General features: G+C 43.4%; 1 protein-coding gene across 1 annotated transcript; it reads right to left on the bottom strand.

Annotated features, from left to right (window-relative positions):
- Positions 1 to 30,794: 30,794 nt before the first annotated feature.
- On the bottom strand, positions 30,795 to 70,672 carry GYPC (glycophorin C (Gerbich blood group)). Its single transcript, XM_039494313.1, has 3 exons — positions 70,406 to 70,672; positions 39,959 to 40,009; positions 30,795 to 35,309 (listed from the first exon to the last, which is right to left on the bottom strand). Exons 1-3 carry the CDS (start codon positions 70,437 to 70,439, stop codon positions 35,113 to 35,115), a joined length of 282 nt encoding a protein of 93 aa, XP_039350247.1. The 5' UTR covers positions 70,440 to 70,672; the 3' UTR covers positions 30,795 to 35,112.
- Positions 70,673 to 72,089: the final 1,417 nt, after the last annotated feature.

Here is a 72,089-nt window from a genome sequence, read left to right as displayed (position 1 = left end):
CTTGCCCCGTTAGTGTGGACTCACAAAGTCGAATTAGTGTCCTTAGTGTGGACACACAAATTCGACTTTGTAAGGTCGATTCCACAAATTCAAATTAAGTTAAATCGAACTAATCTGGTAGTGTAGACATACCCTTTGATTGTGCAGTGGGGCACTGATACTGGTGGGGTCTTTAGGCACGACTGTATTCCAAACCGCATCGCTATGGCTGGCGCAGAGAATTGACAATGGACAAAATAGGCCAAACAAATTTCCTCCCAGAAAGACCTCAAGTCCTGATCCTTCAAGGTGTTATGTGCCTGCTTGGAAATGAAGAGGATCCTCACCTCTCATTGACTTCATTACGAGTCAGATTGGCCCTAACGACTAATTAGCAGAGGGGGAACTCCTTGTTGATAAAAGGAAAAAATATGTGAGAGGTGGAGAAAAAGTGTAGTTCTGGATTTGGGTTTTCCTCCCCTTCCCCAAACAGCATAACAATAAAATGTATAATTAATTGTTTACTTTGCATTTAGCAACTTTCCATTAGTTCATCTGCCTAAGCGAGGCTGTAATAAAAAATGCATTAGCTAATGCCACAACTCTGTGGACTAACAGGGGAGAGGTAGGCGGCTGGGCCAGCATTTAGAGAAATGGAAGATCATCAGCCTCCTTGTTTCTGCAATTTCTCTGCAGGAAGCTGCCCCAAATAATATCAGTATCTACCTGAACTATAGGAGTCAAAATCCATTTGGAGCCAGGGATTTGGGGAATATTATTACAGCTGTAGGTTGGGCAGAAATGTAGTTGAAACTGGTAAGCATAGCAGCAGTTCTGCACTCCTCTTAATCTGTCTTTTTCTTCACACAATGCACAGTCAACCTGTGGAACTCCTTGCCAGAGGATGTTGTGAAGGCCAAGACTAAAAAAAAGAAAAAAAAACTAAAAATTCATGGATATCATATCATCAGGGCCGCCATCCAGAGGGGGCAGGGGGGGGGGGGGGGGTGGGGGGGGGAGCTTGGGTATCACCCGGCAGGTGGTGGGTCTTTCTGGTGGTTTTTTTGGTGGGTGGGGGTCTTTCAGTGTGTTTTGTGTTTTGGGCAGACTGAAGGCCCCCTGGCCCCTGATGCCAAAATGCACAAGCAAAATGAAATGCCCCGCCGCCCCCCCACAGAGACTACCCACCACCACACCACCACACAGGGGGGCTGCTGGGGGGCGCGGGGTCTTGGGGGCCTTCTCACCACCAAATGCTGCCACCAACCGCACACCCACCACCCCAGGGTTCACAGGGCCAGGGCAGGGCCCGGGGGCCGGGACCCATTTATTGTTTGTCTCCCTCTGTGGGCCTGTCCATCAATGGCTGGCTGCCCAGGAGGGTAGGGGGGGGAGGGGTGTCCATGGCCTCTGTTGCCAGGAGCTGGGAATGGGATTGATTATGGATTATGATTTGATTATGTGTTATGGTCCATTGAATGAAGCACACCTGGCATTGGCCACTGTCGATGGAGACCTTATGGGTGATGGACTGGACCTTTGGTATGGTCTGAGTAATGCAGAATATCTTTAAAAATCTGTCTCTCAGTCCCCCAGGTATACAATGGGGAAAAAGCACTGCCCTACCTCACTGGGGTTTTGTAAGGGTGAATACTTTAAAGGTTGCGAGGTGCTCAGATACTCCTGTAACGGGGTCAGAGAGGTACCATCGATAGCTGGATAGATAAAGTCACAATCTGGCCACACAAACATTCTAAACTAAGGTGAGGGGCCAGTTTGATTAGTACATGGATGGGAGATGTCTATGTACCAAAAGACATGATGCTATAGGTGACGTGGGACCTGCTGAGGCAGTCATAGTGAAGCAACCTCCCAGTGCCGCCTCTCAGATGAAATGGAAATCAAGGTCTTCACATTTCTAGTTATTAAAGACGTCAAGGCACCCTTGGCAAGAGTGTGTTAACCCCATTGTATTGGCAAATCACAATGCAGATAAGTATGTTAATTTATGATGACCTTTACTTTCAAGTCAGCTGCTTTCTTAAAACTGGTGTGTAGTGTTAATTGGACCTGCTAAACAGCAAACAGGCTTCAACCCAAAGGTGCTGCATTTCAGTGCTGCGTGTAGATGATGGATTCTTACATACCCTTTATAAAATGCTTTGGGATCCTTCTGAAAGGCAGGCGTCATATGTATTATCTCTGGGTGTCAGCTGATCTAAGGGAAAATTCTGTGAGGGATACACCCAAAGAGTTAAAATAGCCCTTTTCTGTACATGGTTATGTTTACTTTGAGTACATTAGGTGAAGAGAGACAGAAGACCCATAAATACGTTGCTGTGGAAAATGCTGGTGAAAACAAGGGCAAAATGGAGTCATTAAACTATTCTATTTGGGACCTGTTTAGACTAAAATTCATAGATTCAGACATTTTTCAGACCATGTTGTCTGACCTTCTGCATAACACAGATCATGAAACCTCACCCCGGTGATCCGGGCTACAGCTGAAGTGCAAAATAACTTCACAAGGACACCTTGGGAAAATACCTATATCTGAGGGACCAGAAAGCCATTTTGAGGAACATGTTTGGTTGGAAGTGTTTATGGGATAATTCCTTCAGGACATTCTTTTGATGTGTTTTGCTGGGGAGAAGTCTTCGGACTTCTGGGACGTTCTCTGGTCTGGGTACAGAAGGGTTCAACGAAAGAAACTAAGGGAAACAGGAGTCCATTGGCATCCAGATTCCCAGATAATGGAAGGTGGGGGGGAATTCAAACTCCGATTTGAAAGCAGTTGAGTCAACAGAATTACACCAAATATGAGTTTGGGTCTGTGTGTTTGTGTCTTGTTCCCCCATGCCTAAGGGTTACCTTCATGCCCTGCTATTTTCCCTACATTTTTTCTATCCTTCTCAATTCCTATTTGAGACTGATTCAAATTCATACCACCATTGTAGGCAGGAGGAACGAGGTGAGCAGCTCTGTGTATGGGAACCAGTGGGAAGAGACCAGCACAATCCCACTGTGAAACATTCTTAACCTTTAGTGGAGAATACAGAACTGGAACCTAGGAGCTGAATGACCTGTTAGTCTTTGCTGCTTAATGTGCTTCAGCAAATGAAGCATCAATTACAGAGAGAAGTGTCTTTCTTTCCTCTTCCTTCTCTTTCCCCTCTTCCCAGGTGCTTCTTATGTTTCTTTAAAAGCAGGATTCGCCTAAACCAATTAAATTACCGAGATGACACTCAACATTTAACAGGTTCTTTAACCAAAAAGAAGGCCATTTGTGACTTTTAAACCAAAGAGACTCTCTTTGAATTCAAAAGCAAGAGAAAGGGAATCATTTCGAATGAATGTCGATTTGATTGTCAGAGATGTTAAGCTAACTGATTTCCCCCCCTCTCCCTGGTGTGTTTTTAATAAACTTTAACACATCACCTGCTTTGTTCATCTGCTCACAGGAGCAAGTGTAAGTCACTTTGCAAGGAAAACCAACCTGAAAGATAAGTGATGGTGTGACAGAAAAAAGGTGATAAATAGCATCTTCAGAGACCCACCTTCTAAATAATTTCAGCTTAAAATAAGAGTTCATTACAAGATGGCAAAATATTTCCATATGCTACAGCTGGTCTGGTGAAATTGGGTATGGTTGTGACAAATCCTGGGTTGAAATGCCAAGGAACTTATGGAGGCAGTGATAAAATTATAGGGCCTTTAAATTTTTTGGTCTAGTGTAAGGGTGCGAGCCTGGGATTTAGGAGAGCTGGGTTCAAATCCTTGCTCCACCACAAACTTTCTGTGTGATTCGGGGCAAGTGATTTAGTTTCTCTAGGTATATCTACACTGCATTATAAATCTGGGTGTGTGGGTCCTGGGCTTATGGACTCTGTTTCCAAGCCTGTGCTTTAGCCTCCACACTGCATTGTACACCTGGGTTTACAATTGCTGGACCCAGGTCTCACAGCCATGCTAATGCGTCCATACTACATTGTGCAAACCTTATGACTTGGTTCTGGGGCTTAAGCTGTGTCCACACTGCAAAATGACAGGGCTTGGACCCGAGGGACACTGGAACTTGGGCTGTAACACCCTCCACCCAGCAGGATCCCGAGTGCTCGCTGATCCAAGTCAGACTGAGTTGTGTGGATGGAAGGGGGGCTTGGGCTCAAACCTGAGCTCAAACCTGGGCTAAGTGCTCAGTGTAGACATACAATCGGTGTCTCAGGTTCCCACCTGTAAAATAGGAATATTAGTATTACCCTACCTCACAGGGGTGTAGTGAGGATAAATACATTATAGCTGGTGAGGTGCTCTCATGCTACAGTAGAGGAGGCCACAGAATTTCAGACCTAAGATAGAAACCCATAAAGAAGTGTGGTCCAGATTCTCAGCAGGTGTAAATCAGCATACTGCTTTGAAATCAATAATGCTATGCTGATTCACACCAGCTAGGGATCTCACCCAATGTCCCCTATAGAGGGTGTTGCTAGCCATTTGAAATCTGCACACGCAGGTTGGCTGCAACAAACCCATAATCCACCAATGGTGACTTGGTCAAATTCCACAACTTCACAGCTTACACAGTGGGCCCAGTAAGACAGCGGCATCCACTAGTAAAGGCCAGATGAAGAACAACTTGTGCAGCCCTGAGTGGTGAAAGAACAGATTAAAGGACTATTTAGAAAAGCTGGACGTGCACAAGTCCATGGGGCCAAAAGAAATCTGATGCGATTCAACAAGGACAAGAGCAGAGTCCTGCACTTAGGACAGAAGAATCCCAAGCACTGATACAGGCTGGGGACCGACTGGCTAAACAGCAGTTCTGCAGAAAAGGACCTGGGGATTACAGTAGATGAGAAGCTGGATCTGAGTCAACAGTGTGCCCTTCTTGCCAAGAAGGCCAATGGCATATTGAGCTGCATTAGTAGGAGCATTGCCAGCAGATTGAGGGAAGTGATTATTCCCCTCTATTCAACACTGGTGAGGCCGCACCTGGAGTATTGCATCCAGTTTTTGACCCCCCCACTACAGAAAAGATGTGGACAAATTGGAGAAAGTCAAGCAGATGGCAATGACAATGATTAGCGTGCTGGGCCACATGACTTATGAGGAGAGGCTGAGGAAACTGGGGTTATTTAGTCTGCAGAATAGAAGAATGAGGGGGGATTTGATAGCAGCCTTCAACTACCTGAAGGGGGGTTCCAAAGAGGATGAAGCTCGGCTGTTCTCAGCGGTGGCAGATGACAAAACAAGGAGCAATGGTTTCTACTTGCTGTGGGGGAGGTCTAAATTGGATATTAGGAAACACTGTTTCACAAGAAGGGTGGTGAAGCACTGGAATGGGTTACCTAGGGAGGTGGTGGAATCTACATCCTTAAAGGTTTTTAAGACCCTGCTTGACAAAGCCCTGGCTGGGATGATTTAGTTGGTGTTGGTCCTGCTTTGAGCAGGGGGTTGGACTAGATGAGCTCCTGAGGTCTCTTCCAACCCTAATCTTCTATGATTCCAAGAACAATTCCCCCACCCCAACAATTATCTTAAGAACTGGTCCAAGGAGTGGGGATAGTCTAGTGTATTTGGCCCAAGACAAAAATTCTGGGGGATTCTTTTCTTGGCTATGCCATAGACTTGCTGTGGGATCGTGAGCAAGCCATTTAACTGTTCAGCGCCTCCATTCCCTGCCTATGAACAGGGCAAATTAATGCTTCCCCATCTTTATGGAGCAGTTTTTAGATTGTGGTACTTAGCCCATTCACAGCACCTTCCATCACGGATCTCAGAGTTGGCTATAGGAACTTGAAAATGATAATGATCATATACTGTGACATACATGGTGCTTGGTTGCCTTAATGCCTGGCCTTGTTTTCGAAATATCGAGGGCTCCCTGCATGACACTCTGGATAGCTGTCCCTTTTGCCTTTCTCTAAATGCAGTCCTGAACATTTCCCTGTGTTTTGAAAAGTCTATTTTGGAGCCAAGGCTCAGCCAATGAGGCTCCTGCCTAGTTATTTATTGAAATCCTTTAAATTTTTTAAATACATGCTATTCTTAGAATCGGAAGGTGAAAAGAAAACACAATCATTTATTAAATATAACACTCCATAGGTAAGTTTTGCATTGGCCTAACTCTGCTCTCACTGAAGACAGTTGTAAAAATCCTATTGACTTCAAAGGGAGCAAAAGTTACAAGGCAACATTATTATTTAGTAGTATCACCGAAATGTTCTGCCCTCATATATCATTAATGCTTTACTTGCCAGAAAGAAAGTGGAACATAGACAGGGTGATGATGCTTAGAACAATAGTAGGGGGGAGGGATAGCTCAGTGGTTTGAGCATTGGCCTGCTAAACCCAGGGTTATGAGTTCAATCCTTGAGGAGGCCACGTAGGGACCTGGGGCAAAAATTGGTCCTGCTAGTGAAGGCAGGGGGCTGGACTCAATGACCTTTCAAGGTCCCTACCAAGGTCCCTTGGTATATCTCCAATTACTACCTTATTAGTAGTACCTTGCTTTTCGTCAGAAGATCTCATGGCACTTCACAAAGAAGATTGGCTTCATTCTCTCCATGTTATAGGTGGTGAAAACTGAGGCACAAGTCACTGTTGAGCTGGGAAGAGAATCCAGGTCTTCCAAGTCCCAGGGCTCTGTCAACTAGGTCACACGGCCTCCTGGTGAGGTGGGCACATTCATTTTTTTTCTTCCAGGAACAATAACTTCCCAGTAAATAAATATATGTGTAGGATTAAGGCTCACTGAAAATCAGCAGATAATAAAAGTTGTAAAACACTTACTTCTTACCCTTAATGCATGCTTTCAAAGTCTGACATTTTGCAAAGTGCTTAATGTTTCGGTGTATTGCTTTAACTGCCCAAAGAGGGCACATAATGTCACAACATTTGACATATAGATAGATTTTGACAATATCGACAACACTGTGGACCATAAAAGTGACATATTTTAAGGGTAATTGTAGGAAAGTACCTTCCGAAGAGCTCAGCACCTGACCGACTTTGAATCAAGAAGCTACAAAGATGTTTCCAGACCCCTACTCTTGAGCTGCACAAAGCACTGAAAGGCTGTTCCCAAAATTCCAATTTTTGTGTGCAGGGAACAGCATTTTAAGCTTCCTCCCCCCATCCCCAATCCACTGTCAATTGATAAAGTAACTGGTAATATCTCCCACTGATTAGTATCACTGAAAATAAAATATATAGATAGGAAAGCCAAGGTAACAAAAGAAGCAGCAAAGAATCCTGTGGCACCTTATAGACTAACAGATGTTTTGTAGCATGAGCTTTCGTGGGTGAACACCCACTTCTTCGGATGCAAGCAGTGGCTTTCACCCACGAAAGCTCATGCTACAAAACATCTGTTAGTCTATAAGGTGCCACAGGATTCTTTGCTGCTTCTACAGAACCAGACTAACACGGCTACCCCTCTGATACTTAAGGTAACAAAAGAAATGCACCAAAAAACTTCTAGGTCAGAGTTAAGGCTGTTTATGGTGATGAAATACGCATGGGAGAAGCTCTGAAATTTCCAAAACTAAGAGCCTAAAATTAGGTTTTTAAATCCATATTCAGGCACCTACATCAGTAGCTTGATTTTCAAAAATGCTGAGCACCCAGCAGTTCCCATGGTTATCTATCCATTTGTTAATTACACAATTATATGCTGCAGGTAGGGACGGGGGCTAAATTATGCTGTTGTTGATGCAGATGCAACCTTGTTAAGATCAATGGATGGGTTTGATGCCTGGGTATGTGCAGAGACATAGTTTGGCTCTATGTGGAGAGTGGTTTACTGACGCCTAAGAAGTGCGTAAAACAAGGGGGGAAACAAAGTCATAATTTCTGTTTCATAGCAGAAAGCCATATACACACCAGATGGCTTATTGAACACAGTTCAGCTGTTTGCTCATTAGCTGAGAGACAAACTTCCAGGATACTCTATGCTAGTAGATTTTTTTTTTTAACTCTTAAATCATTGCATTGGCAGAGCATTTTCCAGCCTTCCATCTTTACAAATAGAAGATATTGGGCTAATTTCATCCCAGGTGCAAGTCTATGGAAGATGATGGAGTTATTCCACGGCTATAATCTAGTCTGGTGTCAAATTATCTCTGTTCGCAGAGAATAGAAGTGGTCTCAAGACATCTTGATTTCAAACACCCAAAAGCATGATTTGTTCTGAGGTTTGGCTTTAGCGTTTGGCTCAGAGCTTTTGGTTCAGCCTGTTATAAAGTTAAGAGCTATTTGCATAATTCAGATCCAGATTCAGCTGCCAAAATTCAAGGTTGATTAAGTCTTGGTTTTCGGTTGATCTCTCCCATAGACGCAGTCTCTAAATACCAGAGTAGAAATGGCCTACTATGAAGTTTGGTACCAGTTAAGGCTTTGATCATGCAAAAACTTATACACATGTGTAACTTTATTCATGTGTTTACTCCATTGGTAATAGGAAGGTGAAAGAAAACCATTTCTCTGTTGAAATGTAAAGGAAAGAAAGAAAGAAAGAAAGAAAGAAAGAAGCTGTTTAGAAATATACTCGTTTATTTCAATAATCTGAAGGAATAAAACATTGTTTTTTTCCTACTCATGAGCTCATTAAAAAAATCTGCACGCATTTTCTCTCTCTGTATCATTAGACCTTTCATAATCAAATAGAGTAGCTTGAAAGTTGAACCATTCTGCGTTTGTAATTGCTGTTGAAATAAATGGAAAGAGGGACTGAGGAGGAATTATACTATGTGCTCTACCTCTATTCAGCCAATACAACAGGACTGACCTGCTGAAAGGTGGAAGACAAGTATAGAAATTTGCCCTGAATCACCATGTTCCCAGCTGTATCAGTACAGCTCTGAACTCTATGTGAGCAGCAGTAGGAGAACATCTGCCCCAGAACTGATTCATATCCCTTACCTAGTTGACGGACAGTCATTGTTGTTCCTTTGGGTTTCAGTAATATGGTTGTCCAGGTGAAAAACTAGCCAATCTTTTCTATTAAATGAAATACAGCAGCTCCATTCAGTGGTTTGATACACAGCTGAGTTCATCAAAGCCTGGTCTTCTCTGCCAGCCACTAACAGGGTCTGATTTATAGATATGCTGATGCTGCCACAACCTAGGGACTGCAAGGGTCCCGCTTTGGTCCTAATTGCTGGACTGGGGACTCTGCTAATTGAAAAAATGCTAGTAGAGAGTCTGGCCTCTCCTTGACAGAAAGAGCACCTTGGCCTAAGTGGATTCAAAACATAACTCCACTGCATAATAACACTGCACCCTGGGCTTTTTTTTTTTTTTAATTGCTTCACCTTGTTCATCCTTTGTATTTCCTTTTTCCCAAATGCATATCAGCTGAATTCACACTGTGACTAAAATATTAACCCAGCTAGCTACAGACCGGTGGATATGAGGGAAGAAAGGAGAAGGCAGAAATGAGAGAGCGCTCCATATCTGTGTATATTCCTGGCCTTTGACTGAGCAGTAGCAGATGTCCAGGGCCTCACAAACTGGCTCCCCTGTGAAGTGGAGTCTGGGTATATGAGTGTAACTTGTTTTATTTGCATGTATGCACCAGTCGTGGGACAGAAATGGTCACAAACACCATGCTGGTCATTTTTTTTTTCAGGAATCGCAAAGGAACACTAATGTCTGGTTTCCACGGTGCAACTCTGCCTCGGGAATTTACTCCAACTGGAGAAAAAAAGGCAGACAGCAAATTCTCTGCCTGCTCACAGAGCTCCATCTACCTAGAACCTTGCATAAAAAACAGCAACACACAACATGTCTTCCCAAGACCGAACGTTTGCTCACATGCTACAAAAAAGAAACTTGGGAAACTGTGTGTAACAGCACCATCTGGTGAAATGTACTACGACAGTACGTACATTCTTATTTAATAGAGAAGCTGTCAAAGATGGTGCTCAAGTCTACTACATAAGATAGCTTCCGGGGTTAGTAGGACCAATGCAACCTGCTGTTGCTGTGAACAGCAAATGGTTTCCTCTGTGCAGCTCTTTGCATCAGCTCCCAACAAGATCCTCACTGGGTCCCCACAGCACAGTACCTGGCTGCATTGCGTTTCGTCTCTGATGGTTTCTGGGCAATCAGCACTGAGCCTTTCATTTAATTCATCATCAGTGATTCATTTCCACCGTGCCATAGCTTGCTGCTTTCTGACCCAGGTATAAGCTTCCCTCAGGGCAGCATGGGCTGCTCGCAGATACCCATTAGCAAGTAGTCGGATTTCTGGTCAGTGGGGCTTACCTCAAATAACTGATATTTAAATAATAGATGCAAATAGCATAACCTGCCACAACTATGCGTTTAACATTCTGTCCCTAGCTACTCATTTGGTAAGAGGAAATCTGTTAATACATCCTCCAGTCTCTGCTTTCTGAAACATAGACAATACCCCAAATCTTCGGGAAGAAGCAGAAATTTAGACTGGAAACTTTTTGAGGCTGTGGCCGTCTTTAATATATGTTTATACCAGTGTTTCTCAAACTGGGGTCGCCGCTTGTGTAGGGAAAGCCCCCAGTGGGCCGGGCCAGTTTGTTTACCTGCCCCGTCCACAGGTCCGGCCCATCGCGGCTCCCATTGGCTGCAGTTCGCTGCTCCAGGCCAATGGGAGCTGCTGGAAGGGGCGCAGGCTGAGGGACTTACTGGCCGCCGCTTCCAGCAGCTCCCATTGGCTTGGAGCAGCGAACCGCAGCCAATGGGAGCCGCGATGGGCCGGACCTGTGGACAGGGCAGGTAAACAAACCGGCTCGGCCCACCAGGGGCCTTCCCTACACAAGCGGTGACCCCAGTTTGAGAGAAACACAGTGACAAGCACTGATCCTGACTTGGGCTGCTGGGTATTATTGTAATCAAATTAATAACAATAATCATCCAGTGGGTTTCTTAGTAGGACTGTGGTCTGGTAATCAAACTAAGAGGGACTAAGGGAGGACGACCCCTGGGTTCTACCATCAGCTGACTCAGTGTTTGAACTGTGAAGGCCCAGATTCTCAAAAGTATGTGAGGACCTGAGTCTAACTTCTCTATGCTTCTTTTTACCCAACCGTAAAATGGGCATAAGAGCCACACAGAACTACTATAGTGTTGTGGAGCTGCATTAATTTTTGTAGCATAGTAGCTGGATCTGAAAGATACAATGTAAGTGCAAAGTATTACTATCATTGTAGCAAGATCACAGTGCAGGTGATAAAACACTCCAAGGGATGGCTAAATCTGATGCACGCTACACTGCAAAAGTCATTTTCCTTTTTAAATTTTTCTTTGAAAAAACCCATATGAATTTTATTCAGGGTTTCATACAGAACAGAATTCTCCAGGGAGAAAAACCCCAGAGAGTTTGGTACATATTTCAGATACAGATGGCAGCTTTATAGCACATAGTTTGTGGGGGGAAAAACATATTGATGAGACAAGCAAAACATCCTGTGCACTCAAATACACTTAAACAAAACCAGATGAAAAACAAAGCAACAACTTCCTGGGACCGCATAGGATACTAATGAATATTATAGATCAAAGTGCTAGGGGTAGATGTTCTCTCTGTTTGACAGAATCTGCATGGTAGACTTCCATCCCTTATTCATGGCAGCTATGGGATTATTGCAAAGAAATAGAAACACAATTTTTAGAGGGACCTGCACTAACGTGAGTTGTGCTCATATATTGTAGTTATAGGAGGCTAAATAGTGCTGAACCACTAAACTTTTCTGTAGCAGCAGGATTTATCTGGTTTAGGTTGTTATTAGCCTAATACCCACAGAAGTTATTAGGGACCTCATCTTCCAACAGGGGTGAATGGAGGTAATAGAAAAACTGGTTATAATATAATATATGGAGATATACATACCTCATAGGGCTGGAAGGGACCTTGAAAAGTCATCAAGTCCACTCCCCCTGCCTTTGCTAGCAGGACCAAGTACTGCCCCTGACAGGTTTTTTTTCTCTCCTTTCCTTCTTCCCCCAGATCCCTCAATGGGACCCTCAAGGATTGAACTCACAACCCTGTATTTAGGAGACCAAATCTCAAACCACTGAGCTATCCCCCCATAAACATCCCTCCTCCAACCAAAGCTTCCTAAACATCTGGGAGAATCAACTTGGTCCCCATGTCCACTGGGCTGAACTGAGGCCCTGACCCTCAAAGGTCCCATTGAACTGAGGATCCGGACCTAGCTGCCTACCATCTAATAAAGGCACTTCAGTGTTTGCCTCCCCCCAGTTTGAGGGGCAAGGGCGTGGGGACAAGGTGCAGAGAGCTCTTCCTCTTACTTTGTTTGGGGGAAGGGCGAGTCAGGATACTTGTGCTTGGACTCCAATAGTGCTAGACACCCTGAATTGGAATTACCTGGCCAGCTCATAGCCCAGTCAAGGTTGGGGTTGCTTTGTCTATAGTTCGTGCAGAGCCCAGTGATAGCCTCATTAAAGAAATGGACTGGGATTGTATGCATTAGTCTTTTTGCATGAATTAGTTGTTTAATTAGCATTCATCTATGACCTGCATGGGTTACAGATTTTACAATATAACATGCGCTGACAAAAGCAAAGTAACGCAAGGGCCGTTGACATAAAGAGGAGAGTTTAAGAATGTTACTGTAATGGAGAATGTTATGAAGGCTGGAATGCCCAAAGCGGTTACCATGCCAGTTCCATCCCAGCTATTTATGATAAATCCTTTGTGGTGGTATGTGCGTAGGGTCTGATTCGAGCTTCAGAAACAACAGCAAAAGACTCAATCTACAAGAGCAAGGAGATTCTGAAATCTGCTGCTTCTACCCATGGGGTATAGACTTTGCAGAACATGCACTCTTCTCTGTCAACCCTTCTCAGAATTCTAGCCCATAATCCTCTGCATGGATCTGAATAAAATAAAATCCTAGAAGGGCAATGAACAAAACATACCTATTTACATACAGCCTGCTCCAGTGCCCCTTGAAGCCAATGAGATCCTTTGCATTGCCTCCAATGGGCTCTGCATCATGCGCATAGAGGAAAGACACTTACTGATGGTGACAGTGAAAGATTTACAGCCCAAAACCCTCACCAGAGGTCCGGGTGATACCGTGACACGCGGAAACTAAGTTATAGTATATGAGTAACAGGAAATTTCTCACTGATTTTCAAAAATTCACATGTGCCATTACATGTGTAAATTTATGTGCACAAGAGTCAACCTAGTCCTCATATGCATGTTAAATAGAGTGACCAGACATCCCAATGTTATTGGGACCATCCTGATATTAGGAGATACTATTGTCTTATATATGCAATGATACTCTGCCCCTCCCTCCCCCCAGAAAAAAAAAGTGTCTCGATTTTTCACATTTGCTATCTGGTTACCCTAATGTCAAATTAGATACTACTGTGTGCAAATGGACAGTTAGACACACAACTGCCCTTTTGTGCATACAGATGCCTGATCTGTGTAACAAATGAAATAAGTACACACCCAAATTACAGGTTTCAGAGTAGCAGCCGTGTTAGTCTGTATCCGCAAAAAGAACAGGAGTACTTGTGGGTACAGCCCACTTCATCGGATGCATAGACTGGAACATACAGCAAGAAGATATGTATACGTTCAGAGAACATGAAAAGGTGGAAGTAGCCATACCAACTGTAAGAGGCCAATCAACTGAGATGAGCTATCATCAGCAGGGGGGAAAAAAAAACAACAAAAAAAACTTTTGAAATTAGCCACTCCATTGCACATGGATTTTTCTTTTTGCAATTGAATAAAAGGTTGTTCTTGAAACTCAGACTCTAAATCTCATGGGTGAGCTTTACAACCTTCATTTTGGAGGCTTTTGTTCAGACAGGCACCTGAAATTTGGTTTGGAACTTGCTTCTTTCTTTGAAACCTATGGGACCTGAAATTTGTGTGAACTTACCACAAACTATGGAGATAGGCCATGTAAGTGGAGTGTGTTACCTTTTTAATGAGTCTATATGAACCTAATACCCCAATACAGAGTTAGGGGCACTCTTCTGCAGTGGGGCCTTCTTTTGTATGAGATGCAAAACAGAATATTTGTACACAGGGGATCATTTAAGGAGCCACTGGCTCAGTTAGCAGGAGTAAGAATGACAGCCAAAATCCACTGAATATATTCTGACTACTTACTTCTCTCATCTATATTCTATCGGTTAGGAGTTCTCAACATTCACCATATTGTGGACCACATCTTAATAGAGAGATTGTCTTATGGAGATTTCTTTTCTCATTCATGATGAAGTGGACCATCTCCCTTCCCATTGTCTATCAAAGAACATCCCTGTGGCAACCAATGCAGTTGCACAAACGGAAAAAGCAGCAAAGAATCCTGTGGCACCTTATAGACTAACAGACGTTTTGCAGCATAGTAGGTTTAAACGGAATAAGCATAAACGGAAAAAGGACATTAGGAAAGCACATCATTTATAAAATTGCATTTAATACAATTAACTAGCTGGAAACGAGGAGGGGCCAGTATCATGTGACTAGCCAACTTTCTGCAGATCACCAGCAAGGGCACTGTATGTCATCAGAAGCCGATGGGCCACAGTTTGACAAACTATCAAGACAGTTTTTTTCCACTGTCTAGCCTAAAATGTTGTGATGTGTTGCTACGTGCTGTTAGAACATCTGTTGTTATCAACCGAGTTGTAGCTTCATTTCTTTGTTGGAGCTAAATCCGACATAAGAAACCACATCACCCATAACTACAAGCAGCTTGTTAGCGAGAGTGAGCTGGTAATGTGTTTTGCGATGAAAGGCAATATATATAGGTAATAAGGTGTTCATAGAAGTTAGAGACAGCCTGGTTGATTGAATATGTCTTTTCTATCTCCCTTCCATGGTGTCATCCAGAATTGTCCTCTATAGTCCATTTCATCCAGTCATCTTTTAAATGTCCCCAGAAATGAGTCAGTTACCATCTCATTTGGGAGACTCCAGAACTTAACACAGTAGATCTCACTGTCAGGAAGTTTTCCCTAATATTTGGCCTAAATCTTCCCTTGCTTAATTTCACCTCACTTGCCTTTCCTGTCACTTAGCCCCTACACAAAGATACTATGTCCTGCACTCTTCATGTGGACAAGCTCCAGTCTTTGTAATCTTTCCTCAAAGGGCCTAATAATAATGATGACAATAATAATAATAATCGACTCCACTTTTGCGTTAATTTTTGCCTTTCATGTAATTATTCTTAATGTTTGTGTTATTGAACAGAGCGAAACGGGGTGGGGGGGAAGCATAATTTCCCTCGGCTTTAATGCACATCAACATATTTAACCTCAAATTACTTAATAAACCTATTTCTCATATCTTCTGCCTGAGATTGTGCTGGAAGTCCTTGCAATTCAGGTTAAGAGCTAGATTTGAAGATGGAGTGCCCACGGCAAACTGCATTGCTGCAAACGCTAAACTCTTGCTTCTGTTGAACTGCACCGATATTTTTAGTTGTTATCTCGTCTATCTCTGCATGAAATTAACAGATTTTTCCTCCTCACTTCACTTTGGCCTGATTCAATCAAACAGAAACAGCTCTAGACATAGGAGGAAAAATATGATGCTCTAGTCCAGTGGTTCTCAAACTTTTGTACTGGTGACCCCTTTCACACAGCAAGCCTCTGAGTGTGACCCTCCCTCCCTTATAAATTAAAAATACTTTTTAAATATTTAACACCATTATAAATGCTGGATGCAAAGTGGGGTTTGGGATGGAGGCTGAGAGCTCATGACCCCCCATGTAGTAGCCTCACGACCCCCCTGTGGGGTCCTGACCCTTAGTTTGAGAACCCCTGCTATAGCTTTTAAAATGACCTTCTTCTCTTTCAAAATAACTTATGTAACATACCTAGTCCATGGATAGCCAATGCAAATAATTGACAGTTCTCTACTGCATACTGCGGAATTAGGTTGCCAACACTATCATAGCTGTTTATATCACTACTGAGTCTATAATGGAATAATTAGCAGCACTCTTTCTGTGTTGGAGTGAGTTAAGAAGCTGTAAAATTATTTTGTAAATAGCCACATGAACACCAATGCCTCAAGGTATCATTTAACCCCAGACATTGATCACTGAGCCTTTTGTTCTGGCATTGCTCAGGGACATATTCTGTTTGCATTGCTCTTATTAATGGGGTCATGTGTTTGAAGTTGTGTTGATCTAGAGTCGTGGTTTATTAATGCTTGTAGGGCCTGCTCTCAATAGAGGTAATTCAGATTTGTGAGCAAGCTTTGCTTTTGAGAGTGGGGTCCGAAATGTTAGATTCATAGAGTTTAAGGCCAGAAGGGACCATTAGATCAACTCGTCTGACCTCCTATATATCACAGGTCCCTAAGGTCCACCCAGTTACCCCTGTATTGAGCCCAATAACTGGTGTTTGTCTGAATCATATCTTCCACAAAGGGCATCCAGTCTTGATCTGAAGACATCAAGAAATGGAGAATCCACCATTTCCCTTGGTAGTTTGTTGCAGTGGTTAAACACTGACTTCCAGCACACAACTAATCCTCCAGCTGGTTGGCTTGTTTAGTTGCAAATACTTTATTTGAATCACCCGAAAATTTTAATCGGCAGTGATTTTATATTTCCTTCCAGATCATTAATGGCAACCTATAAAGTCTATAGGAAGATTGACTAGCCTCAGTGGGAAAATAGGGACAGGGGACAGACATTGAGAAAAAAGCATAACAAATTCTGTTCCAGCTTTGGCCTATACACGTTTAGATTTGCACTTCCCCACTTCTGATGCAGAGCCATTTCACATGGGATGAGCCTGAAAAGCTGGCGGACTGTTTTAATTTAACACCAGCTGCTAATCGCCCCCAGGTTCTGAAATGGTCGCTGGTGGACAATGTAGCACCCTGACCATGTTCCTTATGCAGTGGCACCTCGGTGGCTAGAATTGACATTGCATTCCAGGCACCGGCCCTGTATGTTTTGGGCGTGGGAGGGAGGATTCTTTGATGTTTCTAGGCTTCATAACGCAGTCCCTCCAAGATAAAAAGTTGTAGGGCCCAATCCGGTGAGGTACCAATGGGATTTTGCCCTTCTAGTTACTTCTGGATCAATACAATGTGTTGTGATGGAACAGCTTGTTAATATCTAAAGACACTAAAAGGGTAAAAGCCAAACATCTATTTTTAAAAGTACATTCTCCACATTGGGACGTTCTAGGAATTCCTCTGGTGGCCTGTGTGAACATGAAGATTTAAATGCAGCATCTCACACTAAACTGTGGAGTGCACACAGTTATTTTGTTGAATCAAATTTCTTATACGTCCATTAATGTCTTGCTGCCTATTTATACAACTTAGCTGTCAAGCCTAGAAAGCATGTCATTTATTAGCACACAGTTTCTGAATAATAAGTAAAAATATCCAATCAAAAGAATTTTCCTGCTAAATTTGTTCTCCCTGGGTCTGATGTATCTATTGTGATTCCATAGATAAAGTACCTGTTCGTGTTGCACTGTTTCATTTGGGACAAATAGATTCCCAGAACTGAACTGGCATTTATGGTTACATGTTTTCATTATGACACTCCGGGCCAAACCCTGTTTGCTTCACACCTGCATGTGGCTTGGGTTTCATTGGGACTACTCATGTGAGTAAGGCAAGGAGGACTGCTTAGCTGGAACCAACTGGTGATTGGATAGGTTGAAAGACAAGCCTCATACACAGTATATGGGTCCAGGAATTGAACTTTGTGTTAGTCAGCAAGAGGCAGATATTGTAGTAGCATGAATCATGGGACTGGAAGGGACCTCGAGAGGTCATCTAGTTTAGTCCCCTGCACTCATGGCAGGACAAAGTATTATCTAGACCAGACTGACAGCTGCTTGTCTAATCTCCTCTTAAAAATTTCCAATGATGAAGATTCCACAACCTCCTTAGGCAATTTATTCCAGTGCTTAACCACCCTGACAGTTAAGATTTTCCCAATGTACAAACTAAACCTTCCTTGCTGCAATTTAAGCCCAGGGCTTCTTGTCCTATCCTCAGAGTTTAAGGAGAACACTTTTTTCCCTCCTCCTTGTAACAACCTTTTATGTACTTGAAAACTGTTGTCATTCCCCCTCTCAGTCTTCTCTTTTCCAGACTAAATAAACCCAGTTTTTTCAATCTTCCCTCAGAGGTCATGTTTTCTAGACCTTTCATCATTGTTGTTGCTCTTCTCTGGACTTTCTCCAATTGGTCCACATCTTTCCTGAAATGTGGTGGCCAGAACTAGACACAATACTCCAGTTGAGGCCTAATCAGTGCAGAGTAGAGGAGAAGAATTACTTCTCATGTCTTACTTACAACACTCCCACTAATACATCCCAGAATGATGTTTGCTCTTTTTGCAACAGTGTTACTTTGTTGACTCATATTTAGCTTGTGATCCACTATGACCCCCCCAAACCTTTCCACAGTTCTCTTTCCTAGGCAGTCATTTCCCAGTTTGTATTATGTGCAACTGATTGTTCCTTCCTAAGTGAAGCACTTTGCATTTGTCCTTATTGAATTTCATCCTGTTTACTTAAGACCATTTCTCTGAAATGCTCATACAGCTACAAAGTTTTTCCTGTATCAGGGAACATTTCTCAGATTTTTTTTTAGTTGCCCTTCCCTAAAGTAACTTAAGGCATTTCCCTCTCTAGTCTGTGTGCATATGTTTGAGTAGTATTTTCTTTTTCCTCAATCCCCTTTTACTTTGGGTAGCAATACAGCTACTGAATCTGTTTCCCTCTCCCTTATCAGAGCCAAAGAGCTGGGAAGACAAACCCCTTTTTGAAAGCTTCTCCCCAGCTGAGGCTGTTTGCTAAACAGGCAAGTATTTGCAGCTAAATAAGTCACGGGGCTGGAGGATTAGCTGTGTGTGTGCTGGAAGCCTGCACAGGGAGTTAAGTCCAGGTGCTGTGTTAGATTGCAAACCACAGGTGAGCTGTAGGACGCTTGCTTTTCTGATAGCAATATTCTGGGGAATGCAGTTCAGGTGTCCAGAAACTGGGTTGGATTTAAGAAGCAGGACCTGCTGGGTGTTGAGGACCATACATAAGAAGCCTCACCCAAGCTAGTCTCTTAGGCCCAAAAGAACTCTGAAGGAATATTGATTGCCTTTAGCCTAGTGTGTTTTAGGTATAAATGAATTTGTTTTGTTTGAGGAGGTTGGTGATTGAAAACTCCCTTTGTCAGTTTCATCTGTAAAACATAAATAAATCCCTTGTTATCATTAGCCCTACATGGTAGTGAATAGAGACTTTCTTACCTTTCTCTAGATCTCCCAGCTGTATATGCTTAGCTCCTGAAAGCAATGCTTTATACAATGCTTGCTAAATGCACTAGCTGGCTCTGACTCTCATTAATCAGCAGCTACTGGCAGGAGCAGTCCCATGACCTTCAAAGACAGGACCCAGTTCTGCCCTGGGATGTAATGATCAATGCAGGGATCTTTGACTTGATTCTGTTCTCAATTATTCCAATATAAACTGGGAGTAACTCTGTCAAAGTCAATTGAGCTATCACAGCATGAGACCAGAATCATGTCCTTTGTGCATCAGAAGACCGAATTGGGCTCTTAAGGCATTTTCTCTTCTAAATAACCTTCCCCAAATCACCTTTGGGCTGCAATCTGAAAATCACTTTCACTAAGAAGTGGAAGATAAGCCTGTTTTAGGGGAGTTCTGGTGGCTTATTCATGATCAAATTTAATTTTTTTAAAGGAAAAAAAACCAGTAGAAAATGAATTCAACTATCTATGTAGTGACTGAGCCTGGTATTTCATCAATACACAGATTGCAAAATGCGGGAGGAAGATGTTAGTAGAAGACTCTCAAATGTAAAATAAGATTAAAAGTGACATCTCAGCCCTGAGGTATTCAGGTTATGGATGAGAAGTTGGGCCAAATTTTATTTTCTAATCTCTCATTGCTAGCATCACATTTTACTATCTTTTTTTTATCTACCTGACACAATCCCTGTCTATGCCATGCAAACACTGGTAGGGATTTCCAAGCATTATAGACCCATCTAATAATTCATAGATCTCATGACTTCAGAGACAGAGTTAAATTACGTTGGACCCTTTGTACTGGGCAGCAAGTTAAATGACATTGGATTTTTAATTCTGTTGTTTTCCAAAATAATGACTGTGGCAGGAGTTTAGATTCAAAATAATTTGATTTATAAAACCTGCATTTTTTTTTCTTTATCATTTATATTTCTGGTTTTCCATTACTGGAAGTAAGTTGTTGCTCTTTGTGCCAAAGATCGACTTCAAATCAAGACTTGATGCCATTCAACCCCAATTTAGGCTTAATGCAGCAATGGATGCATGAGATTCTAGGGCCTGTGTACATGTGGGAGGTCAGTCTAGATCACAGTGATTCCCTTCAGGCTTTAAAATCTATGACACAGAGCTCTCAAGGGCTTGATTCAAAGATCTCCAGATCTGCTCATGCTCCACAGACTTCCACTATGTTTGGATCAGGCTTCAAACAGTAAATAGAATATCAGGCTTGGAAGGGACCTCAGCTAGTCCAACCCCCTGCTCAAAGCAGGGCTAACCCCTAGACAGTTTTTTACCCCAGCTCCCTAAAGGGATCTCTCAAGGATTGAGCTCACAACTCTGGGTGTAGCAGGCCAATGCTCAAACCACTGAGCTATCCCTCCCCCAATAGCACATCACTAAATCAACCATTTCCAATGGGCACAAGAAGCCCAGTAAAATATTTTTTATCCAAACTAGTATTTTCCCCCTTCATAAACTTTCACAGACTGATGGTAACTGCATTGCCAGAGCTGTCTTCAGACAGCAAAAGCCAGCCTGTTATGTATGCAAAACTAAAATTACATATATCAAGGGCTTATGTGAAAATTGCTTTGAGTGTTAATTGCCCAAATGATTCAGCTTTATGAGAACCTTTCTTATGCAGTCAGGTACGTCCCATAGCTCCAAGCCTGACTAGAGAGCAAGCTGTGCTGTTTTCCCAGATGTTTGAAGATGATTTCTCCTCCAAAAACAAGAAACCCTTAAGAAATTGTCTAATGAAGTAATTCATGCACAATAGTTGATTCTTTCATTTATTCCGCTAAAAAGAAAAAAATTCTCAACAGAATGCATGAAAGTTTGTTTTGGCTCTTAATTACTGGAGCAGTTTGTCAGATTAACTGTACCCAAGAAAGATAAAACAAAAGCCAGAGTTTCGGCAGGTTTAAGACTCTCTGCCAAATATAATTTAGAAAGGGTCAGATGATCTCTGCATTCAATGGATGTTGTTTATTTGCTGTGCTTGAGGCCATCTAACACTCCAGCCCACCCTTTGCAACCCAAATTGTTGGTGGAAACAGCCATAATCATGTTCAGCCTAAACCCCTAGGTTCAAATACCCCCAAGCTTTATTTATGTTCTGATCCAGAGCTGAATTTTGCAGTAGATTTACAGGGCAGATCCTGAGCAGGAGTAAATCAGTGCAGTGCTTTTGAAGTCAGGGGAGCTCTGTTGAAGTGATGGAGTTATGCCAATTTACACCAGGTGAAAATCTGGCTCCACGTTTCTTAAAAGGGCTGAACCAAAAGCCATGCATCTGAACATGAAGTGGAAATCCACATTTGCCCTCTAACTGTAGAAGTGCTAAGTTGGGAAATTTAAAAGGGAGGTTTTCTAGACTTGTAGGGATAAAATGTTTGAAAGCCACAGTTTTGTCTTCACAGGGTATATGTCCACACTATAGAACTTATGCCAGCATACTTAAACCGGTATAGCCCCCTAGGGTAGATGAACCTACACTGACAGAATCCCTAGCCCCTGCATTTGCAATGTCTCAGGGCTGTCTACACTTATTAGCACAGCAGCAGCATAGCTGTGCCTCAGTAGTGCTTAGTGAAGATGCTTCTTATGTTGATGGTAGAGCTTCTCCCATCGGTGGAGGTTCTCCACCTCCCTGTGTAGTGGTAGCTATGTCAGCAGGAGAAGCCCTCCCAAGGACATAGCACTGACTACACTGGAAACTTGGTCAGTATAACAGTATTGCTCAGGGGTGTGGATTTGCCCCACCTGTGAACGATGTGGTTATGCTGACATACGTTTGTAGCATAGACCAGGGGTCATTAACCCTGTTAGTTGTGGCTTCCTGGCTGGCCTTATGAACTGGGCCATTCGGCTCACAATCCCTCTTTAAGGACTGTCTGGGTGTATCCAATATTTCTATGGAGGATTCCTCCTACCTCAAGAACGCTTAGTGATTGGCCATTGCATAGCCCCTCTGCAGAGCGATGAACTTGATTTGGTATATGGGAGCTTATCGGGTCTATTCATAAACCTAGGTCGACCTAACGACGTTGCTCAAGGCTGTGAAAAATCTCATGCCTGAACTGTAAAACATCTTGAGAGTCAACCACCTGGGCGTAGAATTCCTCTGTGATGAGAATTCTCTCTCTGCTTGCTGAGGTGCTGCTTCTATATTTCAAGTATGCTTCATAAATATTAGGAGGCTTTTCTCCTGGGAAATACTGTTTATTATAAATCAGGATTCTGTGATTTATAGGGAGACAATGGGGATTGAGCAAATGCTCCAGAGATGGAATGGCAGCTTCTTTCATAATGATTTTGCCCGGAGAGTCACCAAGGCAACCTCTTTGCTGGAAAATGCTCACCTCCAACACACTTTTCATATACTTCTCCGTGAAGTGCATCTTTTTTTAATCACAAAGGGCTTTATTGAGCAGACGGGATCTGCGTGAAAGGCAGCATGACAATAAAGCACAGGCTAGCAAAGGTCTCGCATCTGCAAAGGCAGCCATGGTGTTTTCCCTGTCCTCCAAGCTGGGTAAGGGCTGTGTCGGGTTTCCGAGCACATTATGCAGCTGGGTGGAGCCTCTCAAAGATGATTTTCTAGCTTCATTGGAATGAAAATATTTATTTATTAATTAATTAACCCCTGCGGGTAGGAAGGGAGAGCAGGAGGTTCAAATTCTTATTTTAACACTGCTCATTGGCAGAGGAAATTGCCTTAGTGTTTCTAAGAGAGCTGTGTTCTGATGGGCAAAGATTTGCATGTACCCCCTTGTATTTGTGTATGAAGTGTCTCTTTGCTCTTGACCAATACAGCCTGCGACTGGCTCCTCGCCAGGGTATTTAGCTCAGTCTGTAAAAGCTCTTGCTCTGAGCTCATTCGTTCTTCATTCAGGCCTCTGGGCCTGGTCATCATCACATGGGGGGAAAAAAAGATTGCTCGAGCCCTGAGTGTCACTCACAGTACAGTGTTCTGTGCCCCTTTGCCAGTCAGCAGCGAGATATAATAATCTACTTGACTCTTCCCTTTCTGTGTTTGAAAATAAGTTGTGCTGGAGGTGGACTGAATAGATGTTAGCTGAGTAGAGTTTCCAAGCCCATCACTGTATTTAAACATAATATTCAGGGAATATTAGAAAAAGCTATGGAGAGCCCCAGGCATCACACTTCGGTTTATAAAACAAGAATTTATGAATGGAAAAGAAAGAGAATATAGGCACTATAAAGAATGTTGTTTGCAGTGTTGTCGTAGCCAAGTTGGTCCCAGGATTTTAGAGAGACAAAGCACCAACTTCTTAAAGAAGAGCTGTGTGAGCTCAGACGCATATCTCTTTCATTCACAGAAGTTGGTCCAATACAAGTCATTACCTCACCCATCTTGCCACTGTAGAAGTGGCAGGAGGTACAGTTTAATAGAAATACAATATCAAGTGCAATTTAGATTAAACTTGACCATTGTAAAAATGCCATTGATCACTCTATTTGGTACGAGAGGGGGAACGGGTAATCTTTCCTGGTAACATAGAGCATAGTATTGGGTTGCATTTTGTCGGCATGTGTTAAATTGGGAAGGATTCCAACTGATCCTGCTAGCAATTCCGTTGGGAGATTAGATTCTTTCTTTCTAAGATACTGGAAAGCTAAAAGATCCATTACATCTTGTTGATCATTATCCAGCCGTCAGGAAGTAGTGTACTTCCACTCAGCCAGCTCCGACAAGACCATCTGCGGGAGATTTTTTGTTTGTTCTTTTAGCTGAAATAGAAAAATTAATCAAAAGCTTTCCTGGAAGCAGGTTGATTATTATAAGGTCTGGACCATTTTCTTATCCAATGCATCCAGAACTTTCCACCCTAAGCCCCCTGTTGCAGCCCTAGTGATAGAAGCAATGTGACGTGCGTCACATACATGTATTAGATGTCTCTTCCGAATTAGCTCCGGGCTGGTGGGAAATCCAGAAGTTTGCATTTATTCTGGAGAATAATACATTTTGCAGAGTTGAATTCTGTTTCTACAGGGGGCCACATGTTGTTGCAAAGAGTGGTTTTCAGTTCCTTTCCTTTGGATACTATTTTTCTTCAGCTTTGTTGTCCAAGCCTGGCGTAAGCTTGTAAAAATCAATGGGGTTAGAAAAGGGATGAATTTGGTCCAATGGACCTTTTATACAGTTCCTGGCATAGAAGCCACAAACAAGGGGCCAGACTCTGTGTTGACTTACTCTCCATGTAATCAGGGCCGGCTCCAGGCACCAGCACAGTAAGCTGGTGCTTGGGGCGGCCCATGGAAGGGGGTGGCATGTCCAGGTCTTCGGCAGCGGGTCCCTCAGTCCCTCTCGGAGCAAAGGTAGATATGCCAACTTTTTTTTTTTCCCTTCGCCGCTTGGACAGCAAAAAAGCTGCAATCTCTCTGGTTTCAGTACAAGTCAAAACAGAATTTGGCTGCTTGTGCATCTCCGGGTGTAAATTAGGTACCGTGAAGATGAGTGATATACTTCAGTCCTATGGGCAGGTACACCCATGGGTAGGTGGGGCCTGATTTGCACACTGGACTTGCACGTCAATGAAGCATCCAATGGCCACTCTTTGGTAGGAACACTGTTCTTGCACTCTACCAATCCTGCACTTAGTGGGCAGTGCCTGGAGGTGAATGTCCGGCTGAAGCTAGCTTCATCACACCTTCCCCACTGACTCAAAGGATGTTGCAACATTTTAACACACAGCTCTTTCAGACACCACAGTCCACGGAGCGCGACTTCTCCACCTTACCTAGAACAGCTGTGCCTGTGAAGGGCCATAATTTGGCCCAATTAATGTATCCCATGGAGCAATGTGTTGGAGAGACTCAAAATAAGCAGAGGGCAAACAGAACATAGGGTTATGTAACTTCAATAATGTGAACACTGAAGGAAACTAGATGGGCAGACAATACCAAAAATGCAATTTCAAGTATCTGGGTTCCAGAATCTGGGAAAATGGAGGATGAAATTAGAACTAATATTAAAACATACCTGGCTCAAATGGAGAGAGAGAAGTGGGGGCAGGAAAATAGCAGTAAGCCTGAAAAGGGAATGTCTATAAAATGGGGATCTGTCCAGTTTCAGTGTCTGACATTGTGTGTGGGGCAACAAAGAAGAAAGATGAGCAAATGATCTTTTCCACAGAGATGCCAATGTTGAGTTGGGTGTAGCTGGGTGAGCAAGAAAGACCACGTAAGGAAAGTGTATGTTAGAGACATGCTCCCAAGAACACCCATACATGCAAAAATGAGGGTGTGCAGGCTGATAGTTTGGTCATGTGAAGTACAGTCCTGAAAACTATGTGTGAAAGGGAGTCCAGCAGATCAAGGCTGAAGGGAAAAGATAGAAGCTAACCCAAGAAGAAGTTTTGGAAGGTCATAAAGGGCGACGTGTTAGCATGTGGTGTGAAAGAGGATATGGTATTGAACAGTGCACTTTGGAGAAAGAGACTCAAAGAGCAGACCACATTTGATGGGATTAATGAGAGGAAGATGAAGAAAGTACCCATGAAATGCCTGTTGGATTCAGTGGGAGTCTTTCCATTAACCACAACCGTTGTTGCATTAAGCCACCTATTAAAGAAGACTTGCATAAAGAAGGCTAAAGTATGTTTCATTACAGATGCATACTCCTATTAGCCTTTACTTGGGGATATTGCAAATTCACCTTGATATTTTACATAAGGCAGAAAGAACAAAGCAGACCCCTTCAGACCTGGTATGGTTTGGGTGGACGGCGTGTTGTTCACCACTAATAATCAGTCAGTCACCTTATAAGCCTGTCTCAGTTAGAGTCTCTGCACAAACTTTTCCAGAATACCTGAGCTTTAGTAAATATGCCAGCATGAATATCCACAGTGATGACATCAGAAAGGTTGTGTTCTTTCTGATGGCATTGTTGGTTGATTTCTGATTCGAAGATTGAATCCTGCTTTGGTCTAAAGGCTTCTACCACCTCGCTCTCCAGCATTCTGTCTCTTGAGTTTGCTCATCTTATTAAAGAGGAAGGCTGTCTTAACTAGAGTTCCTTTCTTGGACTTACACTCATAAGAAAACCACATAATTGGCAATTCTGTTTTAGCAACAAACTCATTCTTCCCCAAAGAGTTGCAGATCTATATTAAAAAGAGAACAAAAATGTGGAAACACACTCCTTAGATACAGAAAGTGACAATTTTAATTAGAAAGTATACTCTTCGCTTTAAATTTCTTTTTCCCCATTCAAAATATAATACATTAATATCAGCAGTTGATTAATAGCTTTGTTGACTAAAACATAATAGTCTACTTTAACATAAGTATCAGAGAGAGCCATGAAGTAGAGGCATATATCAATGAACTTAGATTTTTCTATGATCTTCTTTGTCAGGTTAAAGTAGGTTTGAATTGCAAACATTTATGTAAATACCACTTCAAACCTTGCCAGCAGATATATATATTCTTGCAACAAAAAAGAGCAATGAAAGAAAACACAAATGTCCTGAGTGCTGAGTCGTTATAAAGGTTTATCCTTTGATTTAGTGTATTCTTACTGAGATATATAAGGACTATAATTCACTTCCCCAAGAATAATAAACACAATGGGTGAAATTCTGGCCAGGGACGGATCCCTCTGGGATGCCACTAGAAACACCCCCATAGAATGATGATTCTCCATTTACAATTATTTTTTGTAATCTATCAGTTAACCAGTTTTTAATCCATTTAATAGGGGCTACAATCATTTTGTATAGTGCTATTTTTTTTTAATCAGAATGTCATATGGGACTACGGCAAATGCTTTGCAGAAGTCAAAGTATATTATGTCATCAAAGTTACCTTCATCAATCAAACTTGTAATGTTATCAAAACACAATAGTATTTGCTTGACAAGACTTGTTTTCCATAAAACCATCTTGACTGGCATTAATTATGCTAACACTTTTAATTCTTTACTGATTGAATCCCATATCAGCATTTTGATTGATGTCAGGCTAACCAGGCTATAGTTACCAAGTCACCCTCTTTAGCTTTTCTAAATATTAGCATAACTTTAACTTTTTACAGTCTTATTGAGTTTCCTGAGTGTTCCCAGAGCTCCTTGGCCAATGCTTTTAATTGTCTTGGGTGCAAGTTACTTGGTCCTGCTGATTTAAAAACGTTTAATTTGAGTAGTTGCTGGTTAACATCCTCTCTAGATATTAATGGAATAGAAAGTATTTCACTATCACTATAAGACATGAATATATCGTTCTGCTCCTTCTCAAATACGGAATAGAAATATTTATTTAATACTTCTTCCTTTTCTCCATCATGATTGACACTTTTACTATCCTTAACTAGTATTCGCCCTGCAGCATTGTTTGTTTGGATTTCATTTGTTCCTAATATAATTAAAGAATTATTTTTCATTGTCCTTAACCCTACTGAACATAGATTTTTCATTGATACCTTTAACTTTTCTTATCAATTGTCTGTGTTTCCTGTCAATTCATACTCATTGGTCTCAGCTTCCCAATTTTTTTCATCCATGCAAATTAATATTGAAGTCAACGGGAACCTGGAAGAGTTGAAGGACTGGGCCCTTAACTCTTTTTTTAATATGCTAACACTTTCCTCTAAGGGTCTGCAACATGCTCTGTTTGAAACACACAGCACTAATGAAACCTTATTGCTGTGGGTGAAAGGTGATGGGTTCATGCTAACTGAACACAGAGCTGCTTATTCCCGAAGGCTAGCTGGGATTCAGATATGTTTGTTTTTTTCTGTGTAAACCTACTTCACTAGATTTTCCTGTGAATAAATAAATGAAATGTCTATTTTCAGTGACCTGAGCTCTCCTGTAAGGGGGATATAGGCTTAGGAGTGCATTTTAGTACATACGTTTCTGCATATATACCTATTTCAGCTCGGAGGGCTTGTCTTCACTGCACCAATCAGCTCGTTATTGTGCTCAAGTTATTCAACCTATGCTATACTAGCACAAGGGAGAGTTACCACATTGGGAAACAACACTCAAAATAGGCGGAGGGCTTGGATTAGTGGCACAGAGTGATTGGATTGGCAATTGATGAGTAGTTGTAAATCAAGATGCTGCATTCCCACCTCATCAGCGGCAGCACTCAAGGGTCAATCCATCCTGCCGGACAGGCCAGCTAGCTCCAGCTTAAAGCACCATTGAACTCAAGCTAGAGGTTTGTGTATATGGACAGGAGTTGGTTAAGGGGAAAAACTTGAGTTATAGCTTGAGCTAACAATGCAGTGAAGACAAAACCTTAGATATTATGGTGATGGGTGCCAGCACCAGCCTGGAAGAAAGACATAAAGATGATTTATCATTGCTTGTTTTATAAGACCTTTACATTATTGAGCAAGATCCTCAGCATGTGTAAATTAACACAAGTCCTCAGAAGTCATTGGAGAGATGCTGATTTACATACACTGAGGATCTGGGCCCTTAGTTATTTATTTATTCTTTACAGTTTTTTTGAAGGAGGGGGAGGTGTGTTGGGAAGAAATATAATATTTGTGCCAGCCATTCAAGACTATCTATGCAATGTTTGCCTACATGTTCCATGCACTCCAGAAGTCGAGGCTTCTGAATGAAGAAAGCTGCATAAGGTTGGACATTCATCTGCTTCCTCGTTGATCTCAGTCAGCCATCTGGGATATGCACAGGTATCTTGGATGCTTGGTACCAGCAAGAAGACAATAGGCCATATCCCTGGCTTGGTACAGTGAGTATAGAGAGCGCTCCTTCTTGGCTGGTTCCCCCTCCTTTTAAAAATCTATTTTAACCACTGGTAAATTCAGAGTAACTCCATTAAGTCAGTGGAGACCCTGAAGTTAATGGAGTGCCAAGCTGTGTAAATCAGGAGTGAGTGAGAGCAAATGTGGCCAGATGTTTCTGTATGTTGCCATAAAAATGCGCAGCCTAATCGAGAGTGACAGGCTGCAGGGTTGGTCCCAGAGATGCTTGCAGATATACCATTAAAACAGAGCTAAATTGCACAGAAATCAAATTCAGGGTCTGTAATGAAAGATGAAAAGATCTAAGCAGCAGCAGGTTTTCTTTTTCTAATGTAAATGGCAGGGTGGTATTTAAGCTATGACTGATCTCTAGCTTTTGGCAAGCTTGCGGTTTTCACTCCACTATGATAAAAAAATGTAGCTAATAGGATAAATGTGATTAAGTGACTCTGACAAGCAATTCACAGTTATCTCACATGGAGAAGCACAAGCAGGATCCAGTGAGCATTATTTCGGAATCTACTTTACAAAGGCTTCCCAGCCTTGTTTATACCACAGACCAAATTCTGGTCCAGTTACTCTGGTGTAATCCCAAAGTAACTGTTGAAATTGGTAGAATAATGGTGGATTTAAATTCATAGATTTTGAGGCCAAAAGGGATGGTTGGTATCATCTAGTCTAACCTCCTGTATAACACAAGCCATAGAACTTCAAGACTATGCAAGAACTCAACAACCTCATCACCGAACCCATAACATTACACACTAAGCCCATCTGGAACATAGGAACTGCCATACTGTCTCTGAGCTGTCTGGTCCAGTGTCCTGTATCCAGCTTGGCCAGCAGCACAGATCAGTCTGGCCCTAAGTATAAATTGCCATGTTTATTTGAAACTAGATAAAGCAATGAAGAAAATGGCCGAAAGGTGGCCCAATAACCCAATGGTGCCCTTCTAGACTGGAGGCTGGTGACACTGGAGACTGGGTAGGGATAGATAGACACAGCAGTGCCGTTCACACTCATTTCACAGCAGTGGATGATACATGAGTCAAAACAGGGTAGAGATGAAGTTCTTCCTTTGTCTGTCCTGAGGCAGCTCCGCTAGGCTATTAACACCTGGATTCTGGAACCTTCTGTGAGTCTTCCGGCTCCCAGGTACTGGACAGGAAAATGTCACAGGCATTCTCCCTGGCTGGAGACAGTCTGCTTTGCATTCTCCTCCTAATGATTTTGCCTCAGAAGGCATCTGTGGGCTTGTGTGTCTATTTGGCCAGATTGACAATACTGCAGCTGAAGTCAATAGAATTGCATGGGGCGGGAGGTGTGGCAGAAATTGACCAACTGCCTAGAAAGAGAATGGGATGCATTCATCTCGGTTGTTATTCCCTCACGTTCACTGATGAGAGTGGGCCAAGGTGCTGGGAACGTTAACTATGTAATGAAAGGGTAGGGCACAGCTTCAGTGACAAAACGCTGGCAGATTGTCCCACATTGGCACCGATAGTGGTTGGCATCTGGAAGTGCTTAGATAAGCATTCCCATCAACAGAGCAAGGCAGGGCCGCTAGTTGGACTGAATGGTTATGGGCAAAATTCTGTTCTCAGTAATGCCGGTGTAATGCCACTGTTGGTAATGGGGTTACAGCACTGTAGCTAAGCACCTGTAATGTTTGCACAGCCCTAGACTAAACACTGTGACTAGTATAAGATCAGGTGTTGGTGCCATGTAAATCCAGTAGAGCAACAGATGTCCACATAACTCACTTTAATCTAGACTAGAGGATGGATTTTGAAAATAGCTTTATTTTTCTTCACAAACAACACAGTGTTCCAATGAGACCTGTTTAAATCTCCAGGGCCCAATCTAAAGCCCACTGACATCAACAGGAATCTTTCCAGACAAGCTTTTTCTAATTAAGTTATCAGCCTTATTTCTTAACACTAGCTATTATCTTATTTTATTTTAAAAAAGCCTTAATGTGTCCACAACTGCATCAGTTTGAAAAATAGCAAATATTTGAGGATTCGATACAAAGTTTCAAAGGCACTGAAAATGCATATTGAAGACCGACCGGTGCTTCGGAACAGAGGCGTTATGTACAAAGTGGTCCCTGCTGGACCAATGACTGCAAGTTATTAGAGAGCACTACACCAGGAGCATCTGTACCAAACTAGAGCTGGGTGTGGAATGGTTTTCCTATCCTGTGGAAATTTTTGAGATTTCTAAAAATTTCCTATTTTGCACTGGGATGAAACCAAGACTGTTCTGATTTTTTTTGAGGCGGGGGGGATAGGGGGAACCCAGAAGAAGGAGAACTAGATTCCCCTTCCCCAGAATAGCCTGGTGGTTTAGTCACTCAGCTCAGCTCAGGTATGTGAGATTCAGGTTCAGAACTATGCTCTGACTGATTTGGAGTAAGGACTTGAACCCAGATGAATTCAAGCAGCAGAGTACTCTGGAGTGTCTCTGGTTTGAACCAGAAATTCCATCCTGGACCAGAGAAAACTTCCTAAAAAAAAAAGTTTTTGTTAAAACCAACCCTTTCCCACAAAAAGTTTGTTTTGACAAAGCGGCATTTTATGACAGAAAACCATTTTGTCAAAAAATTCCCACCCAGCTCCATCCCAGGTGTATAGTTGGCATTTGCTCATACAAAATGTGTCCTGTTTCCTCAGTTGGTGGCTACAGAATAATGGGAGTAAGTAACTAACTGAAAACTTTTAGTGCTATTTTAAAAAATCTATCAGCTCTTTTTGATCCAAAGTTATAGCCACCCACCGAGGCACCTCTGTATTGCAAACTGTGTTCTGTTTAGCACAGCATGTGGCGTACAGAGAGGGAAGTTTTGCAAATTAGCCCTAAAAGTTATGAGAATTTTGTAATGCACTGATTTAAGGCCAAACTGATTGAAGACAGTGGGACTATTGTGTGCGTAGAGGATGAGCGATTGGGCCCTTAGAGCTCTGCCAGTCTCATGATACTGTTAAATGTTGCTCTTTCTTTACAAAGCAACCTTTGATTCCTAAAAAGTCAAACAAAAAAACCCCTCACATCCCTGCTCTGCTCTCTGTTCTGGGTGCGTGAGTCAAAATCGCTGAACTTGAAAGAACCCTGAAAAAACAACTGAAAACATGACTAGCGCCAAAGTTACTGTTCTGAAATATTCTAAAAGGCTCATTGGTGATGGGTAGACGATGTAGTTATTGCATACTTGGATTGTTCAGCTGGCTGCGTGAATGAGGGGAAAATGGCATACAGAAATGAAGTAACCTACTAAGGAGGACCATAGCCAAAGATTTGAGGCCTAAATAGTCACATACTGGGCCAGAGTCTCAATTGCTGTAAATCAGCATAACTCCATTGAAGCCAATTTACACCACTCCTTTATGACTAACAGCTACCTGATGGCCATCAGTCCCACAACTGGAGATGACTCTCAGGCTTGGTTGGCTTGGTCCATCCACCCCATTAATAAATAAAAACGCACTCTGGTGTATCTTGTGCAGCTGTTCAGTATCCTATGGTTCCTTAGTAGCTTAGTAACAATACCTAGCCTTGAAAAATGACTTGTTCCTTGCAACCTCAATGGACCTCCCACCACCACCTCAGTTCTGCTGTGTGTCCATCCAGAAGATGGCTGCTCAGATGAGAATTTACTACAGTTTCAGTCAGCCACTAGAAAGGCTTCAAACAAACCTTTATTGCGTAAGTTCTTCTTAGCAGCCACAGCTGGCTGGTGTGGGGCTGGATAGATGCAAGGTAGAAATAAGGGGATATAAGGTTGACTCAGGAAGTTTGCTTTAAGGAAAAGGTTTAATAGAGCCTGGCCCACTATGCCTCTTGGAAGTATTTTTTTTTGGGAGGGGGGGTTGTCCCTGGTCTCATGTATGACATGGGGTGTATGTTCCGCCCACCCTCACATCCATAGGGAATGTTTACATTGTTTCCAGACTGGGTTCCTGGGCCTATCCAGGGCATAAGCTTATGTCTTTTTTTAGGTCGATGAAGAATTTAACTTCATAGTAGATACGTGAATTCTTCACTTTCAAGAAGAGGATGTCCCTTTCCTCCCCCTTCCCCCAGCTCCTTTTCTGGGGATGCAGGCACAGAAGTATACTCCCGCTGCTAAGGTTAATCAGTTTCTTCCACCCAAAACAATCACACAAGTTTATTCCTATTTCAAAAGCGGCAGTGAAAGGATTAAAGTGGTAACGTGAATAAAAAAATCAAGTACATGACACCATAACATTTGAATTGTGTTAGTGGTGGACTATAGGATTTTAGTATCGTGTGGGCTGATGTATATGATATCATTGTACAATGGTCTGTGGAATTTGGTCCCAAGCTTTTAGTAAGTTGGCATGGTTTTGATTTTCTTTGGTTAAAAGCATACAGCACAAAGATTCAACATTAGCCAACATTCAATCTTTAGGACTCTCCTACTGCAAAGTCCTGCTCCTGTAGGTACTGAGCAGCCTTGAGGATGTAATTAAAGAGACAAAACTGTCCCCTTCCTTCACCAAATCTACTTGATTCCTCAAGTATTTTCTCCTGGAGATCTGGTCTCCTCTAGTAGTTGTATGGCCAACGCTGGTGAATTAAGCTGGTCTCTAGGAGCCAGTCTGGCTTCAGTGTCATAAAATGAAGATTTTTGGAGAAGATGAAGCCACCAAGCTGTGAAAGCACAATTGTAGATGTCTCTCTGTCATATTTTTTAAACAGGAAAACATAGAAAACTATTGATTTAAAACAGGGTAGTTGATCGAAGGCACATTTGTTATTAATTGTTCCCTCCCCCACCCACTCATTTGGGATAATTAAGGGCATAAACCTAGCTGGTGATAAACAAGTGCAGAGGACAGTTAATCCTATTTCCAGGACTACCTGTTGGTTTCCGTGAGACAGAGAGCTTGCTGTAGTGAAGAAATTCATCACAGTGAATTCTTATGTGATGAACAGGATCTTTCATTTTACAGATCACGTCCATTTTTTTTTTTTTAAAGAGCTGATGCTCAATGGAATTTTTTTGTATCTGAGGCTGCTTGAAAAGCAAGATATATTTAAAAGCTGGGAGGGGCACACAAGAGAGAAAGATCAATACAACAGAATGGGATTCAAATGGACAAACTGCTCCCGGGTAGCATTGCAGTTACATTTCTAACTGTTATTTATGTCTGTGTTCTGACTCAATTCCCCCAAATGTCAGCAGGCTTTTGAAAGAATTCTCCAATATGAAATAAATAAACAAACATCAGGGCCAGAGTTCTCATTCCAAATCTAGTGGAGAGCATTTGTTTCAGAAGGCCGGCACTAGCCAATAACTATTGACCTACTTACGTATGCATGAAAGGAGCCAAATAGCTATTTGGGATCATTTTCTTAAGTCTAGTGGTCATTACCTACTATATACTGTAAATTCTAACACTTTGCAATCCTCAAGTCACCATGCAGAGCTAGCTAAAAATCCTTCACTCTTAAGTGTTCCATATTTTTCCTATGGGGGTTGTGTGTGTCATGTCCTTGACTTAAAAACAAAGTGGCGGGTGGGGGGGAGGGAAGGAAGAGGGCTGGGGAGGAAAAAATCACACCTGGCAAAGTGCACATTTAAGGGGGGCGGGATTCTGGACTATAGACCAGTTTTTGTTCCACTAACCTCAGCTTTTATCGGGTTTAACACTTGTTCTATTACCACTGAAAATGCATTTTCAGATAGTTCTGTATAATATTGACGTAGGAGGCATCATTAATGCTAAGAGGATGTTTTCCATTGGCATCTGCTATTTTGACCAAATGTCAAGGTTTGACATTTGATATCATTAGCTGGTATCGGTTTATCGTTCAGACTGAGATTTTATTTCTTCTGATCTGATACTGAATTCAGCTGTGACCAGCTGTGTGGCTAATAAAATCAACAGCCAGGTATCTGGCATTCCGTTCTTCATGGGGAGTGTGTGTGCGGGGGGAGTAGCATTTCAGTTAGGATGCTTGCTTCTATCCTTGCCATATCCATATCTTAGTGCTTTCGTTGATGTAGCATTTCTGGCCTATTCCCTTGGGGAAAGAACCACTAAGGCAGTCTCAGTGTGGCTTCCCTTTGCTCTCAGATGAAATATTCCTTTTTGCTCTCATCCACAGCCTCCTGGAGAGCCGGGTCATTTTTCAGCGCAGCGTCTGCACTTTCGGCAAATTCAGTTCCCTTTGCTTCATTCGTGTGGTAGGTGCCCTTGTGCCTGTACAGGTATCGGAGCATCACGATCAACAGGCAGATTAGGACAATAGCCACTGCTGCAATGACACCTAGAAGGGGAGAACCATTTGAATTGCTTAGCGAGCAATCATATACAGCCTACATTTTACACCGGGGCATAATGTAACCAGGGGTATTCAGTAGGGGGGGAAGTATATGGATAATACATCATAATGCACTCAGACACGGCAGGGATGGGGGGTCTATATAAATATCTCGATAGGCAGAATTTCAGCAATCCAGACCTGAGTAAGAGTATTGCAGAAATCCATGCAAAAATTCAGTCTGCTTCCAAATGAATTGGCTAATAATCAATACGTGGATACAAATTCATCCCAAATTGAGAAGAAACAAGGCAATCTAAAAGAAAAAATTGTGTGAGCTGGTTAGCACGCTGGTGCTAATTCAACTTACTTCCAGGTGATTCTGATCATGCACCATGCTGAATGCTCTCAACTCCCTGTGACTTCAGGAGGAATTGAAGACATGGAAGTTTCTAAGGTGGCACCCAGCATGGGGTAGGAACAGACCCCTTGATGTCCCTGCACTGTTCTGTATTTACTAGCTTCCACATCCTGTGCTCTAATTAAACAAACAGTTTCTAGTGACTGGTGAAGTGACACTGGAGATGAGGAATCCTGTGTAGATGCTTGCTCCCCCAGGACTAGCTAATCGCTTGCAATGCCTCTATCTGGACCAGAAATGCTGCTTCCTAAAGGCAACCTGAATGTGCATGTGAAAAAGCCCTGCACAGAACCTGTACTGCTGCAGTTCCTGCTGCAGGAGTATGAAGCCAAGCCAAGCCATGGGGAGCTCTGCATGCCTTGGCACTTCACAGCTCTTCCTTATGCTGTCTTTCTGCAGCACCGTGAGAGCCAGGAAGAAGATGCTGGGGAAGCAGTACTGCCAATCCCAAGCATTCAAAAATCATAAGTCAGACTCCCCCTGCCCCAAATAATGAGACTGGCTTAAAAGTCATGTGTATTTTAAAATAATATATTTGGGCTTTTTATTTGCCTTTTGGGTTTTGAGCCTTTGGGGTGCACTCAGGTCACAGATTAAGCTTTTTCGTGCACCTGGATGGCTAGAAACTTATTTTGTTCTATAAACGATGGCCAAGATTCTCCTGTGTTCACATGACTCCAGGGGCTGGGGCTTTAAGGAATATGCTAAATATTACAAAAGTCATAACAAGACCATGAGAGTTGGCAATACTAAGGCATAAGCACGCTTCACAGGTCTATGAACGATGCAGAGCCACTGGGCAAAGCCCAAGCACGGAAGGTGCAGCCAACGTGATCCTGTGTCTGTCCCACATTCTTGATCCAAGGTAAGGGGCAGGAATCGGCCTCTCCTGAGTTCTGTGCTCACCACCCCATGGAAAGCCCGTTTTTAGACTGTGTACGCAATGTACGAGCTGTATGAAATCTGTACAACAAACACGAGAAAAGCCTGTCCTGCTAGACCAGGAATCAGGTCATGTCTACACAGAGACTTAATGTGTGGCAAGCCAGGGAGCAAAATCTGCCACACACTGTCTTGGCCCTGCTAGCATGGAATAAAAGTTTCATAGTGCTCTTTGATGTACTGCAGCAGTATATCAAACAGTAATACGTCAAAGCACACTATGGGACTTTTAGTGTGTGGTAGCTGGGGCCACACGGCCACTTAGTATACAGCAAGCGAGTCTGCTGTAGATTGACACCCTGACTTGCCACTAGGGTGACCAGACAGCAAGTGTGAAAAATTGGGACGGGGGTGAGGGGTAATAGGAGCCTATATAATAAAAAGCCCCAAATATCGAGTCTGTCCCTATAAAATCGGGACATCTGGTCACCCTACTTGCCATACACGTAGTCTCCAAGTAGCCCTTAGATAAGGATATGAGCAGCATTGATTGTCTTAACTCGCGGGGGGGGGGGGACCCTGTCATACTTACAAATTTAATTTAAGCTAATGTTAAAATATTTTATAAAATATAGGTTGAGAAAAGTGTCTGTACATCCGGGTATAGTGCTTAAATTATCCAGACATACAAAGTTTGTTTTAAAAGTGATAGGAGGCATATAGTGCATAATGCCAACATAGCAAAAGGGTGGATGGGCTTTCCAAGGGTATCACATCATTGCAGAGTGAGCCTGAGCTCACTTGTAGGGACATGAGAATGGGGGTGAGTAATACGAGAATATTGGCATGAAAACAATGGTGAGGGGAGAATTTTGGCAACACTTCCAGGACTAAGGCAGGAGACCATTTTAGTTGTACCTAATTATGTTAACTAGCTTCTCCAGCTTTTATGGTGACTGACGTTACTGCTTTCAGAAAGAGAATTGCTCATGTAAAGAAGTTGAGGTTACAATAATAATGTGATTCCACCAGAGGCTCTCTCAATTTTTTTGGACTACATTGGTATCCCTTGACACAATGGGCTTAAATAGGCTTTAGATATGGCACACTATTAATAAGCCCAGGAGACAAAGCACAATTCAATTTACCTTCCACTGGTTTGCAGGAAACTGAAATTAAAGTTACAGGAGCTAGAACCCGAGGGAAATACATCAGAACCTCACTAATTTGCACTAATGATTGGGATGCCCCTGGTGAATTACTGAAATGAGAGAGTGAGCAGGGAAGTGAACAAACACAATGAAAATCAAAAGGCCAGGATAATGCATTTCTCCATGTTCAGTGCTTTGCTCATTTAGCCTGACAACTGTAGTTAGTTTAAATGTATGAGAGTGCTTGAATAGAACGCTAGGAAATGTGTTGTCGTATATTTTGTAAAAATAATGGGCCACATCACCAGCTGGTATAAATTGGCGTAGCTCTAATCAATGAAGCTACCCTGATTTACACCAGCTGATGAGCTGGCTCAATGAGGTAAGAGTTCACTAGAGTGCCCGACTATTGGTTCTTTGTTGAACTCTGGGGCGAGTATCATCATTTGTGGGACTACAATGTGTGTAACTCAGCAAAGAGCCGATTACTGAGGTTCTGACATGATCTGGAATCTAGACACAGATGGATGTGGAAGGTCATAGAGCAGTTCCTTTCGGAGACAAGAGAGGGAAATAGTTGCCTCATGGCCATACATACCCCTTCCAGATGCACAGGGCCAGTGAAAGACATATAGATACCGGTCGGGGGAAGGCTAAACATCACCATTTCCACCGCCTTCTCTGCTTCCCAGGGATGGATTTGGGGGTGCAGGTGAGTTGTGCTGGAGCACAAACAGGGAATTGCCAGCTCAGTGGCATCCTCCCACTCCAAGACTGCGGAAATTCTGCCGACGTCTCGTGCCGAAGCAAATAAAAGGCCAGGAGGGACCTTTGTGTTCATCTAGTCTGATCTGTATAACACAGGCCAGAGAACTGCCCCAATATAATCCCTAGAGCAGATCTTTTAGAAAAACATCTCATCTTGATTTAAAATTGGTCAGCGATGGAGAATCCACCATGACCCTTGATAAATTGTTCCAATGGTTAATTGCCCTCACTGGTAAAAATCTACACCTTATTGCCAGTCTGAGTTTGTCTAGCTATAGATAATTATCATTAACATATGGACAGCCCCTGTGCATCGAAACCCTAACATCCAGGCAGATCCTGGAATATTTGATTCCCTCCCAGAAAGCATGGCCATTTTATTTAAAATTCCCCTTTATTCTGCACCTGAAACGTGACCTCTCTAATAAATTACGCACAGGCAATGGCAAGTAATTGCTGGTGTAAATGTTGGATTTAAGTGTCCTGATTCTGTTCTCACGTCAGTCTCACATTGGTGTAACTCCATTCACCTCAACGGGGAGTCACTCCTGCTTCCCCATGGCATAAATGAGATCAGAATCAGGCCCCAGGCCATTAGATGTCTAAATTCTATCACTTTTCTCCTCGGTTGGCCACAGGTAAAAAATTAGAGGCTGGGATGAAGCTTCTTGGAAGAGTTAACCCTTCAAATCCTGCTTGGTGGAGAGTGACTCTGTAGAACATAGTAACACCCTGTCTCCTGAGAGAGAGAGATGGAGAGGGGGGGGAGAGAGAGAGAGAGCGCACACTCTGGGATCCTAATTCAGCCATGTATTTAAGCACACGTTTAACTTTACGCATGCAAACACTACAGAAAATTTAAAATTAAGCATCCAAATTAAGTCTGTAATTAAGTGTTTTGTTGGATTGGGACTTTTCTGATTTCATTTTTGAATACCGCATAGAATCTGCACAGCAATGTCTATAAAAAGCTGACCAAGCACGGGATGTTACAGGATGGCAAGAGCCCTGTTTTCTTCTAATGCAGAGGTTCTCAAACTTTAGCATTTTGATTTAAAAGTTTTCACGGACCCCCAGATACCCCCCACTCAGCCATAGGCTCCACCCCCACTCCACCTCTTCCCCCAAGGCCCCACCCCCGCTCCACCTCTTCCCGCCCTTCCTCTTCCCTGTTTCTCTGCCCCCTCTCCCGAGTGCCTTGTCCCCGCTTCTCTCCCTCCCTCCCAGCATCTCCTGCACACCGCTGACAAGCTGTTCCCTGGCATGCAGGAGACACAGGGAGTGAGTGGGAGGAGTTGAGGGAGGGAAGAGGTGGAGTTGATCAGTGGGGCCGGTGGACCCCCGGAGTACCCTCGCGGACCCCCAGCGGTCCATGGACCCCAGTTTGAGAAACGCTCTTCTAATCAAACTTTCAAATTCAGTCTAATACTTACCTCCAATGACTGCCACATCTACTGCCGCTGAAGAACCCCCGAGAGCTCCAGCTGCAAATAGAGTAGAATATAGAAAAGTTAAGTAGATTAAGTGGCTTGGATGATGTGTGACTACAGCTCCCCTACTGAAGGGTGCAATAGTATTTTAACCTCTGTAACATGAAATGTAGAATTTAAATGAGATCTCTGATTTAGCATCAATAAAATATCTAATTAGAACTGGGTGCATGGTAGTGATATCGTATCAATATAATGCTTGGGAAAGAAACAGCCAACACAAATTCTCTTGGCCATCAGGGAAACACACCTACTGTTTCTTATGATCACTTACCTGTAACATCCTCTGATGAATGATGAAATTAAAAATATCTGGGCAGTGTGATTAGTCTTGGAAAGTCAGTATGGGGGACAAAAAAGCGGTGCCTATTTTGGACAAGATTCTCATTTGATATAAATTAGTTTAGTTCTGTTGACTTTAATTACCATTATGTCTCAGCATCATCATTTAAATGTACATTTGGAGGAAAGCCAGACCTGGTGTGAGTACAGCATAACTTCAGTGGAGTAGAACTTTTTTGTACCACATCTGAATGTGGCCCTTCGAAGCCAAATAATAGATTATAACTTCTAAGCAGATAATTTTCGAATTTAAAAGCGTAAGAAGAAGATGACCATGGCCTTTTAGGTATCTGAGATCGGGAATTCGGTTGAAAAAGTCATAAACTGCTGGGAAAAAATAGCATTTACTAAAAAATCCAAACCAACAAAAAAACAAAAACCAAAATCACAGGTGGAAAAACAGCTAATGAAAAGCTGTAGTGTTTGGAGAAAATACAAAATGAAACAATGACGTTTTTCCCTCCTTATCTAATACAGGAGTGGGCAAACTTTTTGGCTCGAGGGCCACATTGGGGTGGGCCAGGTAGTGAAGGCTGTGCCTCCCCAAACAGCCTGTCCCCCGATCCCTATCTGACCCCTCCCACTTCCTGCCCCCTGACTGCCCTCCTCAGAACCTCTGACTCATCCAACCCCCCCATGCTCCTTGTCCCCTGACCACCCCCACCCCTAACTGCCCCCTCCTGGGACCCCCCCACCCCTAACCACCCCCCGGGACCCCACCGCCTATCCAACCCCCTTGCTCCCAGTCCCCTGACTGCCCCAATCCCTATCCACACCCCCACCCCCTGACAGGCCCCCGGGACCCCATGCCTATCCAACCCCCCCGTTCCCCATCCCCTGACCCCTATCCACACCCCTGCTCCCTGAGACTCCCACACTTATCCAACCCCCTGCCACATTCCCCATCCCCTGACTGCCCCCCAGAACCTCCACCCCATCCAACCGCCCCCTGCTCCCTGCCCCCTGAATACCCTCTGGGACCCCTTGCCCCTTATCCAACCCCCCCGACCCCGTTACCATGCCACTCAGAGCAGCATGTCTGGCAGTCGTGCTGCCTGGCTGGAGCCAGACAAGCTGCTGCACTGCTCGGCAGAAGCGTGCAACCCCGCCGCCCAGAGTGCTGCCTGTGCGACGGCATGGGTTGGGGGAGTGGCAGCAGGGGAGGGCCTGGGAGCTCAAGGGCCAGGCAGGATGGTCCCGCAGGCCAGATGTGGCCCACGGACCGTAGTTTGCCCACATCTGATCTAATATGATACTTAATGCAACAGTAAAAGAGAGAAACTGATATTTCCCTATTGGCTTCCTTGGTTGGACACAAGCCAACGTTACCAGGTATGGCTTCCTTGGTTGGACACAAGCCAACGTTACCAGGTATGATTCCATACTCTGCTCCACTGTTTTTAACTCTGGTGTAACCCCACTGACTTCAACTGAATTATTCCTGATTTTTTACTCAGCTCATCCTGTGTTTATTCTCAGAAGGAAATTATTACCGTGCAGGCCTAATAATTAATTTTGGAGGTAAATTTGTAGCAAGCATTTGACTGGCAGCTTCTACAGTCAAGAAAGATAAGGCAGACAGTAGTAGGTTTTAAGGCCAGCAGGGAGCACTGTGATCAGTTAGGCCTTGTCTACATTACCTGCTGGATTGACAGGCAGCGATCGATCCAGCGGGGGTCGATTTATCGCGTCTAGTCTAGATGTGATAAATCGACCGCCGAGCACTTTCCCATCGACTCCGGTACTCCACCAGGGTGAGAGGCGCAGGCGGAGTTGATGAGGGGGCATTAGCTGTTGACTTACCGCAGTGAAGACACCGCGGTAAGTAGATCTAAGTACGTCGATTTCAGCTACGTTATCCCCCCCTTACATAGACCAGGCTTGAGTCTGCCCTCCTGCATAATATAGGCCTTAGAACTTCCCTGAAAGAATTCTTATTTTGAACTATAGCAGATCTTTTAGAGCAACAAACAAGGTGATTGACTTTTGGAGTACTATACATGCTTTGTATAGTACAGAGGCTCCCTTCACGTGGATTGTTGTTGTATTGTTTATATAATTACAAATTCTGTTGGTTGACAAATAAGACAAATTGTATAGGATGGGAGATTTCAGTCCATCAGGGTACAACCCAAGTATCTGGGAAGAGTCTGTTTAGGTGAAGAAGGAAGACACCCAAAGCCCAGGTCCTCCTACAGAAGCACCAAGACTGTGATAGTTCCCAGAACATCCCAGACCTGTGAAAGGCAATGGCAACACATTGGCAGGCTCACTGCTTCCAGCCCCTATATCAGAGCACAGTAGCCTCACTGGAGATGAGGCACATACCCCCACAGCCTCAGATCCTGCCCTCCCATGGAGTTGCACCACTGCGGGGGGGCGGTTTCCAAAGTATCTTAAGGAAGGTCTAGGAATAGGATTCTCCTAAGCACACCCTTCCCCGATCCCATTCAAGCTGTGTGCTGATGACGGGTTTACCCCATTCCATGCAATCTGCACACTCCAAATCCTCATGGCTCAGAACAGATCAATTCCCTGTAGTACCCAAGCATTGGGGTTCCTCTACGTCTGGGTCTGTGGGAGGCCACACCACCTCACTACTCACCAGTCCATTGCCCACAATGGGGAATTAGCGGGGTGACGTGTGAATCCTGAAACGTTTCCCTAGGTTACTGCAATATCAAGCTACAAAGGGATGCTTCCAAATATTAATTCCAGATCAAATCCTCCTTGCTTTAATTATAAAAGTATATGAGTAGCTCTCCATCATTCCTGGCATTCCCAAGGGCCCTTCTGATTCAGATAACAAGCAGATGCCTTATCTCCAGCCCTTGACACAGAAGTGCTTTTTGATAAGGTATCTCCGTGTTAAGATTTAATTTTGACATTGGACTTTTTAAGCTTTTGGAAGAATGTGGGCCAGATCCTCCACTGGTGGAAATCGGTATTGCTCTGCTGAAGTCAGTGGAACTATGCCAGTGAAAACAGTTATACGTCTATAATCACCACAGCTCTCAATGATTGCCAATAGGAGAGTCTCCACGTTTGCATTAACATGTCCTCCTCCCACAGTTATCCTTTCATTGGGTAAACTGGAGCTGCGCCAATTTATACAGCAGTAGAGAATTTGGATTAGAAATTTGGCCTACTTCCCTCCTCACTCACACTGGTGTAAATCAAAAGTAACTTCATTGTCGTAAATAGGCCACTTCCTCAGCCGAGGATCTCAGCTGGCAGCTCAGTGAACAAGCATGTAAGAGAACTACCAGACCTCATAGAATCATAGAATATTAGGGTTGGAAGAGACCTCAGGAGGTCATCTAGTCCAACCCCCTGCTCAAAGCAGGACCAACACCAACTAAATCATCCCAGCCAGGCCTTTGTCAAGCCTGACCTTAAAAACCTCGAAGGAAGGAGATTCCACCACCTCCCTAGGGAACCCATTCTAGAGCTTCACCACCCTCCTAGTGAAAAAGTTTTTCCTAATATCCAACCTAAACCTCCCCCACTACAACTTGAGACCATTACTCCTTGTTCTGTCATCTGCTACCACTGAGAACAGTCTAGATCCATCCTCTTTGGAACCCCCTTTCAGATAGTTGAAAGCAGCTATCAAATCCCCCTGTCATTCTTCTGCAGACTAAACAATCCCAGTTTCCCTCAGCGTCTCTTCATAAGTCATGTGCTCCAGCCCCCTAATCATTTTTGTTGCCCTCTGCTGGATTCTTTCCAATTTTTCCACATCCTTCTTGTAGTGTGGGGCCCAAAACTGGGCCAGTCCTCCGGATGAGGCCTCACCAATGTTGAATAAAAGGGAACGATCACGTCCCTCGATTTGCTGGCAATGCCCCTACTTATACAGCCCAAAATGCTGTTAGCCTCCTTGGCAAAAAGGGCACACTGTCGACTCATATCCAGCTTCTCGTCCACTGTAACCCTTAGGTCCTTTTCTGCAGAACTGCTGCCTAGCCATTCGGTCCCTAGACCTGCTCTATTAATAGGACTGAGGGCATTATACAAAGTTACCATGACTGGTCGAAGTGTTGGGGCTGATGAGCCCAGTGGGTTTGCACTCATGAAATGAGATGACCTGCTCCGAGTCTGAAAGAGAGGTCAGCTGGAGCAGCTGTAGAACTCTAAACTGCCTCAGCTATGCACAAGAAGTATAATCTGTTACTATTGGGCTGAATTCCCTACAGTTGCAAAGACTCCCATGCTCTTCCAGGAGTTTTTGCCTGGGTAAGGACTACAAGGTGTGACACGCTATGAATTCTTTATTCCATTCATCTGCAAGTGCAGAGGACTCAAACGCCAGTGTTTCATGAGTCTTTTTGTCGTGTCCATTTGGTTATTTTCCTGTGTTTCACAGGGGAGACGTTTTCAGGTATTGCCTATTAAATTGCCCCTGCAAAAATGCCTCCCATAGTTACGCTGGCTTGCATGTCTGTTAGGCTCAATCTGGCCCGTTATGTGTTATCTAGCACTGTAACCCAAATACTGCAGCTGGGCACCGTACAGCAGCATTGGTTATTAAAACATACAGAAATGAAGAGAGCTGGACAAGCTCCTGTTCTTCATAAAATTTCCTACCCACCCCAATGTATTAAACAAATCAAGACAACAATAAACAAACCAAACAGCCAAACTAAATGTTCAGCCAAAGGCCAGTATCTTTGTTGCATTATATGAAACTCATCACATTCCGGCTCTGAGGGATCAACTTTCAGAAGCAGGGTTTTGCAACAGATAAGGCTTTGCTGCCAATCTCATCAAGCCACGTCCCAGAGACAGACAGAGGCTTTGTCCCAGCAGACCTCAAATATCATCATGGAACATAGGGGAAGGGAGTGACTTTTTGAAATATCTGGAGTAAGACAGTGGGAAATGGATCCCAGTACATGGAGCAAGGATCACAGTACATGGAGCAAGATTATATCAGTCCACAAACACAATTCAGTGATTACATTTTAATCCATGCACTGATTAGGGGTCCCAAAAATCTACAGGGAATGTTGCAAGTCCACATAATGCCCCTGAGGGTTAGATATTGCAATTGGATCTTTTGTTTAGCAGTGTCAAATTGCTGGATACTTTCTAATCTATCAAAGTTTGCTCTTCCAATAAGGAAACAGAAACAATCCCATGTGACTTGTGTCCAATCACACAGCTCCCAGAACAAATTCCAAATATCAAATAAATGATTGCAGCAAAAGGCGTTCAAGGAATCCATAGGTTGAAACATGTCTGCACAAAGCATCAAACAAATGGGATTGATTCATAGATATCATGCTCTGTTTAGGTGGACGGGAGAGAGTCCAAACTGAATGGATTAGTGGCTTGAAGTGAATAATTCAACCAGCTCTGAATGTAAATGAAAGCAGGATTTTTCCATTCTTAATACATGGATCCCTGTTTCCCATTTAAGACTTTTATAGATTGATAGGTTGGAAGGCCAGAGCATTTAATCTGACCTCCAGCATAATACAAAACATCAAACGGAACCTACTAATACCAGCATCAAGCCCAATAATTTAAAAGACTATATCTTTTGTTGTATCCCATTTTGTTCTAAAGACTTCAGCTGGGATTTTCGAAAGAGCTCAGTATTCGACTAACTTTGCGACCATAGAAGTCAATGGAAAAGTACCTAATTGGCTTCAGTGAGAACATGTTAGTGAGGCCAACATTGAGTGCTGTAGAAAATTCCTCTATCAAGTGAGGAAGAATCTATCCCTGGTCCAATGGGTAATGACTCTTGGTTATTATTATAATCTTTCTTCTCCCATGAACTCTTCTTCTCTTGTGTACCTTCCTGCACTCAACAATCTCTTGAGCTCCAAAAGTAAGTCTCTGAGTTAGCAGGACTCTATTATCATCACCAATGCAAAATCCATTCTACCAGTTAGTTAAGACCCAAGAAGTAACACAGTCTTAACGTATACAACAACCCATTGTTTATGCAATTCCTGTACACCCTTCTTGCCCTTCATGTTTGTGTCTTCCCAATACATCACATTCATGAGAAAATCATTAATCTATTAACCTTAGTTTACTGATGTAATTTGCAAGCTACAGTTAAATCTGGTTTACTGAGGTTCTATGTGTAAGAACGAACAGAGCAAACTTCCTTTAAAAATCTCTCCAAGCAGCCTCTGGACTTGTTTTGTGAAATATCTGTTACATTAGCTATATGCCTTTCTAGAGTTAAAAATCTTTATCCATCATGTGTTTAAATACTTTCTACTAAGCATGTGCTGCCCCACTGGAGCTGGCATCTCCTTTCATGAAGGGTCATCAGTCTAAACTCATCAATCTGACACTCTCCGTTGAAAAACCCATCACCATCTCCCATTAGATAGTGAAACTCATCAGTGCTGCTCTTTGAAAATTAAGGAACAGTATCTCATCTGTCAATCTGGACAGGAGACAGAATAATTTGGCTTCCATTTATATGCTAAATTATTACAAAGATAATAGCGGGGTGAGGGAAAAAACAACAAAAACTGCATGATCGTTTAAGTGGCAAAATGGGTTGCATTTAGAATTCACGATAAAAATGTAGATAAGCATGTGATTTGTTTTAAAATTAAAACACATACAGCCCAATCTTGTTCCCTGCCAACTCAGTGGGTGTTTTGTCATTGACTCTGAAAGGAACAGGATCAGACCTTTAAATGTTTGGGGATGTAAATGCTTAATGGGAAAATACCAAAATGAAACAGGAAGGAGCTGGCTATGTGAGAATGTTTTCTCAGCTAATGTAGTACAATGAAGCGACGGGGTGTTCGCAGAATTAGTATAATTATGTTAATTGAGTCCATACAATCTCAGCAGTTCACCTTTTGAATCTGAATTGCGGTGGAAATGTCTGAATTTATTTCCTATCCCACAAAACAAGGTCTTTTAGACTAAATATCCTCACATTTTATAGATTAAAGGAGAGCTTGCAACAATTAAAGGTAGCCAAGACTGCCTGTGTGTCAAAGAACTCATTATCCATCTGGGATCATCTATTGATTGTGAAGGTGAGGCAAACTTGGTTCTTTGCCCCCTACATGTAGACGCGGAGAGTAATTTTTAAGTACTTGTGCTATTTAGTGGGGGCTGGCTGGACACCAAGAGTGCTAATTGTGGTCACAGTGAAGAAAAGAGCAGCCATTGGGAACAGCAAAATAATACCACTTCCTTAATAACTTTATGGAAAGGAACAATATGAAGGTCAGGTTAAAAAGGTAATAATTGGAGATATACCAATCTCCTAGAACTGGAAGGGACCTTGAAAGGTCATCGAGTCCAGCCCCCTGCCTTCACTAGCAGGACCAATTTTTGCCCCAGATCCCTAAGTGGCCCCCTCAAGGATTGAACTCACAACCCTGGGTTTAGCAGGCCAATGCTCAAACCACTGAGCTATCCTTAAGCATGGTCACAACTCAAAGCATGTGAGTATCCCCATTGACCTCAATGGGACAAGCAATGTTTTTCAAGTGAAGGATGTGTGGGTATTTGATTAGTTGGGACCTAAGCGTGTCATCCAGCACCTGTTCAAGTCAGTGGTAAAGGATCAGGCAGAAAATTGGCAATACTGAGAATTTAGGCTTCATAAATGTCCCTAATACAGCTGGGTGACAATTTTTACATTTTGTAATGAAGAAATAAATTGTGAAGGATAAATTGTTCACAACACTTTTTCACATGTATCAACCCATTCTACTCATTAGGTACCTGTGCTCAAGGGACATTCCTGAGCATTGTCCTAGGACATTGGTCAAAATAAACACACAAAGAGTCAATCTCTGTTACCATGTTACTAGGAACTTCATTAGAATAAGACAAATAGTCATATCCCTAAAGCCATTGTGTCTAGCTGTGTCACTGTAGAATTTCTGCTAGAACCAAACCCAGCTGCCCTCCTGCTACAGGTATAAAGAAATTGCAGTTATCTTCATTGTCATCTGAATGTCAAACAATAACATTAGGAAAAGAGGCTGCTTGTACATAGAACTGGAAGCTTCGTATCTCCGCATTGACTGATATTTTCAGTGTGCTTACCATGTGCTTCCAGGTACTGAGAGCCCTCCAATTGCTGTGGCATCTGCTATGTTATTTCCACACAGTGTTATGCTTAAGTTTTCTCAGAATATTATCCTAAACTCTGCTGGATTCCTGTGCAAAATGAGATGGGGCCGTGGGGACAATGAATTGCCAGTGATGTTGGATTTTGTCCAGCTGTTATAACATATTGTGTGCTTTTTACTCCACAGACTGGTGCTAGTGTAACCCCTTTGTGTTTTTTTCTGGGGAGCCTTGGAATTTCAGGGTCTTGGGTTGCTCCTTCCCCAAGCCCTGTTGGTGTTTCCCTGAAGCTTCCTAATGGTCTGCTGCAATCTCTGAGATACCCTTGCATGATCTGTCTTGTTTTGGCAGTCCAAGGCATAGTGACCATCTCTTCCACAGTTATAACAGAAACCTTCTCGCTATCACCCCTTCTGCTACTCTCCCCTCTTGAGGATGGCACAGTATGTCCCTGAGCCTTCATCATGGCCACTTCTCGGGTCAAATCTCTCAGTGCTGCTGCCACTGATGGGGCGTCTTCCATCTCTCCAAGCACTGTGGTGGTGTGACTCGCTGCCATCTTCGGCTGCACCACTGCATCCACTTGCAACCATCGCTCCTCCTCTTCATGTATCTCTCGAATGAGCTTGTGGAATGGGGGTGGGTTTGGGGCCTGCTCCCTCAGCTGCAGTCGCCACAACATCAACCCATCTTGTCGGGTGCCCCGAAGGATTTGGTCCAACCGAGCGGAATCATTGCGCTTGGTGGGGATGCCCTCCTTCCGCACTACCTGCTGTAGCAAATCCTCTAGTCTCCTGATGAAATCCGACAATCGTTCGTGGGGCTCCTGATAGGTATGGCGGAAACAATAATACAGGTCTTCACTGCAATCAGTAGCACCGTAGACACTCTCAAGAGCAGTTAAATAGTCTTGCACTGTGGCAGCTGGTTGTGAGTCTTTCAGGGCTCGGATAAGTCTCATGGCAGGTCTCCTCAGACTCTCAAGCACACGTTTCCGCTTCTCAGCATCAGAGCATTCCCACTCTTGGACAAGGGACACCGTAAGTGTAACTTTAGCGCCCTCGTGGACAAGACGGAGTCTGCTCTGCAGGCAGCTCTGGCCAAGAGAAGGCGCGCGCAGGAAGGCAGCAGGAGAAATCCCTTCCACCCCAGGGGCGCCTGTTCCAAACCCCCCAGAGTGAACACACACCCCCACAGGAAAAGTACAATGGATATAACAAAGGGAGATATGTATTTACAGAGGGATGAGAGGAGAAAAAAACAAGGGGAAAGACAGGGGGAGCAGTAAAACAGGGTTGCATTTAAACCAAGGCCCCACAGGCCCAGTGGTAGCACAGTCTGGAAGGGCAGACACTGAGCAATGCGTCTGCACTCAGAGTTCGGGAGTCCTGGGCAAAGTTCCAGTCCCGTGGTGAGTCTTGGGGGCTCCTGGTCGTCTTTGGCGCCAGTGAACTTTCCCCAGCAAACCCCTCCGGTGCCCTCTTCTGCTGCTCTCTGCAAAGCCCCACGGAGCAACCCCCTCCCCACTTAACTAGCTACAGCCTCCATCCTTGTTCCGAATGCAGAGTCACAAGCCCCAGTACTCACAGCCCCACCCAGCTCTGGGCAGACGTGATGCTGGGTGCAGCTCCGGCCTGTCCTTCTCGGGTGATTCCTCCCTGGCACAAGGCTCCTCCTGGCTCCTGTCCTGGGCTGTCCCCGATCGGCTGCCCTGGCCTTCCCAGGCTTCAGGCAGGTTCTCCCTGCTTCACTTCTCCAGGGCCTGCTGGCTGCCTCTCTCCCTCCCTGGAGCTCCAGTGCCGCCGCGTGGAGTTTCCCTCCTTTTTTCCTCACTCTCCCCCTCCCCCCTGGGAAAAAGATGTAAAGGGGCCATGCTCTCTAACCCCCAAAGGGGTTACATTGTGAATGCTAATCCCAGAAGTGCTACAGTGGCCTGACACTGGAGAATGGTGGTGAGCTGGGTTGCTGGGTACTCTCAACCACATTGGCTTCAATGGGAATTAAAGATGTGTTGAACCTCACAGGTTTGGGTAGGTTTAATGCACCCAGTCCTGAATTCCGACCTAAAAGCCTATCCAATGCCCAGTGAAGGACTTCCATTGACTTCAGTGGACTTTAGATCGGGCCTTAAATTCTGAATACTCAGGAAGATCTCCTGTTGACATCCAAGGGTGTTCTGCGGGAGTAAGGGAATGGCTCAACATATGGTGTGTGTGTGTGTGTGTGTGTGTATACTTCACAGCCTATATGACTACAGCCTGTAGATAAAACAGAGGTCCTGTGGGAAAAATAGTATGTGATCATGTAATTAAAGACTGTTTCATAATGCATACACGGTGGGAGCAGAATTGAGGTTGCACAGGCTACCTTTAATTATGGCATTTCCTAACTTGTAAGTACATGTCTTTGCAACTTTAACATTCTTTTAACACAGAGTTTTGTTTTTGCTTTATTTAGTTCTTGGTTTTGGTTTTATGTAATATATCCTTGGGGGACTAGTATAAAGAATGAGAATTGTGAAGATGACATCAAAAAAAGACTCGGTCTAGCCTCTACTACATTCGGAAAATTCTGCAAGATCTGGAAGTCCAAAGACATTTCAATAAAAGCAGAGCCCTGTGTATATGAGACAACTGTCATGCAGCTACTGCTGTCTAGGTCAGAATGCTAGAGTATGAAGAAAGCCGATGACCAAAAGATTTTGACTGCAGAAATGAGCTGGCTGACAGGAATGCTGAGAGTTTCAAGGCTGCAGAAAATAAATAATAAAAAAAAGAAGAGATAAGAAAACAGGAAAGAAATAATGCTGTTATAGGAGATTCAAGAAAGAGGGACACATGTCAAGAGTGGACCCCTAAGGGGATACCATAAATAGCGATGCATGTCAATGTGCAAGGAACTAGAAATAGAGGAAGACTGAGGATGTGTTGGGTAAACATGGTGAAAAATGACATGGAACAAAAATGATTAAAGATCAATGAAGCCATGAAGCTAGTACAAGATAGAAAGCGGTGGAAAAGCTTAATTTGTTACTGTTGCTGTTGAGCTGATGGATGGGGATCAAAGAGAAGAGGAGAAGATATCCTCCTTTTGTTCTTCTGGCTTATTTAAAATGCATCAGCGCTCAAATGGTCATGATAAGAAAGATTTTAAATAATTCCAGCAAATGCATTTAGCAGCATCTTTAAAAGTAACATTGACAATCAAGGAAATAAAATACGAAGGCTACTTTAGCAAAGGGTGATGAATAAAAATACAGAACTTGTCCTTGTGCTCAACTTACAGGTGAGCCCTGGAAAAACCTAGAACCTGATTGAACATTTGTATACATGTATTCCTATAGACACGTATGGAAATCTTTCTATTAGACTTCAGTGGGCATTGGATCAGGCTGCTGGTGTGTATATATAAAGCACAGTAGCAGCTTTGCTAAAATATGCTCTTTGGTTCACCCCCATATAAGGTGATCAGACAGCAAATATGAAAAATAGGGACGGGGATGGTGAGGGGGAATAGGAGCCTATATAAGAAAAGACCCAAAAATCGGGACTGTCCCTATAAAATCAGGACATCTGGTCACCCTACCCCCACAGTTTGTAGCGGAGCAGACCCATAGGTGATTACTCTTGGGAACAGGAATTTTCCCCCTTCCGTGTTTATTTTAAATGAAATTGCATTCAACTACTCCCATGTCCTGCGCCAATTCTCGCCTCAGGCCATGTCTACTAAAAACATCACAAGTGAAATATCAGGATGTCTAGCATATGCTCATTAGGGACATGAAACCTTGTCCTGAGGTGCTGACAAGCATAATATTATTAATGAAGATATCTGTAGTGGAAACAGAAGCTTCTGATTTTTTCAGTGTTGAACATATGAAAAGGAAAATAAGACATTCCAAGACACACTGGAAACTTACAAGGCAAATAACAGCTTGAAGTAACAACATTCTCATTTTCCAAGGCTTTGGTAAAAAATGTGCAGATTTCATTTGAATGTCTGCTGCATTTGAAAATTGCTTTGCTGAATGGAATTAAAAAGAGGAAAAAATAAACCTTTTATTTGACCTTTATTAGCAAAACTTCTTTAACATCTATCATTTATTTGAATCATCATATTCAGATTGTGTGATAATTATTATAAAAGAAAGGCCAACGTTAATATTTTTCTTGGAAAATTGTCTGGTACTAGCTGTTGAAAACATTAGCAGTGCTGACCTTAAAATCCTATATCTGCAGCATATATTGGAAGATTTTCAGTGATGGCCTTGAATTGTTGTGAGCACTGTTTTACACCCACAAATAATTTCCTACCCTTAACAATTTGCACGTGTGAATGGTAGCACTTCGAGAGCGAATTACCGTGTACTTCAAACACCCAATGAAGTCAGTGGGAGCCTCTCCATTGGCTTCAGTGTTCATTCATTTTGGCCTTTGTTTGGGTGCTTACATAGATAGACTTGGGTGCCTAAATCTGGCTTAAAAAATTAAAGTGGTATTTATGGAGGCAAAATTATGCCTTGAAAATTAGAGGGTGGGTAGCGTCCTAGCTGGAAATGAGCTCATAAAGTTTAAAAATCTGAGCAAAGAGAGATTTAGGGTAGTCGATTCCTGTTTCAAAGGAGGGCAGATTCAAGTGCACTGGGAAACTTTTTGTATGCAGCAGCAGGATCCATACAAATAGTGTGGCAGGCTAGGTAGGAAACTTGCCACAAACTTAAGTGTTCTTCTAGATAAGACCCAGGAATCATCTGGGAGTGCACAGAACTCTCAGCATTCTAAACTATTCACTCAGGAGTAGGTGGAGGTCATGCACTGGATGGTGAAACAAGTTACGTCACTGCCTTCAACTGCGGCTGTTTGGGAAAACAATTCAGAAAATGTTCAGTCACTTCTACTCATGCTGAGTAGTGCCTTACTCTGTGAATAGTCTAATTGGGACGCAGTGCAAGAGTGGCAGAATGTGGTCTTTTGTTCCTTTTTGTCCAAGTAACTCACAAAATATAACAAAATTAGCAGCTGTAGACAGGGAAAGGGGTTGCGTGAATGTGCATCTATTCTTTCTTTGACAGCAGATCAGCCTTGTTGATTTCAATGGGGTTCTAATCGATTAACTTAGGGGAGAATATGGTCTACTATTTTTTGATAACAACAAATGCTTGCTAAGGCACTTCTCTCATGAGCATATTTTATAATGCCCAGGGCTGAAAGCCATTGCTTCTTTTCTAAAAGTATTAAACAACCAACATACGATAAAACCAGATAACCAGGGCCCGAATGAAAAAAATCGAAGAGTTCCTCAGTAAACTCTCTACCAAAAATAACAACATAAAATAAAATACTCCAAGTTGCTGAATTCATTTGGAATATGGAAACAGAGTGGAATTCTGCCTGTCACATGACTGAATAGGACCAGGCATCACTGATCTCCATTTGTGCTGGTATTATGAAGGGCACTGGTTCAGCACCATTCAGTGGACAAAATGAAATACCAGTGTTGTACATAGAAGGTGGGACTTTCCAAAGCATTTTATGTAGAACTAATCTTGCTCCCATTGAAAGCAAAGGCTAAACTTCCACTGTCTTGCATGTAGACCTGGTCAGGGATTTTTCAGTATTTTTTTTTCCCTGAAAAATGCCAATTCATCAACATGGAAACTGTTTGCTAGAAACAGTTGGTTTCAACAAATTTTCCAACCTGAAAAAATGTTGAGACTTTTTTTTTTCTTCAATGAAAAGTTCTGGGTTTTTTGTTTCAGAATAACTTTTCATTTCAAAATTTACGCTAAAACAAGCATAAACCAAAGAAAAAATGTCAAAATTGAAACAAAAAGTCTCAAAATTATGGGAATTTTTTTGTTGTTGTTAACTCTAGTTGAATTTTTTTTTTCAGTTTGTCTCTTCACCAAAGTTTTTGAGGTTTTGACTTTCCATCTCACTTGGAGGCAGGAAAAATTGTCTACACCTCAACATTTTTCATGGGACAGAAAAACTGTTTCCAGCCCAGCTTTAGTTTAATGTAAGTAAAGTTAGGTCAATGTTGAGGGCTTTTCACAATCCCAGCTGGAAAGATGTCAGAGAGGGGACAGAACTAATGACCAGAAAGAGCATTCTTTTCTAGAGTTGCTAGACTCGGACACTCCTGGTAGTTCTCGCTGACTCTCCAACTCACAGACTAATAGAACACAGCCTGTTCTACCTAATGTTACCACACTGGGTCTCTCTAATCCTAACCATGCATGGAAGAGACAGCACTTTTTTCATATCACTTTGTATCTTGAAACCATTAACATTGCCTCCAAAGAGGTCTGCTTTGGAACAGTGTATGCAGGTTAAGTTATCCCAATGAAACATCTGCTGGGGGGTGTGGGCGGGGAACATACAGGGCTGCCACAGCTCTGGAAAATATGAAGTCAACTTAGAGTTCAGCCATGCCGTACTTACATTAAAGCTTGTTTACGAGCCAAATTCCACCCTCCGACAGGCGTGTGCAACTCCTGTTTACTTCAGTGGTAGCTGTGCTGTGCTTATCTAAGGGCACAGCTTGAGCCAAAGTATTTATCCATTGTGAGTCAGGGTCAAGAACAAACACCACACACCCGCATGCCTTTTTAGAGCCACATTTTAGCTCCTTTTACAGGCCTGCCTGATGCTACACCCCCAGGCCTGAATTACAGACTGGGACACCAGGAAGCAGAAGACAAGGTGGTCCCTTTCTGCATGAGGAATGTTCTCTGTGTTTGGGGCTCATTGGTTCCATCCCCCACCCTCTTCTGATTTTTCATTGTGTGGGGCTGTTTTCTCACCACAGGCTGCTGCTTTCTAGTTTGCTGCCTGGCTGCTGAGCAGCACCAAAACCTCCAAGAATTAAGCACAGAGAGAGGCTAGACCCCTGCCCAAATCATGCCATTTATTGAGTGTTTGTGTGTGTGTGGGGGGGTCTCTCTTCTGAGTTATTCACCTGAGGGGAAACCATCCCCGCAGCAGGAGCCAGCGGGAAGCATTCCTCTGGATTTGCAGAAGTGTTTTGTAATAATGATGGAAATAATCATCCTTAATAAGCACCTAGATGGGCATTACTTCTTTAGATCCCTTTCCAAGATGCTTCTATGAGAGTGTTAAGGGTTCAGTGAGGGTGGACAGCTCTAAGCCCCTGCGGACTGTGTTGATGGGGCCATTCCTCCACCCTACACAGCTGGCAAAGCGGGCCTTCCAGCGTAGAGTGGAGGAGGAGCTGCAGCCTCTGCAAGGGTGTAGCAGTGTCTCTGTCACTGCACAACTCCTGGGGGCCTCGTGTCTGCACGAGGCTTGCACTGACTGGGGCAATGTGTCTCCAACCTACCCCCATTACAAGCCGTGATTCAGAGCCACTGACAGCGGTAAAGAACGAATTACTGCATATACAAAAATGGGACAATCGGGAAGAAGGAGGTGAGGTCTCAGTCCTGCTTTAACTTCAAGCCCTACTGAATCTAATGGGACTGTATGCATGCATAAAATTAAGCATGTGCTTAAGTGCTTTGTTGGACCAACCCAAACCACTTGGCACCTTGCAGGATTGAGGCGATGCTGCCGGTCCCTGCTCATTGTCATACTCTGCAGAAGGACAGGGTGGCAGGTGTCTTTGGCAAAGAAAGCTGCTGTTCCTGATGGATTGGACAGGAAAATGGAAACAGTCCAGAGATGTAGGAGGACGAAAAGAAACATTCCTTTGCCCCTTGTCACCTGAGATGTGTAAATGGTACCACACCAACAGCCAGGTAGAACCCTGCAGGTATGCTGGGAGAGGCGAGGGAACGGGGCAAAGGAGAAGTCTTTCTCCACCCAATGTCCCCACTCAGTAGCTGAGCAGGATTCCAGCTTAGTGCTCTCTTGACCAGTAGGTTGGGGGTGTATGACCAGTTTATCAGATGGCACAGCAGGGCTGCACAGGGGTATGATTTAGTGCATCAGGGATAAGGTTATGCTTCTAGCAACTCCTTTGCATAGAGACACACATTTCCAGCTAGTGTAAATTAGTCTACAGCTACCAGGGGAAGGAGGATCCAGCTGAAGATCAGGCCTGTGTTTTCTTTAGCAGCAGACACTGTAGGGAACTCTGGAGCATATTCTCTGCCCACCCCGACCACGACCACCACCATAAGGACGGCCATACTGGGTCAGACCAAAGGTCCATCTAGCCCAGTATCCTGTCTTCTGACAATGACCAAAGCTATGTGCCCAGAGGGAATGAACAGAACAGGCAATCATTGAGTGATCCAACTCCTTGTCGCTCATTCACAGCTTCTGGCAAACAGAAACTAGAGACACCCTCCCTACCCATCCTGGCTAATAGCCATTGATGGACCTATCCTCCGTGAACATATGTAATTCTGTTTTGAACCCTGTTATGGTATAGTTGAACCAAAGTCATTCTACTTTGTAGCGGTGGGATGACTCAGAGACCCTCCATACAACCATTCCCCCGTGTCATAAGAGCAGGATTTTCCCCTTGGTTAAAACGACCATGTCTCATGCACTAGTAACAGAGGACTATTCAGGTAGGGGCTGAAGTGGCACGTCACGGTTTGCGTGGGCCCTCTGCGCTGGAGTGAATTTCACCCGTAACAAGTAAGGGTCAGCTTACATCTCACAATCCAGGTCACTATGAAAGAGCAATCTCACCCTTTGACTTTGAAAATCAGGTCGTTTGCATCTGCATTTCAGTTAGGTGACCGACGGTATGTTCCAGGGGCCGCAGTTCTCAGCCCAAGTACCTAAGGGGGGCTCAGGAGAGACAGAGGACTTCATGACCTTGACAGCAGAGGGAGAGTGGATCCCATCTGTAAATGCTGCTCTGGCCTCGGTTCTGGAATCGTCTTTATGGGGCTTGTGATCCCTGTGCGCTGGGGGCAGGGCCTGGAGAGCCGTTTCTGCAAGGAGGTGGGTCCTTTGGCCCTATATCATTTTGCACCCAAACAGCTGTTGCATATGGCCATGCAGGAAGTCCGCCAAGGAGCAGTGCTCCAGGTTGCACTGGCACCCTGCCCTCCCCACTAGGCGGCGCTTTTGCAAGGGTTTGTTTCACGAGCCTCCGCTCACCCTGAAGTCAGCGGCAGAACTCCCAATAGGGTTAAGCTCAGGCAGTTGAATTGCTCTCACCGTAAATACTTACCATGTGCGGCTGCACCTTACTGAGATGCATTCCTTGGAAATTTTATCAACAAAGCTTAAAGGTGCTGCTTGGCATCAAGGCAATTGTTACACTCTTAAGACCTACTTCTACTCCCACTGAAGCCAGGGGCAGTCCTTTCCCGTCCTGACCCCCCCACACACCTTATTTCAGTAGCAACAAGATCTGACCCCTTGTTTTTGGTGAGCAAAGGAGTCGCTGGGCCAGATCCTCAGCTGCTCTACCTCAGCATAGCTCCTACACCGACATACAAACCAGCAAAGGATCTATCCCATCATCCTACGCTATCTGCAATAGAGACATTCAAACACCCTGATCTCAGCCTCTACACCTAGAAACTGCAACCAGTGGAAAAGAAAATCAGTTGTCAAGCTGGGTAGAAGCTGTCATTAGTAACCCATCAGGAAGGCCCTTGTCAGCCATCCTGCAAACCTCTTCCTTTGCTGTTTGCTGCTGAGTCAGCTAAAAGCTACAGAATAATAACATAAGTCGGATTTTCTCAAATCTCCGCAAGGCTTCCTCTGGTGCGAGCTTTAAAGGAAAGCTACATGGGAAACACGTGCTGGGGTTGCTATCCTTTACACAGAGATGCCCTGTACTCTGTCACTTCTAGATACACCCTGGTTGGAATAACTCCACGATGGGCTATGGAACAGATGTGATGAATGTATGGATGCAGCTCAAGCCACAGACCTGAACCAGAAGGTCTGCATAGGGCAGTGTGGACATGTTAGCAAGGCTGTGAGACCCAGGTGTACAATGCAGTGTGGACATTCAAGGACTCTGAGGTTTTACTACCCATAGGCATCTCATGCCTGTGTCGTACTCCGCAACATACCCATTCACTGATTCCTGCTGATGCCTTTCTATTCCTGTTTTCAAAGTTACTTCTGACTTACAAGGACACTATGCGCAACTCCTGTGGAATTAATCATGAACACAATCTTTAATTACAGGACATGTGCTGTGGATACCCAGCTACGGTTGCAATTACACCCCTGACGAAAATAGTCCTGTAGAAATGCAAAGAGACGGCTAGGATTTCACCTCTGCGGGCTGCGATTGGCCACCTCTGGGTAGCTGCCACCATGTGTAAGCCACAGTGCTTATCTGCAGACCGTTTACAGAGAGGGAATTCGGTGGTGCTGCCTCATTCATTTGGGGGACGGTCCGCTGAAAAGCAGCACAGTTGAGCAGACACATGGAATCCATGCTCCCATCTGTTCAGTTACTGCCTTTAGGGGAAAACATGACACAGGGTTCACTTCCTGCATAGATAATGTTGTTAACAACCCAAGGCAGAATGTATGACCCTCCTCTTAAAGGAAATGTAAGCCAGGAAGTGGGGAGGGGGAATTCTTTGTCTCAGGCGGCTTTTCCTTTTTTTTTAAACCAGCACTGCACAATGGAACTCAATCTATTCCTCTGCCTCTCCCCCACCCCCCCAGCATTCATCCATTCTGTATTTACTCCGCAAAGCAGCTCTCCAAGCAGCCACCAAGCCCTCTCCTTATTGCTCCAGCTAGGCACAAGTCCTGTGACCCGAGTCAGAGGCTATCAGATCAAAGGCTGTATTCATCGAGAGCAAAGCTGAGTTGGGGAGGTACCAAAGCGCAGAGGGACTTGGCAAGCAGTTTTGTCCTCTGCGTGTGTGTGTGTGTGTGTGTGTGTTCAGAGTTCAAGAAACTCCTGAAGAGTGTGGGAGGAGGAAGACGAGCCTTTGACATGGTTTCAAGCAGCATGATGGGTTCCAGAAGGGAACGCAAGGGTCTTTTACAAACGGGAGGTAGTGACATGCAGGAGGAATCTAAAATCATTCATCGCCTGGGTGCCATTCATTCCGGCTGATCTAGGGAGGTGAGATTTGCTCCTCTATGCACCAGCCTGGGCTGCAGGGAACATTCACCCGCAGGGAGAGCTGGCTGGGGTACCAGAGCCATCCTCTCTCAGTGGGGAAGCATCTCTAAATTGCCGTCAGAGCCTCCCCCTCTTGAACTGTGCTGGCCCCTGGTATGTCCCCCACAGCAGAAGAACAGCCCCAGTTAGCCTCCAGAACTCTTCCTGTCTCAGCCAGGGCCTGGCGGAAGGCAAGCAGGCTGACATGAAAAGAGAACTAAGATTCCAAATCAGCCAGACCCTGATCCAAAGCCATTGAGGTCTATGAGAGTCAGCTCAGAGTCCAGGAGCTGATCCTCAGCTGGTGGAAACTGTTATAACTTCACTGACGTCAATGGAGTTGTAACAATTCCCCAAGTGAACATGTGTGTAGACTTAAAGGTTCAACCCTCTCTAAGCTCGAAAGCTCGTCTCACTCACCAGCAGAAGTTGGTCCAGTAAAAGATATTACCTCCCCCAGCTTGTCTCGCCAATATCCTGGGACTGACACAGCTATAACAATATAGCAAACCCTCCCTAATGCCTTTATATACCTGCCAAGACCTCAGGGTAATGAGCCTAAGTTTTCCCTGGTAGAGACAGAGCTGTGCGGAGAACGGTAATTCCATTTTGCGGAGGATTTCGATATTTTGAAATTTGGTTTTGTTCCAATTCAGAGTGAAAAACAGACTAAAAATGACTGTAATCAAGTCAACCCTTAACCTTCTCTTTGCTAAGCTAAACTGAGCTCCTTGGGCTTGTATATTATATATGGTCTAGAAAATATTTAGTCCTGCCATGAGTGCAGGTGATTGGACTAGATGACCTCTTGAGGTCCCTTGCAGTCCTACGATTCTATGATTCTACCAGCATAAGGCATGATTTCTAATCCTTTAACCGTTGTAGCTGTAGCTTTTAGCTGACTCTAATCCTTTAACCGTTGTCTGAACCCTCTCCACTTTATCAACATCATTCTTGAATTGTGGGCACCAGAACTGGACACAGGATTCCAGCAGTGGTCGCACCAGTGCCAAATACAGAGGTAAAATAACCTCTCTGCTCCTACTGGAGAGTCCCCTGTTTATGTATCCAGGGATCCCATCAGCCCTTTTGGCCACAACATCACACTGGGTACTCATATCCACCATGACTTCCTACATCTTTTCTAGAGTTACTGCTCCCCAGCATAGGGTCCCCCATCCTGTAAGCATGGCCTACATTCTTTGTTCCCATATCTAACATTTACATTTAGCCATATTAAAATGCATATTGTTTGCTTGTGCCCCGTGTATCATGTAATCTAGATAACGTTTTTAACCCATTTACTGTGTGCCGGATTGATTTTATCCTGTTCCAGTTATTTAAACAAAATGTCACGTAGCATCAAGTCAAACACTTTCCAGAAGTTTACGTATATAACATCAGCACTATTACCTTTATCATGCAAACTGGTAATCTCATCAAAAAAGATAGCAGGTTAGTTTGACAGGGTCGATTTTCCATAAACCCATCTTGTTTTGTTTTAATTAAATGACCCTTCTTTAGTTCATTATTAATTCAGGCCCATATCAGCTGCTCCATTATCTTGCCTGGGATTGATGTGAATCTGACAGGCCTATAATTACCCAGGTCATCCCAATTACCCTTTCTAAAAATTGGCACATCAGCTTTCTTCGAGTCTTCTGGGTCAACATCTGGGAACCACACCTGGACAGACATAACTAGGCAGACTTACCCCCATGTAGATGCAGCTATGTCGATTGAAAAAATGCTTTAATCGATGTAACTACCATCGTTCAGGGAGACGGTGTTCTTACAGTGCTGGAAAACCCCCTTCCATCACTGTATGTGTCTACACTAAGCAGTTAAGCCGGTATAGCAATGTAGCCAAGCTGGTGTATTCTCCTTAGTGTAGACACAGCCTGAATCACAATTTGTTTCCGGGTCAGTTCTGGGGTGATGCAGCTACTTAGCGCTCTTTATTCAGCACAGACTGTAGTTACAGTCGAATCCTACATGTATACTGCAATATGCAGTACTATAGAACTTCTGCCTCCAAATGCTTATTTACCAGAATGTCAATACCTTACTGCAGCATGGCTGTGTTGCCTCATGGTTAGAGCCCTGGATGAGGGCTCCAGAGAGCTGAGTTCTAATCCCAGCAATTTCACTAGCCTGCTGGGTGACTTTGAACAAATTACTTCCCCTGTGCCTCAGTTTTCCCATCTGTAAAATGGAGCCAATGAGTCTTTGTAAACTGCTTTGAGATCTGCTGATGAACAATGCAATATGAAAGCTAGGTATTATTGTTATTTCAAATAACTAAGTGTGATAAGATTAGGAAAAGAAAACTAGCTCAAAGTGCCGTTTAGAATCCCGAATCCAAAAGCAAAACCCGCTGGCGAGCAGTGAAAATGAAAGGGAGCCTGGTCAAGATGAACTCTGTTAGTCCTGCAACACAGGGAGTAAAAATGCCCCAGAATGCATATGGGAACTCCTACCTTACTGCAGGAAGAAAGTGGAGATGGAGAGATTTTCTGCTGTAGAGTAAGCTCCAGAGACCAAGACAGAAATCTTTGGAGAAGAGAATGGAGGCAGGAGAACTCCCAAATGAAAAGAAATTCTAGGCTGAAAAAGGAAGATTTATGTCTTCCCAGCATCTGGTCTTGGCTTCCCTTCCTTTCTTCTCACTTCTGAACCTATGGAATGCCCTTGAAGGACAGGAAGAAACAATTCTTCATTAACAGTTATGATCTTCACAAGAGCCCCCAGTTTGGATGTGGCAGAAGTTCCCTAGAAGCTAAGAGAGGATGAGATTAGAAAAAATGGGAGGCTTACAGGGGAGCAACAAACCTCAGTTGACCAGACAGGCAAATCAGTGGTAGGGCTAAATCAGGAAACAGATGGTTCAGAGATCACTTGAAACTCCATGTGGTCACTCCATGATGAACACAATGAAAAATTAATCCTCTGCTGCCCCCAGCCTGCTATGCAATGGCCAACCAATTGGGGAGCAGTAATAATGCCAGCTGACATAGGTGACCAAACACAGCCTGAAGAACAAATCCTGAAATTTAGCCATATGGAGTGGAAATCCATCAACTTCATGAAAAAACTCGTACAGATACAGATGGCTACTTCCACCTTTTCATGTTCTCTGTATGTATAAATATCTTCTTACTGTGTGTTCCATTCTATGCAGCTGATGAAGTGAGCTGTAGCCCATGAAAGCTTATGCGCAAATAAATTTGTTAGTCTCCAAGGTGCCACAAGTACTCCTGTTCTTTTTGCTGATACAGACTAACACGGCTGCTACTCTGAAACCTAGTTTATTCTGGTCATTACAACATTTCCACCTCATGATTTTATTGCAATGCTTGCAAGCACCAGCTCCTGGAATAAACAGATTGCAGAAGAATCTCAGCTTTCATTAAAAATGAATTTCTAGCCCTCCTGGTTGCCAAGAAAAGCTTGAACGTGGGCCTCAGCTGAACCCTAAAGACTCCAGAAGGAGAACCGGCAGGAAAATAAAAATAATTCAACATTTATTTTTCTAAAATAGTCTCATGATTTTCAAGCCAATCTCCTAATTTGTTGAGGCCTGACTCCTAATATTTGATTGCTTGGAGTTGGTAATATTGTTCTTGTATCAGGGGATAGCCATGTTAGTCTGTATCAACAAAAACAGCAAGGAGTCTGGTGGCACTTTAAAGACTAACAGATGTATTTGGACATAAGCTTTTGTGGGTAAAAAAAACCCACTTCGGTAATGAAAGCTTATGCCCAAATAAATCTGTTAGTCTTTAAGGTGCAGCCAGACTCCTCACTGTTTTTATTGTTCTTGTAATGTGCTTTTTGTCAATGAGCTCATAAGGTAACTTCAGGACCTGCTTCATAGAATCATAGAATATCAGGGTTGGAAGGGACCTCAGGAGGTCATCTAGTCCAACCCCCTGCTCAAAGCAGGACAAATCCCTAGACAGGGATTCAATTCAATTATCTGGCATGTGTTGTTCATCCACAAAGTGAATCTATTAATCATATGAAACCTTTCAACAAATATTTAGACATGCACATTTCTGATGCTAAATTCTTCATAGACTGTACACCTGGACTACTCATTATTTGCTTTGTTATAGTTGGCCACATTGTATTGCTTCTGCTTCTCGACTGGATAACTGAAAGTTCTGAATACGTACCAGAAAACAAGCACTCTTATTTGCATGAAAATACAGACGTTGGCATGGACAACACAACCCCATTTGGGCAAATATTTGTGAACAGGGAATAAGGCCTTGTCTATACAAGGGAAACTGACTGATAGATATTCTGGAATAACTATTCTGCTATAGCTATTCTGGTATAATTTACCTTTTCTGGAATAACTCCCCTATGTCGATACTCTATACCAGAATGAAAGTGATTTCATTCCAGAATAAGTATTTTGCTTCCAAAGCAGAGCAATTATGCTGGACTAAAGTCAGCTTTATTTCAGAATAGAGTTTCCAGATGGGAGTTATTCCAGAATAGTTATTCTGGAATAGCTATGCTGCTCAGGGCTGGTCTACACTGGGGGGGGGTGTCAAACTAAGATACGCAACTTCAGCTACACTATTCGCATAGCTGAAGTTGAAGTATCTTAGTTCGACTTACCTGGCCATCCTCACGGTGGTGAATCGACTGCCGCGGCCCCCCCTTCAACGCTACTTACTCCTGTTGAGGTGGAGTATGGGTGTCGATTCATCGTGTCTAGACGAGATGCGATAAATCAATCCTCAATAGATCGATTACTACCCGCCAATCCAGTGAGTAGTATAGACGTACCCTCAGTTTCCCCATACAGACAAGAAGCAGCATGAATTTGGTTGACATACACAGTTGTTTGAGATATCCATGTTCAGAACTGCTCTGTATTCCATGGTTTGTAATAGCTCCCTAGGGGTTATAACACAAGCTGGAGATCACTAGAGTGCTGCATGGTCAAGCCACACCATCTCCAACCACTGATGCACCCCTTGTGACTGGTCCACAAACAATTTCCATTAACTTCATTGAGAGGCAAGAGGCTTCTAATCCATAATCCTGGTCTTTGACTTCTGCTGAGGAAGAAATTATTTAGTCTTCCTCAAGTCATTTCCATTTATTGCTCTTCCTGAGGCGTTTTTGTTTGGAGGCCTGGAGACTGTGCTATTAAGGATGCTAATATACAACTGGATCATACAAAAATGTTTCATATTTCCATTTTACTTTCCACCATCTTCTTTACACAGCCTAGAATCTGATTTCCTCCTTGCTGTTTTTTTTTAAAGTGATTGTACATTGGCCAGATGACATCTTCTTCTTTGTTACCAGTTTTTAGAGACATCTAAGCTATAAAAGGGAAAGGTGCGAGCATGTGGACGTTGGGTGGCAAATAGTGTCATGAATAGGGAAATAAAACATACTCACTCCAAGCAGAAGCATGAGAATTGAGAAGGATACATACATACATTGAAGGCCATTTGGTAGGTTCCATGTACTAAGTGACTAAAAGATATTTTCTGTTTAAAACCAGTATCTATATCAGAAGGCTTTGTAGGTCTTCTAGATTAGAGAGAATACACACACACACACAGAGAGCTGGTATTGACTCTGCAATATATGGCCTGTCACGTGTTCTCTTTTATAATGTAGACTGTCCCATAAAGTAGGACATTTTAAACATGAGCGCTGCCATTAAGAAACTGAAACAGTCGCTTATCAGTCACAGGATGTCATGGAGCTGTCTCAGGGTCTGCTTGAAAGCCCCCCTGCAACTTACTGATAAAAAGCTTAACTCCATCTCAGGGCTTATCTGAAGAAGAAAGAATTAGACCCTCATGAAATAACAGGGTTTTTTATATAAGCTAAAAATAAGAGAGCAAGCGAGAGAGAAATCACTTAAAAACTTTATAATACAGCAGAACGAGTTTAACCCATTTGCGATTTTCAGCTAAGTTTTCTGCTTCGTCAGGAAAGAACCCCGTCGTGAAACAGATGTCAAAAGAGAAAAGATGTGAGAGGCTGGTCTCTTTCGTAGATTAGAAGATTAATTAAAACAAAATCACTTAGTCAAATGTCTTACTGGCAAAAACACGCACAAGGCATACCACTGCGGGTATGCAATAGGAGAGTATGGAATGGATAATCACTTTTGATCGGACTCTGGTGTGAGCTGGATGATGCTGATTCTTGGAGAAACTCGCGGAATATGGATCTTATTTCTGCCACACATTGCGATCTGCCAGCCTGCTGTTTTTGCACTGCAATATCATTGCTGAACGTGGTTGAATTATTGGTTGCAAATAAATTATCCAGCATAGCCTTTAATTTTTTTCTGTTCATAAATCATTTGCAAACCAATCCTGATTTCTGCAGATGTCATCATTTCTCTACCAGATACTTTGCAGGAACAGTTATCAGCCTGTGGGTAAAATTTTCAAAAGTACTTAAGTGACTTAGATAGATAGATAGATCCTATCTAAGTCCTCTTTTCCAAAGTTTCATGGGACTGAGGAGCCCAGTGCCTAACTCACTTTTGAAAATGGGACCTCAATTTCTATCTATCTATCTATCATCTGAGCAGTGATGGATGTACAATATTCCATGAGAGCCCAGACAGAAAGATGCAGTGATAACAGCTATGTGACAAGGTTACGATGTGCCATGCAGTAGTGCTAATAGGCCTATGAATTTAGCTAATTATAACCTGGCTCATTCAAATCTGCTGTATAATATTTGTTTTAATTGTCAGGGGCAGAGTGATCCCAATAAATGTCAAGTGTCATGCACTTTAAGAAAAGCAGAGTGTTATTTACATGGGTATTTTTTAACCTACATTTGTGTCCAATTACCACAATTTTGGGCATATATCAAGTCTTTGCATTTGCACATTTCCATATAGATATCTATGAAGATGGGCACAATATAAGAGCCTGCATAGAATGGACTAGGTATATCCAATTTGCATGCAGAGTCATGGGAATCATAGAAGATTAGGGTTGGAAGAGACCTCAGGAAGTATCTAGTCTAACCCCCTGCTCACAGCAGGACCAACCCCAACTAAATCATCCCAGCCAGGGCTTTGTCAAGCCTGACCTTAAAAACCTCTAAGGAAGGAGATTCCACCACCTTCCTAGGTAACCCATTCCAGTGCTTCACCACTCTTCTAGTGAAATAGTGTTTCCTAATATCCAACCTAGACCTCCCTCACCGCAACTTGAGACCCTTACTCTTTGTTCTGTCATCTGCCACCACTGAGAACAGCCGAGCTCCATCCTCTTTGGAAGCTCCCTTCAGGTAGTTGAAAGCTGCTATCAAATCCCCCCTCGCTCTTCTCTTCTGCACACAAACACAGGCGCTCAATTTCACATGCATTTGTGGGTGCATTTGGGGCCTTCTCTTTTAGAAAATGGGGTCAGTGTAATCCACCACGGTTCCTGACTCATTAAATACATTTCTTCAATCAGTAGCCTCCATTCTGATTTAAAACTTACTGTTCCAGACCGGGCCTCCACTGATGAGAGGCAACAAAAGCAAGTTTAGGTCCAAGTTGGCAGATTGTCCAATGAAGGTTCCTCAGGGACTGACTGTGGCTTTGCCCCAAGCCCCGAGTGAAGGGCAGCGCAAGAGACCAGCTGGTGACTTTGGTCCTTTAGTTTCCCCTGGCTCCAGAAGGGAGGTCAGGCACTGGCCCTTTCCCTAGCACTTCCCCCTCCAATCTGTGCTGGATGGTGCCTTGCACTGGTAGCACCAAAGCTCCAGTCACTCTACACCCATCAGCTCAGGATAGGAAATAGCCTCATGGAGGTTGTTCTCCCCTTTCTGCTGCTCCAGACAGCCAACGTGGGGCATTAGAGGCTACACCCTGAGAAGCATACACACAGGCTGGTGCTCAAGGGCCTGTCTCTGCTGAGGGCCTGTCTCTGCTGAGGGCCTTCAGCTCCTGGTGAAGGAGATGGGAACAGACAGAGTTCAGCAGCTTGTAGGATTGATCCCCCATTCTGCAAACCCTTACTCCTGCGAGTAATCCTCACTCACATAAGCAGTCATAGAATCATAGAATATTAGGGTTGGAAGGGACCTCAGGAGGTCATCTAGTCCAACCCCCTGCTCAAAGCAGGACCAATCCCCAACTAAATCATCCCAGCCACGGCTTTGTCCTTCAACTCACCAGAAAAAGTTTAGCAGGCCCGGGCTCTACAGTGGAACTGGAAATCTCCAGAGCCAGGTTAGGTTTTCTAACAACAATCCACATGGCGACTGTCCACACCCACTGCCTTCTTGGGCGGTTGGGGAGGGATATGGGGAAATCTCATGGGCTGAGTATAATAAAAATAAGCATGAGATTACCGATAAACTGATGCAGCTAAAAAACACCGTTTCAGGGATGTTCACAGCAGGTCAATAATGGCTTCACCACATGGCACGTAAAGGAGCCATGATCAGATGAAGAGAGGCAGAGGAAAATAAATTCTCTAAGTTCATAAAGCTGGGAATTTTAAAATGGAAACATTCCTCTTTCTGTTATGCTCTTTCAGGACCATCAAGAATATACTTGTATACAAAGAAAGAGTGAGTAAAAACCCCTTATCATTCATCAGTCAATGCAAGAGGAGCACCAGAGCACCCTAGTAATTAGGTTACCCAACCCCATTCTATCCATCCCACAAAACAGCTGTTATCTGGCATCCCCAGCCAGTATCAAAAAATTAGACTAATATTAGTCTGATGTATTGCTGATGCTCGATGGATATTTGCACCAGCCTCAGTACTTTTCATGCTGCTTATCAAGCCATACAACTTTGTTTTGCCAGACTCAGTCCCTCTCTGTTAAACATCTGTTGTCTGTGCTGTGCAGGACCTCTGTACACATTGAACGTTAACGTCTCCTTGATTAGAAACTGACGGGTGCCAAAGCTGCTGGATTTGTGCCAGGAAAACAAAACAGGCCTGCATGGAAATAACGCACTGAACTTGTGTTTGTAGTCACCAGAAGGCTTCCTCTTTAATTGAATTTGGTTCTTATTTTGTTTTTTCAAACAACGTGGATCACATTTACCATGATGCAAACTGAAACAGGATACAGGAACATCCTGTCTGAACCTGCAGGAGAAATTGCATTCAGAGAGCTGGAAAGCAGACAGCAATATTATTATTTCAATTCAACACTAGGTAAAGGGGGCGCAAGTTTCGTATGTAACCATCTATAGTTTATGGTTGTAAAAATGGTTTGCAGAGTCTGACATGGTCAAAAACTGGGAGCTCCTTCCTAGATGTTCCAGAAAATGAAATGATTTGATGTATACAGTTGTTTTCTCATTCTGTACCGTTGTGAGATGCTGACACACCGAATTAACACTTCAGGTTCGTCAAATATTGGGCCTGATTCTTGAGTTCACTTTTGCCACTTTTAAACTGGTGGCACTCCTGAGCTACACTAGCACAAGTGAGATCTGAATCATGGCCTGAGAGTCCACTCCGAAACTCCTTAAGCAGGCAAAACTCCTGAGTAAAGCTTGGGCCTTGGGTATCTACATAATCAACAACACTGCCAATCAATAACGTGCATTTCAGCTAAAGAGTGTAACTCCCGCATCCCACAAGACATTTAAGAGCAATAGTTATAAGTATTTTACATGTCTGAAAATAAGTGTACAGAAGCTCAGAGACACCGTAGTGTCTTCTAAAGTGCCAGTTTTTGCCCGAATGTTTTTTCCTTCTACTAGCAGTGAATAGGCGTAAATCTGGTCAAAATTACTGGAACCGGAAAAAAAAGACGGAGATGATTTTTCTGCTTTTAAGTTGGTTTCTACTTGTAAAAATACCCGGAGCAAATAAAAATCTTTGGCTAAAATTCCAGTGATTCTTTTCAATATAACATTTCTGCTCAATCCATCTATCACATTCAAAGCTTGAAAATCATTGTCAGTTTCAAATTTCATATAGACCAGTTCATCCTACAGCAACCCTGGGACCAAGAGTTGAGGTTGGATCTTTCCCCAGCACTCCCCTCTGTGTTGTGCTTTTTATTACAGGGATCCATTGTGAGGATCAATACCGTTTTGGTGGGTTCATTACAAATATGCTGTGATGTTACCAAACTGGTTATAGTTGGATTAAAACAGCAAACCTCTTCCAAAGAGGTTATCTGGACTGTGGGTCACAGTCTGCTGTCAGTTACACCATTGAAACCCAAAGTATTTCCATAGATGTTGCTGGAGTTACTCTAGATTTGCACCAGATCAGAATCTGGCCCTCAATTTTTTAATATTACTCCCAAAATATTCTACCGTGGGGTGATTAAATGGCACGGTCGCTTGAACTCCCTCGGCCAAATTCTCTCTTGCGCCACTCACTGAAATCAACAGAACTACATCAGTGTTGAATTTTCCCTCCTCTAACATTACTATGAGGAAACCATTCAGTTGCCCTAAGACTGTGTTTCTAAAGTTCCCAAAGCAAACATGCATTGTAACTTTAAATATAGACTGACAGTTTTTGGCTTGCGTCTCATATTACATACAGACAGCTTGGTGTCTCTAAATACAAGCTAAGCAGCACCATTAATATCTCAGAAGAGAGACACTAAGCCTTCTGAATGCTCTATATTTTCATTCCTTACGGGAAAAGCATTTACTTTATATTTTCTCTAAACTAGCACTTAGAATGAAATGCAACAAATTTTCGTATGCTATATTCAGGAATTAAACTTTGCAGAGGTCTGTTTCGATTCCCTCTGTAACTTACACACACACACACAGAGACAGTTTCATTGATATCTCTTTCCTTTAAGGAGACCCCAGGCAATTTGTTGCAAGAACTTGAACTGTGTTTAAAAATCATCTGGTTAAACAACAGACTTGTAAATTCACTGTTACTGCAGGGAGGGGAAAAAAACAGGGTACTCACGTGGCGATGGTGTCACATTGTTTTGGTCGCTCATAATTTACGCCTTCAGAAATGCCTTATTTGTGCTGATAGTTTTTTTCCCCCTGTTCAGAATCGCCGGCTGGATTAAACAGAGCGGCCAGAAAGGCAGGGAAGAGACCAAGGACCCAAGAGAATGCAACACTTGTTCAGACACTCCTTGCTGAGTTCCTGACCCCTTCGCAACTGGAAAAGGAAACAGCACGTGTCATTCTCTTTTGCCTTTCCAGCTCACATGAGCGGGGAGGGGCCCCCACTTTCAGATAGCAGTAACTGTTTTCAAGTTTAACGTATCCCAGCCCCTCTGCCTTCCAGGAACTTTGAATCTTGAGCAACAAGTAGAAAGAAAATGCTTTTAAACGTGCTTGGTTTCAATCACAATCCAGCCTAGCGTCCTGGGCCAGTTACCAGCCCCATGGATATTAACCCAATGGTGGATAAGTCACTGCCAAAAAAATGGAGGAACGCTGGGATGATTTCACAATGGGGTTTTCAAGTTCCATTCTGGCTTGCAAGCCTCTGCCCTGAGATTCTAATTGTCCCTCTCATTTAACTGGTATAAATCAGGAATATAACCACTGAAACCGGAGTAGTTACCCTGGTGTAAATAAGAGGAAGGATCAAGCCAGAGATTAAGAGACTCGGCTTGGTATTCAGGAGAGTGGGGTTCAGGAGAGAATTCCTGCTTTGGCCACGCATTTCCTGTGTGACCTTGGACAAGTCTCTCCCTGCCTCAGTTTCCCATCTGTAAAATGGGGGTGATAGTACTTCTTACTGCCTATACATTTTCTTTCTTGTCTATTTAGCTTATTCACTCTTCAGGCAGTGTTTTTTTTACTGTCCGTACAGCACCTAACACAATGTCTTATCTGGGTTAAGGCCTCTAGGTACCACCAAAATACAAGGAATTATTAATGAATCATTATTATTACTAACAGTTCATTAGAATCAGACCCAAGTGGTTTTGTCAGAACTCATCAATCCCCAGTTCTCGTGGACGGTGTGGGTCAGTATGAATTCACAGCATGCCTTCGATGTCAACAACACAGTAACAGTTTGACTCAAAGTCGGGGGCAGGAAAATCAGAATCAAGACTGAAACTCCCCCTGTTATGCAAAGGTGGTGCAGCTTGTTTCTGTTAAGCCAGCTAAGTGACTTGCTGCTAAATGCCCTGCTATGTACTTGGCTGACAATATTTATTCTGTAACGGTGCAGTGGGATGTACATGACAAATCCAAATAACCTAACCTCGTTTGCGGGCACCGATATGGTAAACAACTCACATCAGCAGCATTTGCAACAGACTCTCACAGTGGTTAGAGAACCCTTGAATACTCCCTGGCATGCAGAGCACATCAAGGCAAGGGCCAGAGGGACAAAACCCCCTGATGTGACTCCGCTTGCTTCTGTAGAGCTACATCAGTTTATAACAGATTAAGGTCTGATGTAGTGTGGACAGACACCTGTGAATGAACGGAAAATACTGACTAGAATTCTGTTTCCCATTGTGTTCTGCTTCCCCATTCCACACCTAAAACATGCGACATGCACAGAGCATTCTGGATCTACACAGAGGGAAGGAAGGAGGCTGAGGTGCTGACAGGCACAGGTGTGTCTACACTAAGGCCATGCTGTAGCATCATAGTGTAGATGCATCTTACGTCAG

Source organism: Mauremys reevesii, linkage group 11, assembly GCF_016161935.1.
Source record: "Mauremys reevesii isolate NIE-2019 linkage group 11, ASM1616193v1, whole genome shotgun sequence".
Lineage (NCBI taxonomy): Eukaryota > Metazoa > Chordata > Testudines > Geoemydidae > Mauremys > Mauremys reevesii.
The sequence above is the reverse complement of the archived record's forward strand: the minus strand, read 5'-3'. Positions and strand labels throughout refer to the sequence as shown.

What these genes read in the sequence shown, in the direction of transcription:
- GYPC (XM_039494313.1), bottom strand. Translation starts at nt 70,439, where the DNA reads ATGAGCGACCAAAACAATGTGACACCATCGCCAC. An exon ending in CAATGTGACACCATCGCCAC is followed by an intron (nt 40,010 to 70,405) that starts GTGAGTACCCTG and finishes CTCTATTTGCAG; the next exon opens with CTGGAGCTCTCGGGGGTTCT. An exon ending in AGATGTGGCAGTCATTGGAG is followed by an intron (nt 35,310 to 39,958) that starts GTAAGTATTAGA and finishes CTCCCCTTCTAG; the next exon opens with GTGTCATTGCAGCAGTGGCT.